Source organism: Schistocerca americana, chromosome 7 (genome assembly GCF_021461395.2).
Source record: "Schistocerca americana isolate TAMUIC-IGC-003095 chromosome 7, iqSchAmer2.1, whole genome shotgun sequence".
In the NCBI taxonomy this organism is placed as follows: domain Eukaryota; kingdom Metazoa; phylum Arthropoda; class Insecta; order Orthoptera; family Acrididae; genus Schistocerca; species Schistocerca americana.
The window spans coordinates 395598201-395670289 of NC_060125.1; positions in this window are offsets into that span (position 1 = coordinate 395598201).

Below are 72089 nucleotides of genomic sequence, written 5' to 3' on the forward strand. Positions count from 1 at the left end.
CTAAGTACAGGTACTTTACGCAATGATTGGGGATGATGCAAATAGGCATCTCAAGTATTTGAAAATAGATCTGAGATGTAAACAGTTGACTAACGTCATTATTTGATCTGATGAGGTGGCGTTTCAATTGACTGGAACCATCATTCGCCATAACTGTGTGTATTGAGCAAGAGATTACCCCAATGTTACGGAAGAATGAGCTGTAATCTTCCTCGTTTGTAATGTGGTGCGGTATGTCTGTAAGAGGACCTGTAGGACCATTCCTTTTTTAAGTAATAGTGATAGCTGTAAAGTACCTTATCATGTTACAGGAACGAATTGTATCAGCTGCTCACCAGCGGTACCGAGGTGAAGACTGTTTTCTTCATCAAGGCGATGCACCATCACATTATCATCGTGACATGTGGCAATTTATGGGTGAAACAATTGCTGAGAGGTGGGAAGGAGTTACAGAAGTGTTCATGTTCTACCCAGATCTCCCGATCTAACCCTGTTAGAGTTCTTTGATTGTGGAACTCTGAAAGATACCATCTGCGCCACAAATTCACATACGCTGGATGACATGAGAGAATCGACTGTGGATGCCTATAAATCCGTTCCCATGGCACCCATGACACATGTGTGTCAATCCGCTTCCGCAGCGTTACGGGCTATGTATTACTGCGGATGGAGGATATTTTGAACATATTCAGCAGTAAAACATGATCAGTAATGTCGTGACCACCGATGTGATATACAAATTCATAGTTTTTTTGTTTTGTTCCAGTCATCAAATTTCAAACAGTGTAAATCGCCTTGCAGGACACCCTGGCCTATAGTATGTGGATCCACCGTTCAACGTCACTTTACTCACTTTAATCAGTGACTGAAACAGTCGACATATAATAATAGTAATCACGTAGTCCCTGCTGACTGAGTATAGATCAGCTTTGTTTGGACAACTGTATCTTTATAGAGTAATTATGGTTTCTTGAAAACAGTTTAGTAAAGTACTATAGTAAGGATTGCTCTTTTCGTTGTGAAATTCACGCAGATGATATCAGTACTATAGATTAGCTCAGTTTTTTAGTAGAATATTACTAAAGTCTGTAATTAGTTCTGAAATCTTCGCCCCCCCCCCCTTCCCCCGCCATTTGTGCGTCGTCAACAGGAAACCTGAGACAACCAGTGACAAGGCCCACAGAACTTAATACTTTACAAGATTAAAGACGTTACAGGTCATTGCAAAGTGGATTCATATTAATTCAGAATTCTGTACGGAATCTATTATAAAAATCTGAGTCTTTTTCGTATTATTCTTGCGATAAATTAATTTAATGCACCACATTGCTTAGAAAAGAGGTATATCCTGAGATAAATCAATTTAATACAGCACATTGCTTAGAAAATAGGTACTCAGCATACGTTTTAAAAGTCGCTGCATGGTTATATTATACTCGTTTCAATATGTTTCTTTTCACGAAATCAGTATTGACGTACATGTCTTTTTTTATACATTTGATACATTTTTTGGTGATACATCCAGTATAGCATAAGTGGTGATTTCAGTTAATTTTGGTTGACAATGGAAATTAGAAGTTGGAAATGATGGATTGTGATGGTGTTCGGATGCTTCAACTGACGAAGACGAGGTAAGATTTTAAATAAAAATTTCTGTGTCAGGTTGGTCTAAGATGTTGCTATTACATTTCTAAGGCAATGGCTGATGTGAATCACGACATTCTTTAGTAAATCGGAGAGGCATGGTTCATTTTCCATTGTCTTGTCACATCGTTTCCTTTGGCCTTCTCTCTTGCAGCAGCTTAGCATTGTAACTGGAGTTGGAAAGAGATTAGTTTGGAGACGTGTTGATTTGCGCATCAACCATAAGTCATTACGTGCGTATTTCACACGACAGAAACGATTCGCTGCCTAACTACCAGCAAAGCAGGTAACCAAAATTAATTGTAACACATCATTCGCAGTGGATGTGATAATGCATCGATACTACTTGGTTCAATTATGATTTTCATGTTTAATTCGTGCGGTGGTCACCGTAACTCATACAGACTTTCGAACAATAAAGATTCGTAGAAATGCTACAACAACAATTTTGCCAATTTTAGCTTTTCTTTCCATTTAACGGATGAGTTAAGTTGCCTGTACCTTGACCGGACTTTTTTAACACGACCAAATATATGATATGGATATAAATTGTAGAGATTTAGTTGTATCAGTCACGTTGTTATAATTATTGTTTATTTCTTTTCATGGAAACAATGTAAGGAATATAAGAGTATAGGCCTAAATACAAATGGTTCAAATGGCTCTGAGCACTATGGGACTCAACTGCTGAGGTCATTAGTCCCCTAGAACTTAGAACTACTTAAACCTAACTAACCTAAGGACATCACACACATCCATGCCCGAGGCAGGATTCGAACTTGCGACCGTAGCGGTCTTGCGGTTTCAGACTGCAGCGCCTTTAACGGCACGGCCACTTCGGCCGGCTTCCTAAATACATTGAAGATGAATGTAAAGATAGTAATTATGCAACCAAATAAAAAGGAAGATAAACTGGATATTGAAACATAAACATAAAACCAAAAAAACTTTCCATATCTATACCTCTTTGTAAATTAGCAGGTGAAAAAGACCTTGTCTATTATGTTCCTTGAGAGCGGAGTGTTCATCCTCCTCTTTTTCCGAGTGTAGAATGCTCATACTTAAATTTGGCTTCCGCTTTCTAATTTAATAGTATTTTGACCTAACAATAATCAGTCTCTCAGCTGAACAAGATGGCTGAAATTGTAACACGAACGTGCGTAATGGCGCAGCATAGCTCGACTGATGTATTTTGTTGATGCCGTATTCGGGAACATTCTTGCTTCGCATACTTATTCAGCTGTATGTCGGCATAATTTTGTTTGTATAAATTCATGTACGTGATTGCAGTCATTTTGTAAATGTTATGATGAAGATAGCGTTAACTAAGATGGAGCCTATAAATCTACAGAAGATAGAATTTACTGCTGAGAGTGAAAAGGCTGACGTGGTTGTGCGTGATATAGATGCTTCAGCTCGCGAACCTGAACCTAGTGTTGAAAGTGAGACCACTACTCCTTGTTAGTCTAACCACTACCCAGTTTTGTGCTTATTTGCACAACAATTCCATAACCCACATAGGAGGCAAATCTATTACCAGGGAAATTATTCTCATCTAGAGAGGAGGATCACCTACTCAAATACCAAGAATCAAAGTTGCTCACGGACAGATGAAGACTGTAGAAACTGTAAGATCATCAAAAGGAAGATGCCTTGGGGGCCCACACTGATTAGAGAGAAAAATTGGGCAATTATTCTGCAAATATGCAAAAACTATTTGCAATGGACACAATGAATTTATTTGTGAGGTGCATTACTTTTAATGAGCAGGTACTCTGTTGTCTGTCAGTTGTTACTCAGTTCAAGCAAATTATAACATGATTTATATTACTGTATTTCATTTCACTCTAATATAAACGTAACAGTATCATAATAGTTTCTTATTAATTCTGTATCACCAAGCAATTTGTACAGAAAACAGATGGCAGTTATAAGAGTCGAGGGACATGAAAGGGAAGCCGTGGTTGGGAAGGGAGTAAGAAAGGGTTGTAGCCTCTCCCCGATGTTGTTCAATCTGTATATTGAGCAAGCAGTAAAGGAAACAAAAGAAAAATTCGGAGTAGGTATTAAAATTCATGGAGAAGAAATAAAACCTTGAGGTTCGGCGATGACATTGTAATTCTGTCAGAGACAGCAAAGGACTTGGAAGAGCAGTTGAATGGAATGGACAGTGTCTTGAAAGGAGGATATAAGATGAACATCAACAAAAGCAAAACAAGGATAATGGAATGTAGTCTAATTAAGTCGGGTGAAGCTGAGGGAATAAGATTAGGAAATGAGGCACTTAAAGTAGTAAAGGAGTTTTGCTATTTGGGGAGCAAAATAACTGATGATGGTCGAAGTAGAGAGGATATAAAATGTAGGCTGGCAATGGCAAGGAAAGCGTTTCTGAAGAAGAGAAATTTGTTAACATCCATATTGATTTAAGTGTCAGGAAGTCATTTCTGAAAGTATTCGTATGGAGTGTAACCATGTATGGAAGTGAAACATGGACGATAAATAGTTTGGACAAGAAGAGAATAGAAGCTTTCGAAATGTGGTGCTACAGAAGAATGCTGAAGATTAGATGGGTAGATCACATAACTATTGAGGAAGTATTGAATAGGATTGGGAAGAAGAGAAGTTTGTGGCACAACTTGACCAGAAGAAGGGATCGGTTGGTAGGACATGTTCTGAGGCATCAAGGGGTCACCAATTTAGTATTGGAGGGCAGCGTGGAGGGTAAAAATCGTAGAGGGAGACCAAGAGATGAATACACTAAGCAGATTCAGAAGGATGTAGGTTGCAGTAGGTACTGGGAGATGAAAAAGCTTGCACAGGATAGAGTAGCATGGAGAGCTGCATCAAACCAGTCTCAGGACTGAAGACCACAACAACAACAACAATCACCAACCCCTTCGAATTTTGATAATGTCTCATTTAATAATAACATTTAGCACTTGTTTCAAGGTAGGGGTCTTACAGACACCCTTCATGCATTTTTGTGAATTGAGCCATTCATGCATCCAAGGCTTAATGAAAGGTCAAATTCAGAGTTAATTTCTGCTGTACAGCGAACAGTAGGTAAAGTGTTATGGCAAAAGGGCATAGCAGTAAAGAGCATTGATGCCGAACTAGAACACATTAAATTAGCAATAAACAAAGACTCGTGGAAGTGGTATACAGCAAGAGTTTGTGGCTGTCAAACATAAGGTCACTGACTTGTCATCCTCTAGTGTTCGTGTAGAAGATGATCAACTTAGTCCTTCTGTATATAAGGTAACCCTCACTATATGGGCTGCCGTATGTGTGGCAGTTCATTTGCGTCATCAGTACCTGTGGATTTGAATTCGCGCTCAACGAGTCCAGCGCTGCACGGACGCTCCGCTGGGATGCACACGGCAATCGCAAGTGCCTCGAGGGTGCTTCACGAACTGGACGAGCAGCACTGCACTCCCAGTGGCCAAAAATTCCTGTGGGGCGATGAGGCTGGTCAGATCGCTCGAACGAGGGCGGCAGTGTGGGCATACCTGGATGTGCGTCGGGCTCCGATGGCGAGTGCATCCGTGCACTCAGTCTACCGGGCACATTTTATTCAGAAGCAACTGCACTGTGTATCGAGAAAAAGTTGTTCTTATTTGGCTTGAAAGCAGTTTCATTGTACCATAATAACTTACGGATATTATATTGAATCAGAAGGTGAATGTACAATTTTCAAAATTTTGTGTTTTGTGAGCAAGTGAAATTAAATAGGCCGTTGTCAGTGAACGACATCTAGTGCTTAGTTTAAGAAGCTTTATCTGTTGTTCAAATGATCTCTTGGTCATTTTGAGTATCATATCTTCTCTCACTTGCTAAGGGAAACTGCTTCCTGAGTTTATTTCTTGGTTGACTGTGTACAATAAATATCACTCAGGCACAGAGGTTATTTCCTTTTAATAAGATTTGTTGGTGTCGCTGTTCTGTTCATTATTAAAAAGTTCTTTGAATTTCTAAATCACTGTTGGCCAGCATTTAAGAATGTTCTTTGATAGTATTTTCATGATAGTGGTTTGTTGTTCTTTTTTTAAATTAATGATAAAGTACAAAGTTAATCTGGGTGTTGCCCCTGCTGGTGGAGAGCTTGTGTTCAACGTGGTCTTAAGAAATAACTGTTGCGCACATCACTCTTAAAATAGATGCACTTTGGTAGCGATAGCACGATTTGAGTGGGGACAGGAGAGTACGTAATAGCAAGATAGTGGGAACGTGTATATTGTATTTTAGACAGTTATGAATAATGAATAATTTTCTATGATTTTGCTTGATCTTGTGGAAACTACTTGTTATTTGATCACTAACGTTTAATTTCCAAATATTTAATCTTATTTATTTGTCTCAATCATTGCTCCTAATTGCTTTTGTTAACATTGTTCCGTTCAATATATCTTATTTTTCTTCAGCTTCAAGCAGTTTGTGTCAGTATACTAGTGATTTCCATTCCGTACATGTAACAGAGAAATGCAATTTGTAACAACGTAATGACAATAATACGCAAGGATACTTCTAAAACTTTCCTGTAGGATGGTCGACAGTGCAATGTATCCTTTCCCTTCAGTTTGGGTTTTTGTGATTTTATATGTAAATAAGAAAGTAACATGCTAATGAAGAAAGGAGTCATCACACAGCCAGCAAAAACATTAATGCTATAGTCTTGAAAATTAGAGAGGAGACATTGAACTTTGCACTCTTTTTGTGGTCATAATTTTTTTTTCTCTTTCGAGTTTGGTTACAGTCGCAGTAGTCGTACTAGGAAAGCAGAAAAATTTCTGACAAGAGACTGTTTTACTTTTAATTGACCACGCAAAGTAATAGCCTGCATAATAATAATGATTAAAATTGGTACTTGTTAAAAACGTAGACTAACTGTTAGACTTAGAAATATTGAAATGTGCAAACGATTACTCGCTCATGGCGTGTAGTCACCAAACTGACTACTTCTAACTAATTTGAAACGCCAAAAATATACAAAATATTTCATTTGACAAGAATGACTGGGTAATGCACTTAACTACCAAAATACAGCCGTAAATGACTTAAAAGATGTTATTATTTCACAACAGAATTCATGATACAAGAATAATACAACCTTCCTGCAGTCAAGCTCGAAGACGGTTGAAAATTCTGTAGACAACCAAGACACTAAAATAAAGTTCGTACTCTGGGATATAACCGTATCGCTAATACCATTGAAACACAGTTATTTCCACACCTTCCAACATCAGACAACACATGTGCAGAAGAGAATATATGGGATGATGTGGAATTTTTCTTTGTGTTCAGAAATATCGACATGTTCGTAAACATCAGCTTGTGAAATAATGAGAGGACAACATTCCTCACTATTTCTCATCCAATTGTACAGACGACATCTTACCAAATTCTTCCTCTTCTATTGCTTGAATGTTGTCTGTACATGTAGACGTCTGATATTTTGTATTCCGTCAGAGTATCTTCTTCGCAATAATGACTCTAAGGGTTAGAAAATTACGCGGGTAAAGTAACATGGCTGTCAAAGACCGAAATTAAGTACCGTATCCTCTTTTTAACAATTTCTCATATAATCTACCAGCTTCCTTACCCTTTTGGGCCCATTAGTAGCAACTTCTAATCATTTTGCACTGAATGGCGCCAGTGTCTCAATTACGACCAAATGACTGAGGTGATTTTTTCCCCTTCATACGTTTTGTTTGTTGCTTTCAATTTGTCGTCATAACATCAGTGCTATAAAAGTCTCATTAAAGTAAAGGTGTGTTGTACTCTTGAGTTTCGTAAATAATTCATGAGATTTCTTAATTAAGAGTTCTCTGTTCTGCAATGTAGAATAATTGTACTTATATTCCAAAACTTTTCACGATGTCTAAAAAGTCTGTAAGTATGTCTCTCTTAATTACGGATTTCCCATGGGCGTCGTAAAGTTAACAGCATCAAGCTACTTTAACAAGGCTATCTGCGCATCCATTATGACAGAGACCACCGTAAACCACGGAGAACGACATGTCTCGTTATCATGTTGTTACTGCCTGGAGCTGTCGGCGTTTCATGGATTATGCTGGAGAGTTCTCCGTCGGTTATTCCGCAGAGTAAATATTTCTGGAAGCTAGCGCGCGTCGACTGTACTTCATGTTTACCTACAAGACTTGCTTGCGTTCGCCACGACGTAGACATGAATAGAACAACAAATTGAAATATTCTCACTTTGCAATAGCGGCAGAGCTAAGGTTTTAATTTCCTAAGCATGTGACGTCTGCAGAAGTTCTTACGCATTACTTTAGATATACTTAAATCCTTAAATTACTGAGGTATTATGAATAGTTATAGTATGTGACAAGACTACTTTTATTTCATGAAGTGAACATAAATTTGTATGGGTACTTTCATCTTAAAAATCTAAGTTCCAAACCTTTACATTTGTCTTAGACGGATTCAGTATGAGCCTAATATGTAACACTGCGCCCATGTAGGCACACTGTGATTTGCATACAATGCCGGTCCAACCCGTCCTCGTGGACCTGCATCTCATTAACTTAGGAAAGTTCGGAAAGTAGTATGACACTCTGTAGAGACACCATCTTGAAAGAGAGTCGGCTGTTATTGTCAGTCCTTGCGTGCGATGACTTGAAGTTCAGCTCAAGATACACATATTCCGTGCTCGTTTATTCTTAAACTTGCCTAAAATGTGTAACACAGTATAATGAAAATACGAGCGCTTCCACTTATTTATAGGTTTATATCCCTAGCAAATATATTCAACACTTCAGTCATCCAGGGGATAAAATATTACTCTGAAGAATACAGCTTCGGACACAGTTCAAGGAAGTATTTAAAGATGGTTTGTAGTAATATTCAGAGTGGAAATGGTTACACAAACGTAGAGAAACAGGCTAAACAGGTAATGTCTGAACCGATGATAATGAGATATGATACGTGGTGTTCAAAAAGTCTCTCCGCAGTGCCGTATGATTGTTAGCCGCGCGTGCCGTATGCCACAGTGAATATACCGAAATGAAACTCACTGCAGTATCATTGTGCGTTTATTGTTTCGTTGAAAAATATGGGACCGATAATCCGACGTCTAGAAATTGCGATCCAAACTCCTATTTTCACAGAACGAAGTGGTTTCTCATGCATACACGATGTAAATGAAACCACGCCTTATCAGTGAAAAACGTTTCATTAAGAATATCCCTTCCATTTTGTTGAACGAAATTTTTGAACCATTGACAATAATGCAGTTTCTTGCCATGGTCAGCATTTTTCAGTTCTTGCACGACTGTCACTTTGTATGGGAAAAGTTCTAATCTTTCCCTTACAGCTGTGTGGCCGTTCCGACACTAACATCGATTTCCTGGGCGAGTTTTTTGACTGACTTGTCCGGACTCACGGACATTTTATAGGAAATATGGAGCAGTTTATCCTCAGACAAAACGCTAGTGAGACCACTTCTCGGTGCATCTGTCACTGAACCCGTACTTGGAAATTTGTTAATCAAATCTCGCACAGTATCGCGATGTGTGAGTGTTGTCTCCGGGAAAAATGAATTAAATGTTTGACAGACTGAAACTGTGTATTTACCGCCAGTTTTGAGCACTTCTTCGACTAAAAACACACGTTCTTCAATGGTTAGAATTTTAACACTGACAAAAACGAAACAGACGAACAAAGGAACTAAACTTAAACGTTCACGTCAACATGTAACGACACACACCAACGATAGAACTGACGCTGGCTGAGATAAACGAAACATTGGAATGTTGGGAGTGTTCACTTGAAGGAAAGTAACCCAGACAGAAGAACAACCATACGGCACGCGCGGCTAACAATCATACGGCACTGCGGAGAGACTTTTTGAACACCCCGAATAAGAACAGGCAGACATTAAATTAAGCAGCAAATACAGCATTTTGGCAAATAAAGGCTGCACAGGAAAAGATGTTACGGGTACAAAGAAATTAAAAATAAAAGAAAATTCAAGACGAGAAAACGCAGCAATTTAACAGAAGGCGTGAAATCAACGATACCAGGAACGTGATAGAACACGCTAAATAAAGTAAAACTCTTCAGAAATGTCTTGGAGAGAATGTGGGAACAGACAACGAAAATTTATTAAGAGGAACAACTGAAACAATAAGAATATGACGAAAGCGAAACAGAAACTTCTGTTGGGTGCACACCACATTCCAGCGGTTAAAATGGCAGAAGGCACAGAAACTTATGGAAACATTCCAAGATTTAAGTGCTCAACACTTGAATCAAAAACACATATGGTCAGTCATGAATATTATGGCATTACGGAAGTAATACCAGGCGTATATAAAGCCATTCTAGATCTGAAGATAAGAAAGGCATCTAAAGAAACTGCACGGAAAGTACACAGAGAAGGAACTTATGTTAGTGTTTATTTGTAGCATAGATACACTCCAACGACGAATGAGACAACTTAATAGAGCAAGTGAGCTAGTATGCCTGAAAACCAGTTACAATAAGACTAAGATAATGTGCATACAGTACATCGAAAAGGAAAAAGGAATAGTGAAATTGTATATCCGTTTAATGAGTTTTTGTGTGTAGATCAGTTGAAGATGATTCTAAAATTGATGACTTATCAGCGATCGTGGCTGCTGCGAATAGCAATGATTCTCCATGAAAAATAATATGGTACCTCAGGTCTACCAAACAATCCCCAGCTCACTCACGAATTTTGTTTGACACTCCAAATAACAGTAATTTTGTTAATTAACGTTTGTGTGGTTGTGTTATGCACGGATCCCTCCACAAATCTACTTTGTATTTTCCCAGTTTTGTGTACCTCTGGTGGAATCTGTGGTGGTATAGATTCTCTTTGCCAGAGAGTAACTTGTCGCGTGGAAGTGGTCCGCTAGGCGTCGCGTGAGAGACAGCAATGAGTTTTCGACTTGGCAGCGGCACGAGGAAGGTGCCGACCCCAACCGATGCTGGGAACACACCCTTGTTTATGTAGGAAAACGTCTTTCGTGGACCTGGAGTGATAGGGTAGCCTCGTTGTGGCTGAGAGCCGTTTGTTTCAAAAGAACCACCTCTTCTGGTCGCACTGTAGTGGTGTTCGTAGACGCGTTGACAGCGAACGGGTTCTACGCTTTCGGACCCTGTATCCGTTGTCCGGAAGAAACTGCCTGTCAAATTAAAGCTGGAAGGTCTGCACATCCTCCACTACACTGTCGCTGCACTCTGGTTGCATTTACGGACGAGTATCTGTTCACTCCATGCGGAGCTTGGCTCCACCATTCAATAGCTGGTAATTTATTTTATCCGTTCATATTGTAAGGGTTGTCATTGACTCTGCCGTTGTGGGCGTCATTTCTGTTGCGTGTATGTGTGGGACCGGTGGTAACTGATTTATATTTGAGGTCTTATCTTGTCAGTTTGATGATGTGTGTAATGTTTCGCCAAGATATGTGTGCAGGACTGAAGTGTGAAATAAAATACGGTTGCAAACTTGCGGCTCTGTAAACCCACTGAGGTAGATCGAACTTTGAGTTAACTGATCACTTTTTATAACTGAACAATTCGCATCTCCCTAATTGGCAATCATCTGAAAGCTCTGTGCTCCTAAGATTGTTTTGCAATTGACTGATACACTATTGGCCATTAAAATTGCTACACTACGAAGATAACGTGCTACAGACGCAAAATTTAACCGATAGGAAGAAGATGCTGTGATATGCAAATGATTTGCTTTTCAGAGCATTCACACAAGCTTGGCGCCGGTGGCGACACCTACATCGTGCTGACATAAGGAAAGTTCCCAACCGGTTTCTCATACACAAACAGCAGTTGACGTACGTTGCATGGTGAAACGTTATTGTGATGTCTCGTGTAAGGAGGATTAATGTGTATCATCACGTTGACGACATTGATAAAGGTCGGATTGTAGCCTGTCGCGATTGCGGTTTATCGTATCGCAACATTGCTGCTCGCGTTGGTCGAGATCCAATGACTGTTAGTAGAATATGGAATCGGTAGGTTCAGGAGGGTAATACGAAACGTAGTGCTGGATCCCAACGGCCTCGTATCACTAGCAGTCGAGATGACAGGCATTTTATCCGCACGGCTGTAACGGATCGTGCAGCCACGTCTCGATATCTGAGTCAACAGATTGGGTCCATTGCAAGACAACAACCATCTGCACGAACAGTTCGACAACGTTCGCAGCAGCATGGACTATCAGCTCGGAGACCATGGCTGCGGCCACCTTTGACGCTGCATCACAGACAGGAGCGCCTGCGATGGTGTAGTCAACGACGAACATGGTTGCACGAATGGAAAAACCTCATTTTTTCGGATGAATCCAGGTTCTGTTTACAGCATCGTGATGGTCGCATCCGCGTTTGGCGACTTCTCGGTGAACGCACACTGGAAGCGTGTATTCGCCATCGCCATACTGGCTTATCACCCGGCGTGATGGTATGGGGTGCCATTGGTTACACGTCTCGGTCACCTCTTGTTCACATTGACGGCACTTTGAACAGTGGACGTTACATTTCAGATGTGTCACGACATGTGGCTCTACCCTTCATTCGATCCCTGCGAAACCCTACATTTCAGCAGGATAATGCACGACCGCATGTTGCAGGTCCTGTACGGGTCATTCTGGATACAGAGAATGTTCGACTGGTGCCCTGATCAGCACATTCTCCAGATCTCTCACCAATTGAAATCGTCTGGTCAATGGTGGCCGAGAAACTGGCTCGTCACAATACGCCAGTCACTAGTCTTGATGAACTGTGGTATCGTGTTGAGGGTGCATGGGCAGCTGTACCTGTACGTGCCATCCAAGTTCTGTTTGACTCAATGCCCAGGCGTATTAAAGCCGTTATTACGGCCAGAGGTGGTTGTTTTGGGTACCGATTTCTCAGGATGCATGCACCCAAATTGTGTGAAAATGTAATCACATGTCAGTTTTAATATAATATATTTGTCCAATGAATACCCGTTTATCATTTGCATTTCTTCTTGGTGTAGCAATTGCAATGGGCAGTAGTGTAGTTCCGTACAATACTCGAGTAAATCTTAAGTTGTACCACAAGTGAAACTGGTGTGAGCAAAACGTGTGAGTACTGGTTCCGCAGTAACTGTTATTGTGTATTTTACGTTCTGTTGCTAAACTGATTTTATCTGAAGACTGTTTTGAATTCTGAATTGATATCACTTTATCATTATATTGACTAACGGTTATTATATGTGTTTTTGAGATAGGTTTGGAGATTTACATTTTAGTGTCAGGTAGGTACCTAGTTTCAGCTGAAACTTTTTGTTGACGTCTTTCTAATTGAGCTTAAATTTAGCATCACTGTATCACCGCTGTTTTCCATCAAAATTGCATCAGGGCTAATATTTAATCACAGATATTGTAATGCTTACCTTTTTTCTTTTAAAAAAAGGGGGGAATTGGGCATTATGATTATTTTTGTAAATGTTGAGTAGGAATTTCTTGTTAATAAATTTGTTTTACAAACAAAGCTGAGTTAATGTCAGCACGGCACGGTATCACTTCCTGCAGCTCCTACCACATCAGTTTTCTTAGATCCATGGGTTTTGGGATGTCACTTGAGAAGTATATGACCATTGATTTCAGAATTCTTGACGGTTAGCATGGACGTCATCAGTCTGTCGATTCTATTGAGATCAGGATATTTTGAAACATTCTACGTAAGGTGGACGTCAATAAGACTGGACGACAATTTTGTGGGTCTCTTCCGTGGGTCACTTACACGTCTTGAAGACTAAAGTGACAAGTTATTCTTTTTTTAGTGACAAGGCTTGGTTTTTTTGTGGAAATTAAAATGACAGCTTACGCATTCTTCTATAAGTATGGATTTCTCTCAAGCCATTCCTACTTTACCATTTTGCACTTCCAGTCAGTCTCCTTTTTAGACATTCGTGTTTCCTCTTGCCTGTCTCGTTTGATGCATTTTATTCTTTTTCCCAGCGCAAATGAAATTAATTATCACTTGTGTTATCCAAGGAGCTCTACAGGGCCTCCTGTTGCTTTGTCTAATTCATCTCTCAGGTTTACGAATCCATCTTATGCTGTATTTTTAATACCTGTTCCAGACATTTGTTGCCTAATGCTTCCTATGGAACTCTCAACAGCCAGCGCATCATTCACTTTATCAAACTGCCATCTCTACAATTTCGTACTCATTTTCAATTTATTCAGTTTTAATTCAGAGTTCGTAGCCAATAAATCACGGTCAGTGTCCACATCTGAACGTGGAACTGCCTGCAGATTAAAACCTTGCGTCACGAACTCCGTCTTACAATTGTGTAATCTAGCTCAAACCTTCCGATATTTACAGATAGATACAGGGTAAGGTAATATGAAATAGAACCTGCCTACTAAAGGTGGGAGCCGACTGCTAATCAAAGAGCCCGACAATGTTAGTATAATGGAGTTATTCAATCGTGCTGTTACATGGGATGAGTGAAGACTTACTGATACTAGACAGGGAGAAAGGACACGCTCACCACACTCATGATATAGTATTAAATGAAGTCACTTATTGGCTGGCTACAGATAATGGCTCAATTATTTCCTGATAGCAACAATGGGCATTTCTACAATCAAACTGTGACCAGAACGTTCAGTTCAACGTCGAAATTAGCGAAGTGTGTGTGCGTGCAGTGCTAACCCAGTCAAGTCAATCGTATTCCTATCTTCAAACGCAACCACATAACCTTTTAAGATGAATATTGGGCCCCACTCGGACGCTTTATAATTTGTTCCTGTTTATTGTTTTCGTGCTGTTCCATGATGCTTTTTTCTAACTGTGCAATATTGTGGACCACGTTGGGAGACTTTATAGTTTCTTTCTCCTTTTTACCGTTTTCCTGCCGGTCTACGATCTGCTTTTGAAAGCAGTCATATGCGAAAAAGTGAACCTCACAGCGAGGCTTTACAGGCTTTTGTTTCTTTTTAATTGTTTTCGTGCTGTTCCACAAATTGCTTTCAAAGCAATCATGTGCTATATTTTTTGTCTGTACATTGTTGCACTCTAGTGATTTATCTGATCATTTTTACGTTTGTACATTTGTAACCTCCTGTGTTTTTGTTGCTACTTATTGTCACATTTTCACCACAATTAGTTGATATTTTGGTACCAATATTTTTATCGACAATATTACTCTGCTTTTCATTTCTACAATGTGTTCATAAAACTATGTTCTGTTCAGTGAGGTCGGGCTGGGTGGCCGAGTAGTTCTAGGAGCTACAGTCTGGAACCGCGCGACCGCTGCGGTAGCAGTTCGAATCCTGCCTCGGGCATGGATGTGTGTGATGTCCTTAGGTTAGTTAGGTTTAAGTGTATCTAAGTTCTAGGGGACTGAGGACCTCAGAAGTGAAGTCCCACAGTGCTCAGAGCCATTTTTTATGTTCAGTGACACATGTCACATCAAGTGTTCATGTTTGCTGTTTATAAATGTTCTGAGTTTCATATGTCTCACGATGTTTATACATTATATGAGTCTTTTCGTGTTCTGTATTTTTTGTTTTTTTTTGTTTTTGATTATAACATGCACACCAGTGAAACTTCTCCTCACAACAATTTTGAATCGGAGTATGGGGTGAAACAGGCCTTTCACCTCACAATTTATCATATTTGCACTGTGAAATTGCATTCGATACTCTCTTGTTTCACTTACTTTCCGATTTAGTTTTTACTTGTGAGCGTTTGACCTGTATTGCGCACTGATTACGTGAGCATTAATGGTTAGCTTCTAGGAATGTGGTGTACGCACCTCACAGTATCTAACCAAACATTTCATTCTCATAGTGGTTTTTTTCCAATTTAAATGCACCTGGGGGTGACGAGAGGTGTTTATTTTCTCTCGCTTGAAAATAGCAGGTGATTTCACACCCTTTGGAGCTGCCGGCCATTCAGAAGGCAGCTCCTACTCTAGCAGACCGCACAGACTTTCAGGGGTTATCCTCCTCAGTCTCCGCAGACAAAGAGCGGCGGAATGGAAGACTGTTGTCCTCTCTAGCAGAACAGGAAACCACTGGTGGAAGGGGTGAGAACTCTGCTCGTTAGTAATGTTTGGGTGGGGTCCTAGGCTGTCAACTAGCCTTTATCCTGCTGTGCGCGACCTCGAGATATGTTCCTTTAAGCAAAATATGTAGCCATTCGTGCGGCTGTAAATTTCCAAACTCTACCTGGCACGTGGGACTGAGTGCTAACAAAGTTCCCAGAATTTCCAACAAACAGTCTGTACGTGGGAATGAGGAGACACTCGTTTCCCATTTCCTTGTGCATGTATCTCATTGGCGGAAGCATCTTTAACTTCATTGTGGGAGCTAAGGAACGGACGTCTAGATACATTCGAGGATCACTTCGGCCGTTTCCGGTATTCGCTGGAAAAGCTCGTGCGGGTTGCCTTCCGAGGTCTGAAGGAAGGATACCGAAAGTTGAGAGAGACATTCTTACTCGTAATCGGATTTGTATGAGTTTTCCTGATACGAAATCTACATGGTGAAGCTAATCTGTATCCCTCACTCGTATATGGTTTTCTTAACTTCGGCCTCTGCCAAGTCTTCGTAGTTTCACGTTGAACATACGCGCACCCGCGGCGAATGATCAGGAGGATGATGAGATCCGCGATCCGGAATCACATCACACCGCCTCAGCCCAGCGACAGTTAGCAGTGGACGAAGTTCAGTGCACCCCGATTTAACGGCAGCCACCTCAGTGGCAGTCACCGTAAGATCGCATTTCTAATGCACAATCTCGACTTCGGAAATCGCAGTATATTTGGAAAGAAGAGTTCGTTCTTGGTTTCTATTTTTTAGTATTCCTAATTTGATCTACACACTTCACGTACTGGTATGTAAATCTTCCTGCAATCTGATTCTTGCTACAAGGTGAAATTTTTCGTAACCACTCATTGTTTGTTTCGTAATAGAGTTAACTCATTGGAGCTCCACCGCCTAGTGCCGTTTCTTTCTGATTCCTCTTTTATTCATTGATCTTAGTTGCATGTTTCTACACTTCTGCACATTAAAATTGCTACACCAGGAAGAAATGCTGATGATAAACAAGTATTCGTTGGACAAATATATTATACTAGAACTCACATATGATTACACTTTCACGCAATTTTGGTGCATAGATCCTGAGACATCAGTACCCAGAACAACCACCTCTGGCCGTAATAACGGCCTTGATAAGCCTGAGACTTGAGTAAAACAGAGCTTGGATGGCGTGTGCAGGCACAGCTGCCCATGCAGCTTCAACGCCACCATTGAGCAGACGTTTTCAATAGGTGAGAGATCTGGAGAATGTGCTGGCCAGGGCACCAGTCGAACATTTTCTGTATCCAGAAAGGCCCGTACAGGACCGGCAACATGCGGTCGTGCATTATCCTGCTGAAATGTAGGGTTTCGCAGGGATCGAATGAAGGGTAGAGCCACGGATCGTAGCACATCTGAAATGTAACGTCCACTGTTCAAAGTGCCTTCAATGCGAACGAGAGGTGACCGAGACGTGTAACCAATGGCAACCCATACCATCACACCGGGTGATACGCCAGTATGGCGATGACGAATACACGCTTTCAATGTGCGTTCACCGCGATGTCGCCAAACACGGATGCGACCATCATGATGCTGTAAACAGAACCTGGATTCATCCGAAAAAATGAGGTTTTTTCCATTCGTGCACCCATGTTCGCCGTTGAGTACACCATCGCAGGCGCTCCTGTCTGTGATGCAGCGTCAAGGATAACCGCAGCCATGGTCTCCGAGCTGATAGTCCATGCTGCTGCAAACGTCGTCTAATTGTTCGTGCAGATGGTTGTTGTCTGGCAAACGTCCCCATCTGTTGACTCAGGGATCGAGCCGTGGCTGCACGATCCGTTACAGCCATGCGGATGAGATGCCTGTCAACTCGACTGCTAGTGATACGAGGCCGCTGGAATCCAGCACGGCGTTCCGTATTACCCTCCTGAACCCACCGATTCCATATTCTGCTAACAGTCATTGGATCTCGACCAACGCGAGCAGCAATGTCGCGATACGATAAGCTGCAATCGCGATAGGCTACAATCCGACCTTTATCGAAGTCGGAAACGTGATGGTACGCATTTCTCCTCCTTACACGAAGCATCACAACAACGTTTCACTAGGCAACGTCGGTCAACTGCTGTTTGTGTATGAGAAATCGGTTGGAAACTTTCCTGATGTCAGCACGTTGTGAGTGTCGCCACCGGCTCCAACCTTGTGTGAATGCTCTGGAAAGATAATAGTTTGCATATCACAGCATCTTCTTCCTGTCGTTTAAATTTCGCGTCTGTATCACGTCATCTTCGTGGTGCAGCAATTTTAATGGCCTATAGTGTAGTTTGGTAAGTTTTGGTGGAGTTCGCAGCTGTCCACTTGCCGGTATCCTGCTATGTGTGGTTTCGAGACATGTCTCTTCAAGCAAAATAAGTAGCCACTCGTGCGTCTGCACATTTCCAAACTCTTAGTGTAATTTGTGTAATTTGAAAATTTTTCAATCACGGTTGAAAACGTAATTTGTGTTCTTTATGTGCCTGGACACCATCTCAGTCGTAATTGTCAAGCATCAGCCTGGTGACGGCCGTAATAGTAGTATATTTTCTTATCATTGTTCTATTTTAATTATGTAACTTCTTTCTTAAATTGATTTATAACCTCGAAGTTAATTTGTCGTGAGTAAATTTTACTCGCTACTTGTATAAATATTATTTTACTCGATCAAACTCAATTATTCAGCAACCATTAAATTATTCTATTGAAATGCCTGCGCCCTCCAAACATATGCAACGGGGGATGCCCCTGACAAGCTTAGGAACTTATGAAATAACATTCTACGATTAGCGCGGCAGTTGATTTTTTTGAATTCGCCTGTTAGGTTCTCGGGGGTTATCTATCATTTTATATAATATGAGATGATAGATTCAGCACCAGTCAGATCTGCATACTCACGGAGCACGTTAAGGGAATGCGGTCGTGTTCACAGCATACTCGGTTTCTGGTTTCTGGCAAGAGTGAAAAGTATTTCCAGGACTTGGTGAATGGAATGAACGGTGCAATGCGTAAATTACATGAGGATTATCAGTAACGAGAATAGCAAGAAACTTATTATCAAAGTTGGAGACCACGAAGCAGACGAAATTCTGGAATTTTGCTACCTTGGAAGCAAAATAGCCCACGATGGACGAAAGAAAGAGCATATAAAAAACACACTGAAACTAGTAATTGGCGCATTTTTGACCAAAAGAACTCTACTAAAATCAAAAAGCGGCCTTAATTTGTGGAACTCGTAAGAGAATGTACGGTTGGATCACAGCATTGTATGGTAGTGAAACATGGCCTATGAGAAAACTGGGAGCCTAGGGAACCGAATATGACCATGAGGAAGGTGGGTGAACCATGGGCAAAAGGTGGAAAGAGCACGAAGCACTGATGGTGGAGTGAGTACTGTAAGGAATATGTAGAGCACTGCAGGTAAAAGACATTATCGGAGAAAACATAATGTTCCACTAGGAGTGAGAAAAGATGAGAACCGTAAGATGGACTATAAATATTACAGTGAAGAAGGTACTGGACAAGTTCGAGAACAACTTTGGGAGACATGCACAAACTTTTATGGAAGTTTAAAAATAGGCTCGCTGAACATAGGGACACGGAACTGTTTCTAAGATATAAGAAAGAAGAACTGGCTATTAGTACGTCAGAGAACTGTATGAAACTGGTAGAGTACTTTCACGGCTCGCTGAACATAGGGACACGGAACTTTTTCTAAGATATAAGAAAGAAGAACTGGCTATTAGTACGTCAGAGAACTGTATTAGACTGGTAGAGTACTTTCACGGCTGGCTAAAGAAGAAGAAGAAGAACAAGAACAAGAATAAGGGGACAGTGAAGTAGCTTCCTTTACTGGTCAAGACTATGCAGTCTAGCTCCCAATGCAGTACACTTCTCTCCAAGTTTCTCTTTCCAGTTGCCTCCACTGTAGTATTTTAAGTCTCCGCTCTTTTTTTCATCTTCTGTTAGTAATCTTTTTGAATCGCGTAGGCTGTTTGCAACGCTAGTGTGGCGCATCCCTCGTGAACCCGAAATACTGCTGGTGCAGAAAATATTTCTGTCTGGAATCAAGGCGGGAGCTACAACAGAAACGGAGTGACTAGATCGTGCGCACGCGTACCAACATGTGTGTCATATGTAGCATCTACTACTGTCGCGTCACGAAGTGGATAGTGCGCCTTTCTTTTAATTACTGCGACTGTTTGATAGTAGGTTCATGTGATCGCATTCCGCAAACAGCGTCTGAAATCTGAGAGAAACGTATCGTATAACGGAGATCCGCTTGTGCGCGTGTGGCCAGTGAATTAATTGGAGGCAGTGACGGGGCTCAGATAGCGCGGGGTCATGGCGAGTTAATCTGCGAACGTTACACGGACGTTGCATGGGGGCTTAATTATATAAATAATGAAATGCAAATACTTTTTAAATTTTAGTTTAGTAGCTGTCTGTTCGGTTACAAAGTCTCGTAAACGGTTGGCCTTGACTAGTTTTAGTACGCAATCTGACTGCATAGAATAACAACAAAGAATGGAATGAAATTTTCCGTTAACACAATTAATTAATTAAGTCCCCAGCAGCTATAAAACCAACGCAACAACAAAGCACAAGTGTAACTGCTCTGTGTGTGGAAGTGTGATTCAACGTACACATCTGGCACGGTTCTTCTTCAACAAGACAAGAAATTTTAAATATCATTTATACTGAAGTAATTAAAAAAAATAGAAATACTATAATTGCGTAAGGAAACCAGAATTACACTCTAATACAAGAACACGAGCCAGATGCTTTGTTGACTGTACCTGTAATGACGCGTTATTTAAGACACTGAAATAATGGAAAAACAGGGAATATTTTACCTTCATATATATTGACGAAAAGCACTCTGATCATTACAAAATCTCCATTAGAACAACATCTGCTGTCTATCCCATCAAACAACTGCATAAAACATGGAAAAAGCACTCTCCACTACGACTTCTCGACAAGAACTTTTCACTACGACATGTCAACAAGCACTCTCCACCACGAGTTCTCGACAAGCACTGCCAGTGGAGGCGGCTGAATAATACTCTTTGGCGCAATCTCTGGCGCTGTGGCTCAGTGTAGCCACCTTTCATATGCCCTTCCTCCACGGCCCAGAATTTGATGGTATTTTTGCCAGCATTGGTGGTGAAAATACCACCAAATTCCTCCACAAAAATACAGACAAAATAAAAGATAATATTAATACGTAAATATCACATAATTAGATAAATTTTTGGCTTTGCACTGACCTTTCAATAATCTAATATATGAAATACAGTAAGCAATACAACTTCTTTCATACATATGACTTTACATAATAGTTCACACAATACACAAAAAATCAGTTTATACAAATGTTCACATAAAATGCTTTCAATGATTAGTTCCAGCAGTAGCACCCAGCAATGGTCAACAGGTGCAGACACCAATAAGTGACATCATTCAGCAGAAGCAGTTCCATTAGTGGCACCCAGCAATGTTGAACAGGTGCAGACACCAACAAGTGTCATCTTTCAGCAGAAGCAGTTCCATTAGTGGCACCCAGTAACGTTGACAGGTGCAGACAGCAACAAGTGACGTCTCATCACTGGTTGACCAGTTCCAACAGTGGCACCCAGCAATGTTGAGTATGTGCAGACACCAACAAGTGACATTATTTCAGTAGAAGCAGTTCATCAGTGGCACCCAGCAATGTTGAGCAGGTGCAGACACCAACAAGTCACATTATGTCAGTAGAAGCAGTTCATCAGTGGCACCTAGCAATGAAGAGCAGGTCCAGACAGCAGTCCATAATATTCACTATCACTAATCACACTGTTCATCAGAGTTTATAAGCAGAAATTAAACATGTCCTAGTGGCACCAATCATGTAGAAAAAGTGCAAGTAACAGTCCATAATATTCACTATCACTGATCACACAGTTCATCAGCAGAAATTAAACATTTCTAAGTGGCACGCATTATGTTGAACAAGTGCAGGTAACAGTCCATAATATTCACTATCACTAATCAGACAGTTCAGGCATGAACAATAGTTTGAATGCACACACAATTGCTTTTACAAAATTATTCTCAATGCTCTTACACTAAACATATAAATTATAAGAAACACACAAATGATATCAGATAATTGTCATATTAACTATTACAAATACACAAATATCAGTAAACCTATAATATTTATGGGTGTCAGTGCAAGCCACAACAAGCAAGTAGAATAATATTTAGGAGGTAAGTCGGTACCACTTTTCTGGGATTAGGAAGGGAAAACACACAAAACACACTCATTCATCTTTCATCCACATTAAGTACTACTGTGTAATTAAATAGTGTTAACTGTGTAAATGCAATTCTGTCAAAGGTTTGATGTTCGACATGTGTATCAAGTAGTAGTGGCAGCAATGTATAACAGTCAATAATAGTTAGTCAACGTCATAGTCATCATGTCAAGACCAATGTTTGCCAAGCCAGATCAAAATGTACGGTTGCTGAACAACTGTCAGTGTGCCGAGATATGCAATTACTTCCTCTCTCCAAAAAAAAGTATGTACTGCTTATTGATTTAACAAAGTGTGTGTAGACAATCTTCCTTCCACTTGAGTGTTCTAGTCTGCTATCTTCATCCTCCTTGTTCCATAAAACCAACAAAAAAAAAAAAAAATGCTCTTCACTTACTTTACCTCTTATCCACCAAAACTCCAATAATCATTAGCATCACATAATCTTAATACTTCAATAATACCTCTTACGTCGATACATATAAACCTTATCATCAATATCATTTACGTTACCTCTTGTCCACCAAAACTCCAAGAATCATCAACTTCACATAATGTCAATACCTCAATAATACCTCTTCAGTACATCGATACATATAAACATTAGCACCAATATCATTTTACTTCCATAACAACTCTTTCCTCTAGTCAGTCTCCTCGAACAAGTACAGATAAAATCCTAGTGCAAACTTCAATTCATCATCCCATGCAATCCGAAGACACAGTGTCTCCACACAACCTCTGTGTAATCCATCTGACCCAAATCTTCTACTCATTATGAATTATAAAATTCATTTTGGTTACCTTGTCCATCATTAAATAAAAGAAATGCATACATGACCTCTAACAGACTTTAGTTCGAATAACTCTCAGTAATTAAGTACGATTACGTAGTATGAATGATCATAATATTTCACAGTGTGTACACCACTTCAAGAATCATGGCAGAAGCAAACATGTGGAGTATTTTTTGTGTCAAGTGTCACTTGCTATTTCAATTGCTCACGAAGAATGCAGTGTAATAACTGTCAATGGTCTAACCCTAGTGTTGGTATGTCATGTCGTTAGCTTCCTTCCTATTAGCATAAATTTCTACAGCTTCCATAAAACCTCCAGCTCATGTGACTTCTATGAAGTTTCTTGTACTAATGTCGTTCGTCGAATTATAGCAGTTCATTTTCTTATCTTAAAAATATAAGGCACTGAGCGTAAGCAAAACATGCAATAGCGAGTAAATATACCAGTAGAGAACAGAATGTCAACGAGTGGATGCAGCACAATTCTTACAACGAGGCTCTGCAAAGCGAACAATTTATAATTAATACAATAGTGTGACCTACACTCTATGTTCGTACACAGTGCATCAGCATTTCTATATATCAAATTAAAGAGTAGTTATGACAACAAAACAGAAATGTGTAAATATGCAATCCACAAGCAAGGCAGCAAATATGTTATCTAACATAATAAACAGGTCATTATCATCATATCAGCATAAGCAAATAAATGTTCATATGTAATCTTAATAAGTAAACATGAAGGCGCAAGCAGATAAATCACAAAGTATAACTTACATACATAACCATAGTCAGCACAATTAATCAGGTGACAATTATAATTTAAATAAATAAGCACAGCAGGTACATAAAAAAAATAATGTGACATCAGTGAAAAACCATAGCAGCCAAGCGATGCATAATATACATAATTAACAACCCTGTTCATCAATCAATCATTGTCAAAATCAGTTAATGTACGCAAGCACGTCGCTTCACACGTAAATTCATAGAACATGACATTTAGCACAAAGTCTGAATCACGTAATCGCGAGCAGCAAATTACGTCTAAAGTACGTACCTAAGTGGAAATATGTTACCTGAAAAATAAACTCAATTAATAGGTACCTTTTTAGTTTATTAGTTTCTTCTTCGAAATTACATTCTTCCTGAAATTTTTTCGAAAGCAAGTCCTCTTAACGTCGGAGACACACAGAATTTACCTGAAGTTCTTAAATATTTTATACAACCGTATCCTGAAAAATACTGAACGTTAATAACATAATTTATCAAGTCACTATAGCTTTATTCTGGATTTATTCGGAGAATTTAGACTGTGTATTTGTTTACGGCTTTCAGTGCATTCGCATTGAGCGCTCGATCAGCTGTAGGCGCGTGACGTAGGAAGCAATTGTTTGCGGTCAAGGACTGCCTTGTGCGGCGCGCAGACTTGACTGTTGCTTTGAGTATGTGCCGCCGCCAAAACACAGCGCGGTATCCTTGTATTCTCTGCATGTTTACGTATAACTGTTGGTTTCTCAAAAGTATGTCATTCCACTAAAATTTTAACGTTAGATATATGATGTATTCCCTTAGAGCGTCGAGATTTAAAAGTTTCTACTTCGACAGTGTTATCATGAATAATTTTGCGAACTCTATGTGGACCGTTATAAAGCAGAAAAAATTTGCGACACAAGCCTTTTCCTTTGTGAGACAAACGATGAGACTTAATTAACACCTTCTGACCAACTGACAAGATTTTTAAACGACCAGGATGTTTAGCTGATTTCTCTCTTCTAGCAGCCGCAGATGCAATATATTGCAGAGCCAGGTTGACAATTTCAGAATGCCGCAGTTTCCGTGTAGGTGGAAAAGGAACGATTTCAGAAATGCGATTTGTCGGTGCTTTATTTTTTAATATCAATATAGGCGGTAAAGAAGTTGAATCATTAGGGAGTTCATTCAGAATGTTTTGAAAAATATGAAGATACTGATCCCAAGTTCTGTGATTCTGATGACAATAAAGACGACACAATTTATTGATTTCCTTCATCCATCTCTCTGAAGCGTTAGATTGAGGGTGAAAAAGTGAAATGAAATTTGGTTTAATTTTACGACGCCGTAGAGTACGAAGCCAAATTTTAGAGCGAAACTGTGATCCATTATCTGATATAACCTTATCAACATGAACCACTTCCTTAAGAAAATGTTTGATGAAAGCGTTAGATACTGAACGAGCTGTTGCTTTGCGTAAAGGTGTAAAATACACATATTTTGATGTCAATTCCACTGCTACCAAAATGTACGCAAAACCATTAGTAGAACGAACCACTAGACCGAACAAATCGACTGCAGCCATGTCCTTTAATTTCGCTGGAATTATAGGAAACAACGGTGCTCTGTGAGAAATAGTTGGTGGCTTAGCCTTTTGACATAATTTGCATTTGGCAAGAACAGATCGAATACGTTTTTCCATATTACTGAAGTAGCAATTTTCTCGTAATTTATGAAAGCATTTTTTGGGACCAAAGTGTGCATAACTAAAATGTGTGTACGAAATCAGTTTATTAACCCACTCATCAGGAATACAAACTAACCAAACAGAGTTGTCAACCGATTTTCGTTTAAAAAGAACTTTCCAGATAGATTGCAAAAACGAGGTGTCGCCAAATCGTCCAATCTAACAAAGCGTCTAAGAAAATTACAGACACCAAATAAACTGCAAACATCACGTTTTGTGGTAGGAACAGCATAATTACGAATAGCGTCTAGTTTCTCTGGATCAGGAAGAATACCTTCTGTAGAAATAATGTGACCAAGAAATTTCACCTGAGATCGACCGAATTCAGATTTTTCCAAGTTCACGGTAATGTTAACTCTTGCAAAGATACGTAATGATGAATCCAAAATTTTGTTATGCTCACTCCAAGAACGTTTAGCAATAAGAATATCGTCAACATGTGAAGTAATATTGTCACGAAGATAAACAGGTAAAATTTCGTTTAAACTTCGAATGAATGCTGCTGAAGGTACAGTAGGTCCAAACGGTAATTTCCGAAATCACTTTTAGGTAAATTAGAAGAATGCCAATTACCAAATCTACACATGCAATGTAGACTACAATTACTAAACTACAAATTACTACAACAATACTACTGTCTACTATTTTTACAATCAGAAGAATTCCAAGGGACGATCCGAAGCAGCTGTCGCCACGTGCATGGGGGCTTAATTACATAAATAATGAAATGCAAATACTTTTTAAATTTTAGTTTAGTAGCTGTCTGTTCGGTTACAAAGTCTCGTAAACGGTTGGCCCTGACTAGTTTTAGTACGCAATCTGACTGCATAGAATAACAACAAAGAATGGAATGAAATTTTCCGTTAACACAATTAATTAAACCAACGCAACAACAAAGCACAAGTGTAACTGCTCTGTGTGTGGAAGTGTGATTCAACGCACACATCTGGCACTGTTGTTCTTCAATAAGACAAGAAATTTTAAATATCATTTATACTGAAGTAATTAAAAAAAATAGAAATACTATAATTGCGTAAGGAAACCAGAATTACACTCTAATACAAGAACACGAGCCAGATGCTTTGTTGACTGAACCTGTAATGACGCATTATTTAAGACACCGAAATAGTGAAAAAACAGGGAATATTTTATCTTCATATATGTTGACGAAAAGCACTCTGATCATTACAAAATCTCCATTAGAACAATATCTGCTGTCTATCCCATCAAACAACTGCATAAAACATGGAAAAAGCACTCTCCACTACGACTTCTCGACAAGAACTTTTCACTACGACATCTCAACAAGCACTCTCCACCACGAGTTCTCGACAAGCACTGCCAGTGGAGGCGGCTGAACAAATACTCTTTGGCGCAATCTCTGGCGCTGTGGCTCAGTGTAGCCACCTTTCAACGTTAATGACCCAACAGGCGTATGAAATTGCGTATCTGGTGCTGCTAAAATGTTGATATGGCGCAGGTTCCCAATACAGTTACAGCATGTCATTCCACTGTCTAGCAGTAGACGTATTCCAGTATTTTCGTGCACAACACCACTGCCCTTACAACGTGGTGTCTGAAATTTCGCCGGAATTTGGGAGCTGAAATAATTGAACTGTCGGCCATCGGCAATAAGTCCTCTTTCATCCACACTCCGTTGCATTTCGCCCAAGGTAGATGCGTGTGTACAGTGCAGTGAGCGGGGAATGCCATGCCAATCAAGCTACGAAATTACTAGAAAAGCCAGAAGAACCTTATCTTGGAATTAAAGGATTGCTGTATTTCTTGAATTCCCGGGTGCTTTCAGTAAGCTGCTGTTCCACTCTGCTGTCAGTTACCAAAATACGTATTTACGGAATGCCAAACTGTGCGTGTAATTATACTGAAGACTTTCTACAAACAGAACTCAACACAACTTAATCGTTTGGGCGACGTTTTGGAAATGAAAGTAGCGTCGTATGTATGTCAAGGAATTACGTTAGGGCCGTTCCTGCATATGACTTGGCAGATTGCCTCAGTCTTGAAACTGTTTAGAGGAACTGCAGTAGGATATGGCAAAATTGCCTAATTAACCCTTTAATCAAGCTGATGACTCGTGCTGAGCTATATTTTTTCGTTAGGATGAAGACTGGCAGCTGGCCCTAAATATTTTATTTTATTTTTTTACATGCTCTTCGTTGTTATTCTTAGCTATTTGGTTTCGGGCTTGCCATCAAGTCCATTTTGTTTCATACAGTGCTGTCTCGATCACATCGCCTGCGCTCGGCAGCGACTAGGTACACTTCACACATCGTTTGAGTCATCGACTTTAATCTGTGTACATATACACTCTAGGTGTAGCGTCTTTGAGTAGTAATCAAACCATCCTGGGTCGCGGTTTTGAGCCCAACAAATGCTTACATTTGGAATGAAATTCATTAGCAATGGCGGGCAAAGACTTTTATTGGAAGAAATAACCATCGTTCTGCCGACGAGCTTGTCAAAGAGAGCGGATGAACTAACGGATGTTCGTAGCCGCCTTTTGGCCTTTGAATAGGAAACTGACCCCAAAAGGCGGAAGGACCAGAAATGATCAGCAGCATGAGAATTTAGGAGGGAATGGACCATTTCATGAAAGACCTATAATCTGTACGCACATTATATGTGGCCTGTAATTGGAAAAAGATCTTGATGATCTGTCCGATGGCAAAGGATTCCGTATTAGCCCCCATTCGGGTCTCCGGGAGGGAACTGGCAAGTGGAAGGTGACGACGAGAATCATAGGCTGATTGGGAGTAAGGGTACGTCGTAAGGAAGCTATAAAATCTGAAACGGGAAATGGAAAGATTAAATCTAGATACGGTGGGGGCCAGTGAAGTGAAACGGAACAAAATAAGGATTTCTGTTCAAAGTGAATGTAAGGTAAACTCATCAGCAGCAGAAAATGGTGTGATTTGAGCAGAATGGTGGGTCAGAACGTGAATTACTGTGAAAGGTTCAGTGATAGGAATATTCTCATCACAGTCGAGAGCAAACCAACGTCATCAACAGTAGTCCAGGTACACATACCGACATCACAAGCAAAAGATGAAGAGATAGAGAAAGATGTGAGGACACAGATGTACTTCAGCAGCTGTAGTATGTTTTTTATTTCGGTATAGTCACGGAGCCATCTTCTTATAGGTGCCAGATTCTAATTGCGTCTGTGGTCGTGGCTCTTAGGCAATCCAAGCTGACGTCTTGTTTTCTTGTAAAGTTTTCCGTTAAATTGAGTTTATTGTGCTTTAAATATAATGAAGAATGGAAAATGACTGAATTTTTCTGTTATGATAGATGTGCAGTGATAACCTCTTATATCTATCACATATTGTTTGAACAAATCTTTCTTTGTTTCCAAATGTCTTATATAATCCAGCCAGTACGTAATGTTAGGATTAATTTTCATATTGTAAAATAGCCCTTAGAAACCAGAAAATCAGAGCCATTGTTCGTTACGACCTACTGTATTATTCTAACTGTTTGAGTAATCAAATTGATAATTTGATCATACGTCAGCCCTAAAGGATATTCATCAGCTGACATTGGCATTTGACCGTCAAATAACAATTAGAGGACCTACATGTATTTTATGAATGCATTTATAGTCTGAGAGTGAACAACTCTTTTTCTAAATTGCAATAGCTTAAAAGAAAAACGTCTTATGAATACTGCACATTAATTTCTTATTTTACTTTACTTTTTCCCAGCTAACCTCTTTAGTATGCTTAGACCAGTCGTCAGCTCTGACTGTTTTAGCGGTTTTTACTGTAGAATATACGCAGGGTTGGGCCCCTGCTACTCCTGTTCTAGCAAGACATTTGTGCCATGCTGGTTGCCTCTCCTCACTCCCGCAGGCGCTGCTCTTTCGGAGAGAAACAGTCATGCGTCTCGCCAGTACCTTCTGTGTTTGTACTCGGTGCTGATTGTAAACATTCTTTTTACATGCTCGACGCTAGAAGCACAGCCAGGTACCGCTATCATTTCTCAGAGGCAGCGCGTGCAACAAAATACGATGGTGCTGCTGTCAAGGACAACCTTGTCCGCGGATCATGTGATCCTCGAAAGCTTGCAAATGTTCCTCCACCGCGATGCACTTAAGCCGTGGCGCACGCTGCTGCGCTGGTTGGAGTCGCAGCTTCACTCCACGCCACTTGCGCCGGAGCCTACGATGTCCCATTTGTTGGAACACAGCCGGCTCTGCACCACACGACATCGCTTCGTTACGCAGCCCAGAAGCCATCTGCACTCTTTCTGGGCCCCAGTGCTGTGGTGTAGTTGCGCTGCAGTGAATACGTCACGATCCACGTTACGGCTTGCGTCACGATCCAGATCACGAGAAATTCTTGGTGTTGTTAGGTTTATATTCATCAAGGACGATCATTTTTGTTATCATTTTCTTATGTTGAACTATGCATTTCAGATTAAATCTGCATAAAATTGATAGGTAGGTGAAGCTGAACATCCTATACGTCAATATTTCATGAGTGTTTTGGTATGAGGTACACGTGGTCTTGGTCGGCTAATTACATAGTAAAAACTTGTAATATGCAATCACCAGAGCATACAGCATAACAATTACAGCTGTTACAAGTCGTGCGTCCATAGGATGTGTAGTATGTCCAAGTACATATGGCAAGAGCAAGCCATTAACGCTTATTTTTCTTTGACAGCAGATCAGGTACTGAAGTGTGGACGCTTGTGCACAAGATGGTTGCCGGCCGGAGTGGCCGAGCGGTTCTAGGCGCTACAGTCTGGAACCGCGCGACAGCTACGGTTTCAGGTTCGAATCCTGCCTCGGGCATGGATGTGTGTGATGTCCCTAGGTTACTTAGGTTTAAGTAGCTCTACGTTCTAGGGGATTGATGACCTCAGAAGTTAAGTCCCATAGTGTTCAGAGCCATTTAGTGATGCAGTTACGACTGTGGCGAAAATATCAGGTAGTAAATTATGTGATGTGTTTGTGGGAAGACTGTTCGACGCAGAGGGAAAACAGCCAACATACTGATGTGCGTATATGTTAAGGTACAATACTTGAAATTATCTGCACTTATACCCATTACTCCCTGTATAATGACACGAAAGTGTATGAACTGATATACTCAGTCCTTTTTGAAACTCATTCCGCAACCAGTTTCTAGTATCAATTATAGCTGTAAACTATCTGTAGATAGCGAAATGAGTGCACAAATTTGCACTAGTTTCCAGAAGTCGCCTGAAATAACAAAATCTGGCAAAATCGTAGGTACAAGGTGATCAAAATTGTGCTGTGCCAACTAGCACCACAGACGTCTATACATGAAGCCCCAGAAAGTGGGGTCAAGTCGCCACACGACGGCCTCCAAGGGCTACTATAAGACTGGAGAGGGTCTGTCCACACGTGGAAGAAAAGCGTTTTGCTGGACTGCAGTAAAGTAAAACTTCCACAATAACGAAAGTTTCACCGTGAGTACTTGCAAATGAGCATTGCGTTTAGAGATTTCGTAGAAAATAAATGGAACTCATGTATCGCAGGAATGCTGTCAGAGAGAAACTTTCGCGTGAGTATATATATATATATATATATATATGTATATATATATATATATATATATATATATGTGTGTGTGTGTGTGTGTGTGTGTGTGTGTGTGTGTGGGTGGGTGGGTGGGTGGGTGGGTGGGTGGGTGGGTGTGGGTGTGTTAGGAGAGAAAATGAGCATTACAGAAAATGATAGGTGTGTACCAAATAATTTCACTATGATAAAGGACCCGAGCTAACGTGTCTGATGTGCTGTGCTGATATACCCACAGAAAACTTTGCTGAAGGTTATGGGGAGCGATCCCAGTGTGGGATGTTAGGCTTGGTGAGGGGCATTACGCGTCATCTAAAGAATTCGAGTGTGTGCTCGAATGTTTCTTGAGGCTTTGCTGGAGCAGATAGGTGATTAGTCCAGTCAAATGGTGGTCAGAAAGACCAAATAACGAAATGTTTTGTAGAAATGTTTTCAGATACTTTCTATATGGTCTCAAGGTACTGAATCAGACTTTTCAACGTCCCACCAACATTTCGTCCTGAAAATTAGTCAAGAATGGAAAAAAACCTCAAAAATTGGGGTTTTGGCTTTTCGCTTATCACTCCGAAATGACAGAATTTTCTGCAGAGCTGACTATTAATGAAAATAAAGAGGACAAACGTCCTCAGAGACTAGATCTGAGCGATCAGGCCAGCCGCATGGTGTGTAGCGTATGTTGAATTTAGAGCGATTTCAAAACTGAGGAGGTGGACCATCTCATGACCTACATCCCGCTCCCTTTCCGCGCTTTGTTGCACATCCATCACCGAATTCCATTCTCTAATAATATGACGATATTATTGGGGTGATTGGTATTTGATATTTGCCGTGATGGTGGAGGTTCAGGGCACTGTCTGGTCCCTGGGGTGGGAAACTGCCCCCAAAGGCCCTCAATGGCATGAGGATACAGAACGAAATTGAAACCACTGCATTAAAGACACATAATATGTATCCACTGTCTCCTATTGGGATCTCGATGATGTAAAATATTGCAAGATGTTCGAATTTTTGAGAAAAATAGGGGTAAGCTATAGGGAGAGACGGGTAATACACAGAATGTACAAAAGCCGAGTGGGAATAATAAGAGTGGACGACTAAGAACGAAGTGCTCGGATTAGAAAGGGTGTAAGATAAGGGTGTGGTCTGTCACTCCTAATGATCAATCTTACATCGAAGAAGCAAAGATGGAGATAAAAGAAAGGTTCTGGAGTGGAATTAAAATTCAAGGTGAAAGGATATCACTGACACGATTCGCTGATGAAATTGTATTGCTGAAGTAGCATTACATGACCTGCCGAATGGAATGAAAAGTCTAAAAGAACAGAATATGCAATAGGAGTAAATCGAAGAAAACGAAAGTAATGAGAAGTAGCAGAAATGAGAACAGGGAAAAACTTAATGTCAGGATTCATGGTCAGGAAGTAGATGAAGTTAAGGAATTCTGCTACCTATGCAGCAAAATAACCAATCGCGGACGTCGCAAGGAGGACATCGAAAGCAGACTAGCACAGGCAAAAGGATATTCCTGGCCAAGAGAAGTCTACTAGTATCAAACACAGACCTTAGTTTGAGGAAGAAATTTTTGGAGCACAGCTTCGTATGGCAGTAAAAAATGGACTTTGGGAATACCGGAACAGAAGAAAATCGAAGCTTTTGAGATGTGGTGCTACAGACGAATTTTAAAAATTAGGAGGACTGATAAGGTAAAGAATGAGGAGGTTCTATGCAGAATCGGAAAGGAAATGTGGAAAACACTGACAATGAGAAGAGACAGGATGAGAGGACATCCGGTAAGACATCAGGGAATCACTTCCTTGGTACGAAAGGGACTGTAGAGGGAAAAAATTGTAGAAGAAGACAGAGATTGGAATACATCCAGCAAACAATTGAGGAAGTAAATTGCAAGTGCTACTTTGAGATGAAGTGTGTGGCACAGGACATTTGTGGAAGGGCGCATCAAACCACTCAGAAGACAGATGAAGAAAAAAAAAAATGATGCCAATGATGTACCCCTCCTGATAGGCGGAATTCCTGTCCTTTGTGTTGTCTTCTACGCCGACAGTAGTTTACGAGCTCGTTCTCGGATTGTTGATTGGAGCGTACTTGCGGTCAGTAAATTCAGTTTAATATAAAATAGTCATATATAATGAGATCAAAGACGGCGTATGTGCTTTGTGATGGTGTGCTCGATGATAGGAGAAAAGTGTCATCACTTAGGCCCGAAGGAACTTGAAGAGTGTTCTTGCAAGAAATAAGAAGAGTATGGGCAAAATTGTGATTGAGGTTCGTGTACCATGTCGAAGAAGATACACTAACTAAAAATTAATTGCTGTGGTGGCTAAGAGGGTTGTATCTGATAGCAGTCGAAAAGAAACTCGATCTGATGAACTGGATTTTCATTTCAAAACCAACCATTTTAATGTGTGGGTCGGCTATTAGGCTAGAATTTGTGGCTCAGCAAAACAAGCTCCCTGCCAATCGACAGAATCTAGCGTATTGTGTGCCTAAGCTGGAGCTGCGAGAGACTTTTCTGAAACTAGCTGAGAGTCAAAACAATGAATTAGGGCGCACAATAATATGTTGGGTTGGACCAGTTCCAGATTTAATTGCAGCATACACTTAGTGCAACATCAAATGCGTGACAGCCCAGCACGACAAAACGAACCATTCTGATACAAAGACTGTGGAAGCTCAGCTACTGAAGAAGCAGGGAAGTGATATAGTGACTACCTCATCCGCGAAGGAATCAACTGTTGTTTGTTTCAAAAACAATGGGTACAAAATTCTTGCCCATAATTGCTATAAATTAAAAAGGTCATTTCCAGAGGAAGAGTGCTGAGGAGTGGTTGCAGCGCAGCAGACACACTTGTTGTAGATATTCGATCGCAGGTTTCAACGCAATGAAATATCCCCCTCCAGACCAATTTCTTAGAGAGAACGAGGTTCTCATCCCTGAAATTTCATTAATCGAAAAGTGATGAAGACGAAGCGAGGAAACTTCCATAAATGAAAGACTAAAACTATGGCAATAGCTCAGAGCATGGCGGCAGCTGTCAGATCCAACCCTTCCTTGTGACCATTGCAAGTCGGCCTGACACATTTATCTATAAGATGCACGGCTTTCAGAAACTAGTTGATGTACAATCTGTTTTAGAATACATAGTCTCTTATACAGAAGCAATCAGTTTTAAGGTGTCAGCATTGATACGAAATAAACTGGAAATTGATCCATCCGCATCATTTCAAATTGTCTTCGACAATGCTGACAACACTGGAGCTCTTGATGAAAACAATAGTCTCCATGTAATGGGGAGAATTCACGAAGGTAAGCCATATTTCACCTTGTTGTTATTACAATTTCCCATCGTGAAATTTGACGAAATCGGTATTAACTCTAGTTATTTACCTATTACCTGGCATAAACTGAAAGTAGTGATCTACCATCCTACTTAGCTGTAAATTACCTATATACTCGTATATATTCTTATTTTACTGACGAACGAAAAAGAGACGGGAGTGCACGAAGGTACGCGAACCGCGAAGTGGATGAAGTGATAATTATTATAATTGTTACCAAATCCAAACTAAAGTGTAATTATTGTGTCATTTACATAAGTTATTTGAAAACCTTTTATTAGCAGGAGTGGTTGAAGCTCTCTTTTTGTAGTTTGAATTATATCATAGCACACTGAAAGATGAGGAGTTGGGTTTTGGTGGCGGCGCCTGAAATTACTCTAACTTCAGCATGCGCTACACGCCATACGGCTAGCCTGACGAAAAAGACATTCCAACCTATTTTGTGGGAAGTTGTATGCTCATAAACGGTCATTTTTTCTGAAAATTGCGTCGTTACCGCTTTTCGTGTTTTTTTTTCACTTTTGTCCTACTTACGGGCCAAAAATTGGTGGACATTTCAAAATTCTGATTCAGTACTTTCGAAAACATATAGAAAGCCTGTAAAAAAGCTTTCATAAAACTTTACTCTAAGAACAATCACTTGACTGGACCAGATGGCCAGCCAGGGAGAATCACAACTAGTTGCAGCCTGTTTCAGTTTAGCCCTTCAGCCACTGCACTACTTCAGTATCACCCTATCTAAAACTATTCTCATCACGGCACAGCATGAACATCGCCCAATAATCACGCCATCAACAGCGTGACCATTTGGTAAGGACATGAAGTGAAACACTCAAATTATAGTTAATCTGTCAACGCTCATTTTGTCTCAGAGAAGAAACAACTAAAACGTAGCAAAACAATTCTGCAATTTCTATTAATGTACTAAGCATGTATTTGTTTTCTTTTTTTGGTTTTAATGACTCCATAAAACAGGGCAACTTTGTGGCTAAGGTTTTGCTTCGTAACAACAGCGCCCTCTAGTATTTTATTCATATGGCTCTAAGCACTATGGGACTTAACATCTGAGGTCATCAGTCCCCTAGACATAGAACTACTTAAACCTAACTAACCAAAGGATATCACACACATCCATGCCCGAGGCAGGATTCGAACCTGCGACCGTAGCAGCAGCGTGGTTCCGTACTGAAGCGCCTAGAACCGCTCGGCCACTATTGTTTTATTATGAAGTAATTTAACTCTATCCGACATTCAAATACATTGTCTCCTTGCACATGGTGCCATTAATTATGGAAGCTACAAATTCGTGCGTTGCACTTGAGTTGGTCACACTGCTGTTTTGTTTGCAGGTAGAAAAACGTGTTTGTGGATTTCTTGGACACCTTCTGCTACCCCCTATAACGTTGAGGTGATGACTAACTTAAGATTAATCGATATAAAAAAAGCTTTTTGGACAAACTTTTCTACAAGAGTCATAATTTACAAAAATTTTCATCAGTGGTCAGGAATGGAAAAAGTTCTTTCTGTAGACCTAATGGGAAACTTTGTGACGCTATAAATAGCTGAAAAAAAATGGTGAGACAGTTGAAAATGTAGAAAACAAGTCTTATTCATAAAATTAGGACTTTTATGAATGAATTAATAAGGAAACAACGTTTTATTTCGCATCATAAGTTCATTTCTAAATATAAGATACAGTTGCTACACGTTTTGTATTAAATATGTCATGCCTTTTCCTTTCTCACATCGTTGAATTTGCTCGTGTCTAAACAATCCGAACTAATTACTTTACTTAGAAGCTGTTGAGTTAAATAAGAATGCTGTGATTTTTCATCATATATGGTTCCATGAACAGTTAATACTTTCAGCTAACGAAAAGCCGTTGGGTAGCGATACGCACATATACAGGTGGTGGTAGAGCATTGGCATAGTTCTCATTTGTACTCAGATGAGCCATGTGAATAGGTTTCCGACGTGATTTTATACGCACGCTGGGAATTAATAGAGTTTGAACGCAGAATGATAGTTGGAAGTAGCATGGCACATTCCATTTCGGAAATCATTAGTGAATTCAACATTTCGAGATCTGCAGTGTCAAGAGTACGCCGAGAATATCAGACTTCAGGCATCATCTCTCAACACGTACAACACAGTGGACGTCGTCAATTACTTGACGACCAGGAGCAGAAGAGTTTGGCTTGAGCTCTCAGTGCTAACAGACAAGCAACACACATGAAATAACCGCGTATAGCATCTGTTAGGCGTAGAAATTTGGAGTTAATGGACTATGGCAGGAGAAGACCTTTGCTAACAGCACGACATCACCTGCAGCGCATCTCCGGGCTTGTGACATATCGATTCGATCCTAGGCGACTGGAAAACTGTGGAATATTCAGATGAGTTCCGAGTCAGTTGGTAAGACCTGAAGGTAGGGTTCGAATGTGGCGCAGACTCCACGAAGCCAGGGACCATAGTTATTAACAAGGCACTGAGCAAGCTGGTGATGACAACATGATTGTATGGGCTGCGTTTACATTGAATGGAATGGGTCCTGTGGTCCACCTGAGCCGATAACTGACTGGTAATGGTCATATTCGACTATTTGGAGACGATTTGCAGCCATTTGTGGAGGCTAGAATTGTTACTGGGCCACAGTTTTTCTTGACTGATTTGAAGAGCATTCTGGACAATTCGAGCGAGTGATTTAGTCACCCAGATCGGCAGGCATAATCCTACCGAACATGATCTTGCACCGGGAACGCGATCGCAGTTATGAACGGCTGTAGGGTGCTTGTTGAGCCATGCTACTTCGAGTTTCTGCACTGCGCCGGCCAAAAAGAGGTCCGACACAGTATTAGGGGGTATGCCGCATCTTTTATCACCTCAGTTATATTTAATTAATGATTTCACTTTCGTGTGGAGCCACAGACATATGAATAATTTTGAATGCCACAACCGCTGTTTGACTGCACAGCAAGTTTTTATTCCACAATCTAAATTTCGGCCTTAGTTTTTTTCCTTTGTTATATTTCGATCACCCCCCTCTCCCCCCAGACGGGGAGGAGGGGGGTAGAGCTGGCAGCAGCTTAATAGGCCGCTCTGCACCCTACAGATAAAGTTTAAAAACATATTGAGGAGATACAACAATAAAAAGAAGAGATAAAACGATGACTGTTTAAAACTGGTACATGGCGAAAAAGTTGTGAAGAAAACATAAAAATCAAAGGGGTCAGTGATGCTGATTACAGACACTTAGGAAATGGATAGGCACAAACAAAAAATACGGCAACAGTCTGGTCTCTGTTCGCAAAACTTTAAAAGGGGACGCGCAATACTGGACACTCACGGGAAACACTGTACTATAGAGTATGAAGGCTTATGGGTATGGAGGGGGGTGGTGGTGGTGAGGACCTGGACACGTGAGGGGAAAAAAGGGGGAGGAGAGGAAAAGAAATGAAGGGAGAGGGCACAGAAAAAGGGGGGAGCAGGGTGGACGCGAAAAAGAAGTGGGGAAGACAGTGGATGGGAAAGAAAAAGGACTCAGGGGAGAGAATGGAGTCAAGCAGTGGGTAGGTGGAGAAAAAACAGGATGGAACGGGGGGTTGAGAGGGAGGGGAGTTGACTATCATAGTTGATAGGAGGGATAAATGGAGGGAGAGAGAGCATGATCTGGGAGGGGGAGTTGATGCAAGCCACCTCGGAAGGGGAGATGAAGGGTGTGGAAGTGGAGGGTAGGAGGGGACACAATGGCGAATTCAGCCAGAGACAATTTTCGAGTGATACAACTGCAACAGATTAAAGCACAGTAAAAGCGCAAATACAGAAAAAATAGCAGGCAAAAATTAATTACGATGGTGTAAGTCGCATATTTACATGAATGCTAGGAAGTTGGCTCTTCATGAAATGTACTGTAATGTGAACACTGGCATCTTCTGCCCTCTTCTTTTATAATAAAGGGTCCCATTACCGTTCACATGACATACCATAGACCACATGATGAAAACTGGGACTGTATTTGTGATGGTCTTAGACGATCGTTTCACTTATGTTTACGTCAGTGGCTACTTAAACACAGTGTAGTGAAGTTCAAATCTTTTAGTTGGTCATCTATTTTATTCCATAACCATATCAAGTGAATAAATCATGCTAATTGCCAGTAAATTAGCCTATTACAAAAATGTTCTCGCATTTACTTTTGAGAAATTGTTTATATAATCGAATACAGATAATACAATACACAACCCAGGCAATCATCTTAGGTTGCACCACCTGCTCATTCCATCTCCATGATTTCCACCTCACCCTACATCCTCCACACTTACAAATCCCTCATCTGCCCTATCCTCAGCTATCACTCTCACCCCCACTCCCTGGCGCCCCCCTCCCCCCAACCCCAACCCCCACATGTTACTATGCCTCTCTCTCTCTCTCTCTCTCTCTCTCTCTCTCTCCCTCTCTGTCTCTCTCTATTTCCACACCCTCCATCTCCATCATCATGGCAATTTCCAGCACCTACCCTGAATGATGAACTTTGCTGTGACATCCAACCTCCCTACGAACTGTAGCCACGCCTTGTTCCCCCCCCCCCTCCCCCCAGGGCACCCCCGCTTTCTCTCCCTTCCTTCCCCCAGAGCGGTTTATCCTCCTTCCACCCCTGAGTCTCTGCACCCCCTCCTTGGTTGTTTCCCTCCCTCGTCCTTTCCTCCCTGGCCCCCCTTGGCGCGTCCCCTGCCCATCTCCCCCTCTTTCTGCACCCCATTTCTTCCCTTCTCCCTCGTCTCTGTACCCCTGGAAGATAGCCGCAGTTTGTTTGTTGTCTTCGGTGTTCTACGACTGTGTTGTGTTTGATACTGTTCTTGAATGTTGTCAAGAGCTGTGATTTTACTTGTGTGCTGGACTTGTACACAGTGTTGCTGTCCAAGATCGTTCTGCAATATGCTGCCTATCATAACTTTTATGCTCTGGCTGTACTTTGCCTTGTGTTCTTTTAATTGTAACAGTGTGTGGTTTTTTGTGTATGCTAATTTTTTAAGGTTATTATCTCCATTTTACTTTCGCCCCCATTTTGTCTGTTTTCTTCCATAATGCTCCCCCTTTTTATATTTTTGTTCCGCCAGACTTTCTCCTTTATGTTTTTTTAAATGTCTTCCATTGCATAATTAATGTCTTTTAGCTGAAGAGCACCACCTGTGCTGCTGCCAGCCAGCCCCAGATGGGGAATTGAAGTAGAATAAAGAAAAAAACAATAGTTTGATAATCACTTGTGTTCTACCCAAGTATAGTGATTTTTGATACGTTAATATGAGAACATACCATGGAGCCCAAACAATAATTTGTTTACCCTGTTATTTTTATGATACTCATACTTTTATTGTGTTTTAAACTTTGCAGTTGTAACACTTGAAAATGGCCTTAGCCCAAAACCTATGTCGTGGAATAAAACCTGTTCTACAGTGAAATGGAGGTTGTGCCTATCAAAAAGTTATATTTAACAACCTTATTTAATGAGGTTAAGGTTTTCTTTAACTGTTATTTTGTTTCAAGGAAGAGCGACTAACAGTTCTTTAGGTCTTAAGAAAATTCGAAAAATAAATTTTAGCAAATCAATAATCTTTGTAACAAAATTTTTTCTGTTTATGGATACAACAAAACTCATTAAGCTGGGCAGATTTTTATCAAAGTTATTGTTTGGACGAACACAAGATCGACCCATCTTTGTGACATATGACTTTAACTCTTCTTCACTTGTGTTAGACTTCATGTCACAATGTTGGCCTGAGGAGGGGGATCAGTTTTACAAATAATATTCAATATTCCGAATACCTAGCTGTATGTAGAAGTTTTATTGATAACCAGATTAAAGGATATAGGTTGGAAAAGTACATATATGTGGAAACCGAACGTTGCATGACGTAATTGTATGAGTTACGTTACGGAAAGTAATAAAAGTATCACAAAGCTGCCCAGTTTTACATACAAAAATAGTTTTTTTTGTCAAGAGTAACTGAAAATATGATTAATTTGCTTAGTTTATCTTCTCGGGCTACCAGCAGAGTCCTGATGTCTTGTTGTCGCCACGACTGAACAAATGGTTCAAATGGCTCTGAGCACTATGGGACTCAACTGCTGAGGTCATTAGTCCCCTAGAACTTAGAACTAGTTAAACCTAACTAACCTAAGGACATCACAAACATCCATGCCCGAGGCAGGATTCGAACCTGCGACCGTAGCGGTCTTGCGGTTCCAGACTGCAGCGCCTTTAACCGCACGGCCACTTCGGCCGGCACACGACTGAACAAGATTCCCACTCTTTGCCTGAAGATGACGAGTAGGAGATTCATTGAAACATTGCAACAACAAGGCACACCGACTCGGCTGACAACATGATAAGATTACATCAACTAAATTCATCGAGAAAGCGTGGATTCCCATACAATTAAATCTTTGTTCGTTTGCAGGTAGACGTGTGCAGTCCAGATACAAATTGAAATTGCCCACTAGGAGAGTGCAGAATGCCGTTAGAAGAGCTGCGTAGATAGTAAATTATCGTCTCAGAGTGCTGTGGTAGAAGATTGAGAGGTAAGGGAAAGGAGCATAGATACCCACGCCCTCCCCTACCGTGAGCGTCGCGTGCTCTGGAGCCTTGAGGGCGTGTGCTGGAGTGCAGTCTGCCCCTCCCCCCCCTCCTCCTCCTACCAGGAGGCCAACCGCTGGTTCGCTGGTTGCTACAGGCAGTGTTAGCTGTAGCTGCGGGTTGGCGAGCAGGCTCTGTTTGTGCCGTCGCGTCGCGTCGTTTCCTCCGCGGGCGTCAACAGCGCGAGATGAGCGGCTGGCGGGCCCCGGGCCACGGCCGCCGAGTTATTGCTCGCTGGAGACGCGGCGCGACGCGAGATCCACTATTTGCCCGCTTCCGCCAGCAGGTGCGCCGCGGAAGGAAGGCGAAGCGAGGGCCGGGAGGCTGCGGCGGAGCTGGCATAGCGGGGAAGAGGAGCAGGGGCGCCGGCGAGACAATCCGCCTACCTGCTCCGTCCGGATCTCTGCCTTCCCCCACAGCCGGAGATAGACCTCCCGTTCCGACCTGCACTACCTCTTCTGCGCTTATTCGCCTTTATTTATTGCTTTTCCTGCTATATCTATTGGCTGTGCCCCTTTCCCAGCTGTATCAGACCTTCAGTTCCTTCTGAAAACTTCTGTAACCAGTAATCTTATAAATGGAAATAAAGCACTCAAAAAACTTTTTGCATCACCTTTATATCTGCGAAAGAGTGTGAGCACAGGTTGAAGAAGCGCATGAATTTTACTTAATTAATAATCGTCTGTCATCTGAATGGTTTGTTGTAGCCTATCACAAATTCCTCTCCAGTGCCAGCCTTTTCATCTCAGAGTAGTAATTCAAACCTACATCGTCAAACTGTGTTCAAATGTGTGTGAAATCTTACACACTACTTAACCTAAATTATCCTAAGGACAAACACGCACACCCATGCCCGAGGAAGGGCCCGAACCTCCGCCGGGACCAGCCGCACAGTCCATAACTGCAGCGCCCTAGACCGCTCAGTTAATCCCGCGCGGCTTCATCGTCAATTATTAGCTTGATAGCGAGGAGGTTCTTATACTCAATGGCCACCTCTAGTACCAAGGAAGTTATTCCCTGACGTATTCACTGATGTCGTCTCATTCTGTCGCTTATTCTTCACAGTTTTCCATATGTTTCCTTCTGTACCCATTCTACAAAGTACCTCCTAATTTTTAGGGTGCTGTACCTCAATCGATAAAAACGGAAAACTTATAGGATCACTTTTATTGTGCATTCGTCTTTCAGTCTGTTAGTCTGTCTGTTTGTCTGTCCGGCTGCTAAGAACCTTTTATTTCTGCGGAACGGGAGCAGGTATGAAGTTGAAATTTATGTCAGCTACTAAGGTTGACATTGAGATGAAAAAGGGCATTGGATACCTCCTTATATTGTGTCGGATCTCCGTTTGCCCAACGCAGTGCAGTAACTCGACGTGGCATGGACACAGCAAGTCGCTGGAAGTCCCCTGCAGAAATATTGCCCCTGCTGCTTCTATAGCCGTCCACAATTGCGGAAGTGTTGCCAGTGCAGGATTTTGTACAAGAACTGACCTCTCGATTATGACCCATAAATGTTGGGTGGGATTCATTTTGGGTGCTCTGGGCGGCCAAAATCATTCGTCCGAATTGCCCAGAATGTTTTCCAAACCAATCGCGAACAGTTGTGGTCCAGTGACATAACGCACTGTCATCCATAGAAATTCCATCGCTTTCTTCCACTGGTGCCATGTCCCGCGCTGATGCAGGGTCGGCATTGTTAGGAACAGATTTGGCAAGGTTAGTGGAAAGGGGTGGCTGGATGCCCTTCCTGCCGTCACTCCATACCCCCCCCCCCCCCCACCGCCCTGGAACGGAATTAGTGTACCCCTGCTGTCTGCGTCGAGTGTAAGTAATGGAAAAGTGCGAGCGCGTTCAGATGTCTGTGAGTCGTGCAACTGAGGCGGAACGTGGGGACCAGCCCGGTATTCACCTAGCAGGATGTGGAAAACCGCCTATAAACCACATCCAGGCCGGCCGGCACACCGACCTACGACGGTTAAGCCGCTGGGCGAATTCGATCCGGGCCTGGCGCGCCTACCCAATTCCAGGAAGCAGCGCATTAGATCTCTCGGCTAACCTGGCGGGTCATAGAAATTCCATCGCTGAATGGCTGCAAATGACCTTCAGGTAGCCGAACGTAACCATTTCCAGTCAATGATCGATTTCGCTGGATCAAAGGACCCAGTCCAGCCCTGGAAACACAGCCCACAGCACTATGGAGACCCCACTAGCTTGCACAATGCCTTGTTGACATTTTGGGTCGGTGGCTGTGTGTAGGCTGCGCCTTCTCGAACCGTACTACCAGCTCGAACCGACTTCAAACGGGACTAATTTAAACACGCTACGGATTTCCGGTCGTCTAGGGTCCAACAGATATCAGCCCACTGATGCTATCTTTAGCCGTACAGCCCTAACGGATACGTTCGTCGTACGTCCCACAATGATTTCTGTGGTTATTTCACACAGTGTTGCTTGTCTGTTAGCACTGTCAACTCTTCGCAAACGTCACTGCTCGCGGTCGTTAGGTGATGGCCGTCGGCCAGTGCTTCGTCCTTGATGAGAAGTAAAATTTGGTAATCTCTGCACACTACTGACACTGTATATCTCAGAATATCGAATTACCTAACGATTTCAGCAGCTGAGTGCACCATGTGCCTAGTTACAACTAACATTCCCTATTCAAAGTCTCTTAATTACTGTCGTGCGGTCGAAGTCACGTCGGAAACCTTTTCAAATATTCATATGTGTGCGAATGACAGTTCTGCCAATTCACTGCACTTGTATATCTTGTGTACGCGGTACTACCACCATCAGTCTATGTGTATATCACTGTCCTCTGACTTTGTCACCTCAGTGTATGTTCTCTTAGTGGTGTACAAAATATGAATGTCTAAGTCAGTGCAATCAAAAGATATGGCCATTTACGTCACATATTTTGACATTTGCGAACTTACTTATCAAGACCTGTAGGGCACCTCCCGTTCGCCTAGAATTATAAAATTTGGCAAGACGGAAGGTGTCATACTACAAGTAAACGGAATAAAGTCAGTAAACTGTTAATTTGTTATTATGTCACATAAAACATATACTATGCCATTTGCTGTCCGTCTGTCTGTCTCTGCCTCTGTTAAAACCGGTTTTTCTCTGGAACCGATAGAGGTCTCAAATTGAAATTTACACTACTGGCCATTAAAATTGCTACACCACAAAAATGACATGCTACAGACGCGAAATATAACCGACAGGAAGAAGATGCTGTGATATGCATATGATTAACTTTTCAGAGTATTCACACAAGATTGGCGCCAGTGGTGACACCTAAAACGTGCTGACAAGAGGAAAGTTTCCAACCGATTTCTCATACACAAACAGCAGTTGACCGGCGTTGCCTGGTAAAACGTTGTTGTGATACCCCGTCTAAGGAGGAGAAATGCGTACCATCACGTTTCCGACTTTGATAAAGGTCGGATTGTAGTCTATCGAGATTGCGGTTTATCGTATCGCGACATTGCTGCTCGCGTTGGTCGAGATCCAATGACTGTTAGCAGAATATGGAATGGGTGGGTTCAGGAGGGTAATACGGAACGCCGTGCTGGATCCCAACGGCCTCGTAACATTAACAGTCGAGATGACAGACATCTTATCCGCATGGCTGTAACGGATCGTGCAGCGACGTCTCGATCCATGAGTCAACAGATGGGGACGTTTGCTAGACAACAACCATCTACACGAACAGTTCGACGACGTTCGCAGGAGCATGGACTATCAGTTCGGAGACCATAGTAGTGGTTACCCTTGACGCTGCACCACAGACAGGAGCGCCTGCGATAGTGTACTCAACGACGAACCTGGGTACACGAATGGCAAAGCGTCACTTTTTCGAATGAATCCAGGTTCTGTTTACAGTATCATGATGGTCGCATCCGTGTTTGTCGACACGGCGGTGAAGGCACATTGGAAGCGTGTATTCATCGCCATACTGGCGTATCACCCGCCGTGATAGTATGGGGTGCCATTGGTTACACGTCTCGGTCACCTCTTGTTCCCACTGACGGCACTTTGAACAGTGGGCGTTACATTTCAGATGTGTTACGACCCGTGGCTCTACCCTTCATTCGATCCCTGCGAAACCCTACATTTCAGCAGCATAATTCACGACTGCATGTTGCAGGTCCTGTACGGGCCTTCCTGGATACAGAAAATGCCCTGGCCAGCGCATTCTCCAGATCTCTCACCAACTGAAAACGTCTGGTCAATGGTGGCCGAGCAACTGGCTCATCACAATGCGCCAGTCACTACTCTTGATGAACTGTGGTATCGTGTTGAAGCCGCATGGGCAGCTGTACCTTACACGCTATCCAAGCTCTGTTTGACTCAATGCCCAGGCACATCAAGGTCGTTATTACGGCCAGAGGTGGTTGTTCTGGGTACTGATTTCTAAGGATATATGTACCCAAATTGATTGAAAATGTAATCACATGTCAGTTCTAGTATAATATATTTGTCTAATGAATACCCGTTTATCATCTGCATTTCTTCTAGATGTAGCAGCTTTAATGGCCAGTAGTGTATGTGACTTATAACGTCTGCGGTCCGTTGGTGGTGTACCTACTCAAGCAGAACAATCAAAAGGTACGGCCATATGTGTCACACATTTTGATACGCGCCAACTCACTCATAAGTACACCGTCGGTCCTGGCGGTCTGGCGGAAAGTTCCGATTTGCGCGTCGAGATAGCAGATTGTCTTTACTTCCTCCTGTCGAACTTGAGCGTACTCAATCTTGTATGTGTACAGATCGGCGCCGCATCGTTATTGCCAACGGAGTTCGTTGTCGGTTTATTATCTGGCGGTGGCGTTTTCTGCCCGTGCCATTATGATGTTCGTTGTGTCTCCCGAGAATATTCCTCGTCGGGGCACCGTTCGCAGCAGTTTTGACAAAAGTAAGCGTCTTGTTTAATCGGGCTTTCTGGTAATTCACGACTGGTACGACTCGAGTTACATCTTATGAGGTGGATACTGGTTATTTGGATTCTGATTTGTATGCATTTTTTGTGAAGTTTCAAGATCTCTTGCAAATAGATCTGCTTCTCACTCGGGTTGGTTCTCAAGTGATTTTTACACGTAGTGATGGTTCCGCTAGTCAAGTCCTTCTTGAAAATGCGGCCATCGAGTATATTCCGTTTGGGGTTTACATTAGTTGAATTAGAGTCTTCGCCATCTGCTGTCAGTACTTCTCTAGCCATAGAGATCGTTGGGGAGATATTTCCCCCTCGCCGCACGATGTGGAGGCTATACTCAGCAACCGAGCTAGGTTAATAATTGGCTCCTTTTACCGACCTCCCGACTCAGTACCATTAGTGGCAGAACAACTGAGAGAAAATCTGGAATACACTTCACATTAATTTCCTCAGAATGCTATAGTCTTAGGTGGAGATTTCAATTTACCAGATATAGACTGGGACACTCAGATGTTTAGGACGGGTGGTAGGGACAGAGCATCGAGTGACATTATATTGAGTGCAGTATCCGAAAGTTACCTCGAGCAATTAAACAGAGAACCGACTCGTGGAGATAACTTCTATCTTGGACCTACTGATAACAAACAGACCCGAACTTTTCGACTCTGTAAGCCCAGAACAGGGAATCAGTGATCATAAGGCCTTTGCAGAATCCCTGAATATGAAAGTAAATAGGAATATAAAAAAAGGGAGGAAGGTTTATCTGTTTAGCAAGAGTAATAGGAGGCAGTTTTCAGACTACCTAACACATCAAAACGAAAATTTCTGTTCCGACACTGACAATGTTGAGTGTTTATGGAAAAAGTTCAGGCAATCGTAAAATGCGTTTTAGACAGGTACGTGCTGAGTAAAACTGTGAGGGACGGGAAAACCACCGTGGTTCAACAACAAAGTTAGGAAACTACTGCGAAAACGAAGATAGCTTCACTGCAAATTTAAACGCAGCCAAAACCTCTCACACAAACAGAAGCTAATCGATGTCAAAGTTAGCGTAAGGAGGGCTATGCGTGAAGCGTTCAGTGAAATCGAAAGTAAAATTCTAGGAACCGACTTGACAGAAAATCCTAGGAAGTTCTGGCCTTACGTTAAATCAGTAAGTGGATCGAACAGCATATCCAGACACTCTGGGATGATAATGGCATTGAAACAGAGGATGACACGCGAAAGCTGAAATAGTAAACACCTTTTTCCAAAGCTGTTTCACAGAGGAAGACCGCACTGCAGTTCCTTCTCTAAATCCTCACACGAACGAAAAAATGGCTGACATCGAAATAAGGATCCAAGGAATAGAAAAGCAACTGAAATCACTCAACAGAGGAAAATCCACTGGACCTGACGGGATACCAATTCGATCCTACACAGAGTACCTGAAAGAACTTTCCCCCCTTCTAACAGCCGTGTACCGCAAGTCTCTAGAGGAACGGAAGGTTCCAAATGATTGGAAAACAGCACATGTAGTTCCAGTTTTCAAGAAGGGCCGTCGAGCAGATGGGCAAAACTATAGGCCTATATCTCTGACATCGATCTGTTGTAGAATTTTAGAACATGTTTCTTGCTCGCTCATCATGTCGTTTCTGGAAACCCAGAATCTCCTCTGTAGGAATCAACGATCGTGCGAGACCCAACTCGTTTTATTTCTTCATGAGACCCAGAAAATATTAGATACAGGCTCCCAGATAGATGCCATTTTCCATGACTTCCGGAAGGTGTTCGATACAGTTCCGCACTGTCGCCTGATAAACAAAGGAAGAGCCTACGGAATATCAGACCAGCTGTGTGGCTGGATTGAAGAAGTTTTAGCAAACAGAACACAGCATGTTGTTCTCAATGGAGAGACGTCTACAGACGTTAAAGTAACCTCTGGCGTGCCACAGGGGAGTTTTATGGGACCATTGCTTTTCACAAAATATATAAATGACCTAGTAGATAGTGTCGGAAGTTCCATGCGGTTTTTCGCGAATGATGCTGTAGTATACAGAGAAGTAGCAGCATTAGAAAACTGCAGCGAAATTCAGGAAGATCTGCAGTGGATAGGCACTTGGTGCAGGAAGTGGCAACCGACCCTTAACATAGACAAATGTAATGTATTGTGAATACATAGAAAGAAGGATCCTTTATTGTATGATTATATGATAGCGGAACAAACACTGGTAGCAGTTATTTCTGTAAAATATCTGGAAGTATGCGTACGGAACGATTTGAAGTGGAATGGTCATATAAAATTAATTGTTGGTAAGGTGGGTGCCAGGTTGAGATTCATTGGGAGAGTCCTTAGAAAATGTAGTCCATCAACATAGGAGGTGGCTTACAAAACACTCGTTCGACCTATACTTGAGTATTGCTCATCAGTGTGGGATCCGTACCAGGTCGGGTTGACAGAGGAGATAGAGAAGATCCAAAGAAGAGCGGCGCGTTTCGTCACAGGGTTATTTGGTAAGCGTGATAGCGTTACGGAGATGTTTAGAAAACTCAAGTGGCAGACTCCGCAAGATAGGCGCTGTCCATCGCGGTGTAGCTTGCTGTCCAGGTTTCGAGAGGGTGTGTTTCTGGATGAGGTATTGAATATATTGCTTCCCCTTACTTATACCTCCCGAGGAGATCACGAATGTAAAATTAGAGAGATTCGAGCGCGCACGGAGGCTTTCCGGCAGTCGTTCTTCACGCGAACCATACGCGACTGGAACAGGAAAGGGAGGTAATGACGTGGCACATAAAGTGCCCTCCGCCACACACCGTTAGGTGGCTTGCGGAGTATAAATGTAGATGTAGATGTAGACTTTCCGTCGTTATTGGCACGTTCAGATGCGGCCCTTGCTGCCGTTAAGGCGCCGGCAGTGGTAGCACAATTGAAATGCCGGTGGACTCAGGATTTTGAAGATTTTGGTCACCGCTCCACAATCCCGCCCTCCGAAAAGGTGATGGTTGAGGGTGCTTCTGCCAGTGGTGATGAATTGAGTACTGACGTTCATTGCTGTTCTTGTTACGGCAGAGATGACTAGACTGTCTCTGTTGATGTTGCATCTGCGTCCTCTTTTCCACCCGTAGGGACGTCTGTTCGGATTGATGATGTAACACCGATGAATTAACAGAGACATCGTCTGCTATTCTGCTTCTACAGTGCTCCCTTCCTCAGTTTGATACGATGGATAAACTGGTTACTGCATATTCTCTTCTGGGTAGTCAAATGATACAGACAGTTTCAGACGCTGCATTTCCTGCCTCTTCTTTATCTAATGATGATGTTCATCGGTTCCGGTTGAGTTTCTCGCATTCCGATGAGTGGAGTGGGGACACCTCCGCCTCCCCCTCCTCCCCACAGCGGAGATTGATGAGACCCTACTCTTCCGCATCAAGAAATTATGTTGCCATGGAGTGGTGTGAAACAACGTTTTGAGCATCGGCGTACAGCGCTGCGCTGCAAAAAACAAAGCACAGAATCTGCACCTTCCTGTGGAGAGGATTCAAATCCTGTACCTTCGTCTCCGCCGTCTGCCGCTGTTGCGGAGACCGAGACGAAATGCGTAAATTCTTTTCCAGTTTTACTTTCATGCCTTACAGGTGTTAACTAATGCAAGCGTATAAATGCATTACCGTAAATATTAATAGGATAAGCCCTCCGTTACGGTTTGCTACATTATAACAGTTTATTTATGATTCCGAAACTTATGTTGTGCGTTTGCAAGAAGTGTTATTTGATGTTTTTTGTCTCCCTGGGTATTCTGTGTTTTTCAGTGTTGCCCCGAGAGGTTCCGCTGGCATGGCCGTGCTTTATAGGGACGGTATTCCGTTGACGGACTTTGAATCGCTAGATTACGGCCGGGGTATAGGGCGTCGTTTTTATGATCGTGCCTTAATTTCTCCTTATGCTCCATCTGTATCTGGTCGTATATCTGTCCCCTCGTGCTTTTGTAAGGAAGATTCCATTTAATTTCATTCATCATATTAGATGTTTCGATATTTTGGGGAAGTCTGCAACGGTGTTATTCTTGATTTAAACAGTGAAAACTGCACCAGGTTATTTTATTTTATTTTTTTATATGCATGTGTGGCTTTCTGCCGCTCTAGCTTTTTACTGAAGTTAGACCGTAATCGGAAAATTGGACAAAATGAATCTCTGAGTGTTTTGAAATGCTAATGTTAGAAATGGTATTTTTTTGTGTGCTTACTGGTATTGTGCCTCCTCCATTATACTCGTACAGAATATCGCACACACGCAAATCAACACTAACACAATTTGTTTAGAAAACAAGCTACAGAGATACTACGACACTGTGGTTTCACAAAAAGTTTCTGCACAGTCAGAGTTTTTGCAGTGGTTTTGGATTATTAAATTATCGATTACATTTTTTCCTAATGAGGAAACGTTCATATTTATGAAAATTGTTACAGTTATCATACGCAGGAGAAATGTTTGAAGAAATTAACTGATTCACTATCTAGTCTGTCATTGAGAATTTTTTCTCCTTCCTTTTTACTGTGTACAAAACTTTAAGGCTCATCCATTAAATCCATTGTGTGAGATTTTTGGAAGTAGTGGAATGTCTTAAGATCTTCTTTGTTTTCGAATGAATGTCCTTGTTTTTCATGTGTGTTTCTATTGATGTTATTTTGTATATTTGTGAGTCTGAGAAATGCTCTCTTTTTATTGTTTAAGCTGTGGACTAGTTTCTGTGGTAGCTCATTGTTTGTGGAGAAAGCTACTTTCACATTGTCAGACCTAAGTAGGTTTGCTATTTTTTGAGAAATGTTATCTATGTAAGGTATGCTAGCCATACATTTGATTTTATTATTGGTTCCTTCTAAAGAGCCAGGAATTTCTTTCTTTTTTATTTGTCTCCGCATACTGTCTATCTTGAGCTGGGGAAGTTATTGACCACTGCAGTTTGCTTAATGATTTTAGTTCTTTCTCCCTGTCCTCTTTGTTCAGTGAGTTTTTGTTTGTTCTGTGTATCATCGACTTGTATGCAGCTTTTTTGTGTAAATGTGGGTGACATGATGCAGCAGGCATTGTGTTGCTGGAGGTTGTCTATATTCTGTATGTCTTGAAACAGTGCCTGTTGTTTCTGTTTTATATGCACAATTCTAGACAATTAATACTATTGTTTTTTTGTCATTGCTGCAAAACGTATTTACTTTTGTACATTATTAAACAAATTTTTGAAGTTATTGGTGTTCCTGGTGTCATCTTTGAGTAAAATTAGGGTGTCATCTTCTTGTCTTTTGTAGTCTACTGGCCTGCAGGGATGGCGCTACAGTCTGGAACCGCGCGACCGCTACGGTGGCAGGTTCGAATCCTGCCTCGCGCATGGGTATGTGTGATATCCTTAGGTTAGTTAGGTTTATGTAGTGTGCTGAGAATTAGTTTTCATTGCAGAGTGTTTTACGCTCATTTGTCACTTCTTTTCCTTCTACCGTGGCTTTTTATATTTGGTAATTTTCTTCAGTTATAAGTTTATCTAGAGGAAACTTTGGGAGGTGTTTATGTCTGTTGATCTGCAGCACATGTCTATAATTTCCTCCACATATCATTTTAAACAGTACGTTACCTGCAGCCCACCATACAAAGCACGAAGCAGAAGTTGGCTAGATGAAATAGGAAATAAAATATCTTCATTCCATGAATGACCCAATGAACGCTTAACCGCTCAAAATTCATTTTGGACTCAAAAATCACACAAAAATTTCATAAATATTTAATGACGTTGTGAACAGTGAAGTAGCATAAAGAAACATTAATGGAAAGAATGTGGGGAAAACAACAACAAAAACTACACACAAACATGGAAAGAAACACGCCAGTATATGTTAACATCTGAAACCATGCAAACCACACATTTCATAAACGACTGGTCAATCTCGATGGCATGCAGTTCATAGAACAAGATCTAAAATGGTTACAAAGAGAACTTAATTACAATGTCTATACACATGTTACACGCAAGGCAGTTGAAAATCTAACAACATAAAAGGAAACACATAATAAAATAGCTAAATAACAAGAGCAGAATAAAACTCAAACTTCAACCTGTGTGTAACAAAAGAAATTAGATGCATGATAGTGGTACAGAAAATTAAAATAAGTCGAGATACAAAAGGGAAGAAGAATAAATGCAATAAAATAATGGGTAATTGTAGACATAACAATATCCTCCTTACAGAAACTGATATGGTCATAATGAAACAAGAACAATACCACCATAGCACGAAAATTTCTAGAAGGCAACAATATGCTGTAGTTAACCGGTGAACAAACACAAAAAATGCCATAAAAATACACAGAAACTTAAAAAAGGTATCACACATATTCAAAAACCACAAAATGAGGAATACCAAGGTGCTAAGTTTATACCAAAAATTCATAAGGAGAACAGTTTTAATATCTACAAGTGATTCTACATATCATCTACCTACACCCACCCACCCATACACACACACACACACACACACACACACACACACACACACACACACACACATACATTTACAGACACACTATATACTCCCAGGTAACAAAAGCTTATACAATCCAGTGGCGCTGATACTGAGGATGAAACACATCAACATAAGCACAACAGTCACATCCATATCATTAGATAATACATTCAGATGCACCAACCTCCCAATCACAGACGCAAAAGTCATCATCAAACAATGCCTATGAAACAAAATCACACACCCAAACTACAGAAGGAACAGGTAACAAATGCTCTGAAATTAATCACAGAAGAAAATTACTTCTTCTTTTGACAAGATATTGTGTACGCAAAAGGACAAGCTCCTCATGTGATTGCCTTTCAAAAGAACTTGTAGCAGAAGAAAATTACCACTACAAGAAGCCATAGGAGAAAAACAAGACGGAAGAGCAGATAAATGTCCGATAAAGAATCACGCAGTGGGCGTTGAAAACCACAGTTCGGAACCACAGACATTAAAGAGCACGTACCAAAAGCAAGTACATTAAAGTTGTACATACAGCCCCCATCACTCATCAATTTACAATATCTGTTCATAATCATCATATCTCTACAATATTTTCGAAAACTGCCACTATAACCTAACAAATGATAGTTAAAGACGAAAACAATAAATCATTGTTGAAAGCAAATCATGAGATAAAGTCGGTACTATAAACTAACATTGGTAAACTGGGAAGAGGAAGTAGTTTCATTGCTTGATATATTAGTGACTGTATATAACATAAAATTGGAAATGCTGATTAACTGCAGGTGACAAATAGGAGAAAAATTTCAGCTGTACAGCAAATGTCAGTCATGTATTCACCAGTCCATGATACTAAGATACATTTTTTCTGTTAATGTTGATACAATGTAAATACCATAGTCTCAGAATTCGGTGTTTAATGATTCTAAATTTCTTTGTGTGTTATTTGAAATCAAATAATGAACCCATTGATGATGGTGAAACTTCACCACAACATATTTGGATGTTAGAAAAGAAGACTGTATATGCATAAGGTAGAATGCTATTCCCTTAAGTATATATTTGTTCATGTTGAGGGTCAACTGGCAAACCCTACACCAAATGTTGCTACTCTGTGGGTCATACTGGACTTTGCTAAATTGCGCTGGGGTTCTGACTTTTCCCTATATACAAGAATGATCCTTGAATAGTTCCTTGGACTACTCGACGGTATCCACCAACGAATTTATGTGGAGTGAATAGCAATGTATCTATAGCCCTCTCTCTCCCAAAGGTACTTTTCTGTCTGGAGATTTCTCTGGTTTAAGGATGAAGTGTTGTGTCCTATTTACTAGGAAACTTCACTCAAATCTCTAAGCTGTTATAGTATTCCATATAGTCTTATTTTAGTCACTAGGTGACAGTGTGGAACTGCATCAAACGCTACCCAGAAGAAAAGAAGCACAAATCTGGGCACTTACTCCTACTGTCTTCTGGATCTTGTGGACAAAAAAAAGGCACCTGAGTTTCACACTATCGTTGTTGGAGAATCCTTTAATGTCGCGGGAGAAATTTTTGCTCTCCATAAAGGTCATCACGTGTAATCATAAGACGGGAGGAGGAGGGCAACAGGGTTTGGAACCAAATTTGACCTTGAATGCACCATGACCTTGAACACATTATGTATTCAATGACTTTGATCTGTCCACCTAACTTTCAATGCAGTAAGTGACAATATTGACTGGTTAATGTAATTTGGATCATTGGCTAGATGTTCCATGTATGACGCCATCATTGCCTCACCCTGCCTCACCCTTACCAGCACCCCTCCCCTACATCCCTTCCACTACCCTCGCTCCTCACTTTCCGGCCACCACCCTCAACACTCCTAACGGATGTCTTTGCCACACTCTTTCCCCTTCCCCTCCTTCCCCCTCACCCCATGATAACCCAGTATCTTAACAACTACTAAAACGAAGCAGCCAATCAGTCTGTACCCCAGATACGACATTCTTGTTCTCCAAAAGATGTACTTGTCAACGAGTATAAGTCAATATTTATATCCCACGTAGTCAGTGGCACAATGCATCCCCAAATTAATTATTTACACATCTGAATTATGTATATCATTTGTCAAAACATAAATTGCGCTACCGATCAAACTTATGGTTATTGAGCACTGGGTGTCGAAAAATATTTCGATTTTTGTTACTCACTTGGTGAAGTCTCAATGGGCTCCCAAATTACACATTTCCACACCTAAACTGACTATGCTATTAATCAAAAAATTCATCGTTCGCTTATTGGCAATACAGATTTAACATACAATTTAACATTCGCTTGCTGGCTAAAACATAATTGGAGACTCTCAAATGAAGTGACACAACGTTATTTCCAAGACTAAATTGCTCATTTTATCGTTATATAACAGTACTAAATACATGTGGCTAAAATTGCACGCTGCTGACAAAGTAGTCATAGTGGGCAGTCTCTTAGGTCTAAATGAGGATACGTTACCTAGGTACAAAAACGACGTTTCATCACCTGATCATGCACCATTCTATGAGGGAGGAAGATAATGAATCATGTTCTACAGTAGACAAATATAGCTGACGTTATTGACTGAGTGACGCAGCTTATTTATGTGTTTTGATCTCAGGTTATGTTCCACAGGTGGTACAAGAACCAGCTATCGAGCAAGACTGCTATGCCACCAAAACTCTCCAAATTTTTGCAGGCTGTATCTACTTTCCTTTACATTATCGGCTACCAAATAAAACCACCTATAGTATGTTTATTCGCTAATTTCAGATTTTCTGACACTTTAACACACAAATCGTAATAGAATGACGCACTCGGCGAGATCATTAATGTGATTTATCACTTAAACTTCTTATTTTCGTAGTGTGCTAGGACCATATACAACATTTAATCATGCAGTAGAAAAGTTCTCATTTTCTACTGATAACGCTACCTTATGGTGGCACATAATGTAAACTAATAGTCATTTATTTGCAATGAGATACTCAAGAATAGTTTTAACATCTGAATTCAATACGTTTTTATACAGGTAAGACATGTAAAAAAAAAAAAAGACAGGTAAGACATGTAGGCCTCAGGGAGTCACACCTAGTAATACGTGGCTGGCGACCACGGGGCCCCGAGCTGAGTCCTGGCATTGCTTCCACTTACTTATGCCAGGCTCCTCACTTTTATCTTTCCTATCTGGCCACCCTCGGCCAGCTCTTGTTCTTTTCCGACCCTGACGCTATTAGGTTTCGAGGGCTGGGGGTCTTTCATTTTCCAACCTATACTTCTCATGCAGCGTCTGACCCGGAGCGGGCGGCTGCAAAAGGCGTCTGTACCCTATGTTAGGGGCGGTCTCCAGAACTGCGGAAGGCAACGGAATACCACCGCAGATTATCTTCCCTGCATAATGCAGTCTCCATTTTATGCACAAAAAATGGCTTCCTGTCATGTTAAATCAGTGTCCGGAGGTAAAATAGTCCCCCATTCGGATCTCCGGGGGGGGGGGGGGGACAACTTGAAAGGAGGCAAAAAATCAAAACGAGAATTGGTACCTGGAATGTCAGAACTCTGCTACAAGCAGGAAAACTAGAAAACCTTAAAAGAGAGATGGAAAAGAATCATATGGACCTCGTAGGAGTCGCTGAGGTAAGATGGAATGGACATGGAGAGTTGCAGTCAGATGAATATGTATTCTATTACTCAGGAGGAGAAGTAAAAGGAATTAATGGAGTAGGAATGATTATGACAAAGGAATTGGCTAAATGTGTGGAATATGTAGACTATGCAAATGACCGGGTTATTGGTGTAAGGCTGAAAGGAGCACAAAAAGATTTACTGATTGTCCAGGTGTATATGCCAACTTCGGAACATGATGACCAAATTGTAGAGGAAACGTACAATGTAATAGAGAGAATAATGGACGAAAATAAAAAATGTTGCAAAATAGTAATGGGAGGCTGGAACGTCGTTGTGGGAGAGGGGAAAGAGGGAAACGTAGTAGGCAGTCATGGTCTTGGAAAGAGAAATGACAGAGGTGAATGGTTAATTGACTTCTGCAGGGAAAGGCAGCTGATAGCGGCAAACACATGGTTCAAGAACCATAAGAGGAGGCTCTACACTTGGAAATCACCAGGGGATAAATATAGAAACCAAATCGATTTTATACTGGTAGAAGAAAGATACAGGAATGGAATCAAGAAGGTGCACACATTACCAGGTGCAGATATTAATAGTGACCAAAACTTACTTATGGCAGAAATAGAAATAAGAATGAAAAAACTGAAAAAGGCGACAATGGTGAAGAAGTGGGATCTAGAGAAGATAAGGTCCAACAAAGAAAAAATTACAGAAATGCTGTCTCGGGACTTTCTAAACACATTACGAGACAAAGAAGCACCTGATAATGCCAACGAGTACTGGGATATGCTGAAAGAAGGAATCATTAAAGCAGGACAGCAAAATATAGGATATGTAAAAGGGAAAAGGCCAAAAAAACATGGGTCACAGAAGAAATGATTTCCAAGATGGAGGAGAGAAGAAAATTGAAAAACAAGAACACTGAAGATGCAATAAAGATATACCGAAGGTTAAATAACGAACTGCGAAGAGAAACAGAGCAGGCTAGGAAAAAATGGCTAAAAGAGGAATGTGATGAAATTGAAGAACTGGACAGGAAGGGAAGATACGACTTACTATACAACAGAGTAAAGACTATGACATGGGAACAAAACAGAGCAGGAAGTGCTACTATGGAAATTTTGAGTAAAGACGAAGAGGTAGTGTACAAAGATCGTGACGATGTCCTCCAGAGATGGGAAGAACATATAAAAGAACTATATGACACAAATAGCAAACCAGAAACTCTGGAACTTGAATCACACAACAGTGTAAGTGATGAAGAGAAACGACCGACCATCATAATGGAAGAAGCAAAGTTTGCCATTGCTGCAATGAAAAATGGTAAAGCAGTAGGTACAGATACAATACCGGGAGAAATACTAAAATGCTTGAACCACAATGGAATAAGAGAAATATTGAGGTTATGTAATAAAATATATGACAGTGGTGAATGGCCTGAGGACTTTTTGACAACAGTAATGATTCCATTACCAAAAAAACAAGGAACCAAGAAATGTAGCGAGCACAGGACAATCAGCCTCATTTCACATGGAGCCAAAGTGATGTTAAGAATAATTAATAAAAGACTTGAGAAAGTAATAGAGGAGAATCTCGGCGAGGAGCAGTTTGGCTTTAGACGGAATACAGGCACCAGAGATGCAATAGGGCTCCTACGAATCTTGGGAGAAAGGTTTATTGAAAAAGGAAGAGACCTATATATGTGCTTCATCGATTTAGAAAAGGCATTTGACAATGTGGTTTGGGACAAGCTTGTGACTATTATGAGGGAAAAGAGAGTGGACTGGAAAATCAGAAGACTTATAAACTCATTGTACCTTAATCAAAAAGTTTCGGTTAAAATGAGAGGAGAAAGTACAAACTGGATCAGACTAAGGAAAGGAGTAAGACAAGGATTCTGTTTATCACCTACTCTTTTCAACCTGTACTTGGAAAATATGATTGACCAATGCTCATTAGATGACAAAGGAGTAGAAATTGGAGGAAGAAGAGTAGGGTGCTTGAGATTTGCCGATGACATGGTCCTTCTAGCCACAGGGGAAAAAGAATTACAGGATTTGGTGGACACCATTGCAAATAACGGAAAAAATATGGAATGAAAATTAACACAAATAAAACAAAAGTATTGGCAATAGGAGGAAATAAGGAAATAAAAATTGTGCTGAATGGAGAAACACTAGAACATGTGCAAAATTTTAAGTATCTTGGAAGCAGGATAGACATTGATTGGAAGTGCACCACAGAAATTAAAACAAGGATAGCAATGGCAAAAGAGGCGTTTTATAAGAAAAGGAGAATCTTCTGCAGCGGTCTGGACAGAGAACTCAGAAAGAGACTCATAAAATGTCTTGTATGAAGTGTTCTTCTATATGGCGCCGAAACATGGACTATGAGGAAAAAAGACAGAGAAAGGCTGGAGGCTTTTGAGATCTGGACATGGCGGAAGATGGGAAGAATAAGTTGGATGGACGGAGTAAAAAATGAAGAGGTAGTGAGAAGAGTGGGAGAGAAAAGACAGTTACTAGATCTAATAAAGAGAAGAAAAAGAAATTGGATTGGGTATATATTAAGAAAGAATGACGGACTGATAAAAACAGTTTTATAAGGTTATGTAGAAGGGAAAAGGAAGCGAGGAAGGAAGAGATTCCAGATACTGGATGACATGATGGAAGGTACAACATACAGCAGCCTTAAGATGAAAGCAATGGATCGCAGAAAATGGAGAGACAAAGGACCTGCTAATATAGCAGATAACTGATGATGATGAAGACATGTAGGTCGCTGTGATTTGAACTACCGATTTCGACTACTTTCCTAAGTCGGCCGAACATTACAATGACCGCTTGCTAAGATATTAATTAAATTCTGTAGTACAAAACGCATCTTCTGCACCAACAAGTCTTGACTTGCCATAAGCTTAGCTGACCAAGCATACATGAACACCTTAACAAAGACACGCTTTACATAACGATGACGTCACTCCTGGTTACGCTTCCCGAATATTTAACAAGTATTGACTTGTTTGAGAAAGCCCATGTACATCAAATTCAACTCGGAAAAATATGACATACCTGAAGATCGTGGCAGCTATTCCTTGATTGTGCTTGTGCATGCGTCAACAGGTAAATCATGATGGGACGTTGTGACGTGTCGGTGTTTGCATAGTGTTTTGTGTTGTGCTTTCAGTGCTCTTTAAATTTTCTTCAAATGTAAATGAAAGTTAAACTTACTATCGTTAATACTTGCCCTAAAAACTGCTATCATTTACAGAAAACCACTATTAATACTCAGAAACAATTATGAAGCCAACAACACTCTCACTCTACGTTAGACTTTTTCACTATTTCTGAATAAAAGCGCAAACGGTTTGCGGAAATATCTCCTACACGCATCAGAGCAATAAATTTCAGTAGAGCATGAATTATTGACGTTCTCAGGGATTTCACTCGGAAATGGTTTCGTTTGTATGGCAAGGTGTATTTAGCTGTTGCTAATATTCACTTTGCGAGCACCCTGTATTTTTAATTAATATTCCGTGCTCACTGTGAAGGTGAATACGGTAAGCTGAACGCACTTGGCAGCGTACGTCCGGTACAACTTATTTAAAAAAAGATTACGTTTAACCTTGAATAAAGCTGAATGAACTTTTTCATGTGTAAATAGGTTTGAAGAGCCGTAATATTCAAAATTTGTTATGCCGATAGCAATGGAGGCCAATAATAGACGACAGAAGCTACTTAAAATAAACTTAAATATCTCAGTTGAGGGAGCTATATTACACAAAAAGAAATGTTTTATAATTAACAAATATATTACTGTATTCTGAAAGCGCTTCAGTAAACAATTCACACAATTATTGTTGACAGACCTATATTTCGATAAGACCTATTACAATCACGTTTGCATACGCCAGCGGCAATCTTAAGAGAACTAGAGTCAGTCTTTGCTCGCTGGATAAAAGAAGGAAAGAATAATAATTATTAACGTGTTTTGTAGTCAGAATCAGAGATCGCACAGTCGTATGTAATTGTTCATCAGTGTCGCTGATCACCTTCAATCACTTGCTTCAGACGATTTCTTTCGTTTTCTGCAGTGCTTCCAGTTTATCACATAGATGAAAAATTATTCAGTCGGTTTTTCAGTAAATCCTAACTAGGAGACAGTACATTGCCGCAGTACATTGGCCTGTGAACTTTTGATGTCATTAGTGTGAAATTTTCATGTCGTAATAGGCAACTATTTCACAAAAATTTTTAGTGGAGACGTACATAAATTATCAATTAGTTCATCATTACACGGATACGTAGAAACATACAAGAATTTGCACAACGCTACACAAAAACTGTTTTCATATTATTGCTTAGTATAAGATTTTAAACGTGCTGTATGCTAGTGTGCATGTGTAGTCTATGCGAGTACAATCTACAATAGGATTTATAGACCTGCTGAGTAAACTATGTTTCATCTCCCGTTTGGGTTCACAGGCGTGGTAATCCCAGCAAGAAAACCGCTACACAGCTTACAGCCGGCACTCACTGGACTAGTATTGTGTCCGGTAATTTCGTATGTGGTTGAGAATTTTCATTGCGTTATGATCATTGAAACATACATTTTCATTGGTAAATTTTCAAAACAAATTTGAAAGCAAAAAAAAAAACACATATAACTATCGGTCCAATTATACAGTTTCATACAAGTTTTATACATTCTTCCTCGAATATCATTCGTCAATAGTTCTGAAATAGCTTTCAGGTTAATACGTAATTGCATCTTTTGCAGCAGTGTCCTTGTTTTGAACACAAGTTTACAATGAAGTTTTGCTACTGTATATTCTTCTTGCTTGATTACAATTATGGTACTGAGCGAGGTGGCGCAGTGGCTAGCACACTGGACTCGCATTCGTGAGGTCGACGGTTCAATCCCGCGTCCGGCCTTTCGCTCCAGGAAAATATCAGGATGGTTCCTTTGAAAGGGTACTGCCAACTTCCTTCCCCGTCCTTCCCTAATCTGATGAGACCGATGACCTCGCTGTCTGGTCTGCTCTCCCAAACAACCAAACCCAACCCCAACGATTATGGTCTTGATGACGGTCTTCAGCCCACGTCATGTGGCGGTCTGGAACACCGCTTTAGCAGGTACCGGTGCGGTTTGGCATTGAGATGGCGGTCAGGAATGTATGCCGCTTCACGTTCTCTGCAATTCAGGTAACACCTTCTCCTACGTCTAAGGTTGTCGGATAATCATAAAATAACGAACAATAGCTTTAGTCCACACAGACTGTACCGAACTACCTGCAAGGAAGGAAATTAGCGTTTCTCTTTCACACCTCACTCCCTGTTGTCTGTAGTTTCTACGACTGTATGTGACTGTACTAACAACGTATATTACACATTAGGTTCTGAAGATATGGCTATTTTCGTGCACTCGTTTTATAGGACCAAAACACACTCCATCACTGAATTGCACAATGCTGAGCGTCCGCCAACGATGCATGTACTATTATTTGTTTATTTATTCCATTCGTCGTATATCGTGATGCTCACAGCAGCGGCGTGACGATGTGAATTGTTGTGCGCTGATTCAGTACAGTCTGCTCCTGAAACATTTATCACCGTGTTGACTTTGGCTTATAAATTGCTCTTAGTCTAGTTCTGAGTAACAGTTATACATAATTAATTAGTACTTTAACGCTCAGGTTAAGATGCTCATGCCACTCATAGAGCGTTTTTCAACTCAGTAATTGCACGCCATAATATGGGTAATCAGTCCACTCACATTTCTTGCTGACAACACTGTCCATAGCAGCTATATCTTCCAGCATAAGTAGGCATCTTTTTATCACTGTACTTTCCGTTATCAAATCAACAAGTAAGTATTGCTCTTTACATTGGAATATTATTAACGTTTTTAGACTTTGTTACTATGAATACTTCAGACAAAATTTTCAACGCTGATACGCGTTTACATGGTCTTCGTCATTACAACCAGTGATGTTTCATGATTATATAACGACCTGTACTGAAATTATGATCACTTGATCACACCGGGTTATACGTGCCGAGTATGTTGTACAGTGTTAATTTCCATTGATTCTGAGACATTCAAATGGATCAATGATGGTCATTATCAAGCAAAGTTACGGTCTGTATGCATGCGTTTATCCTATTACACAACAAACGTATGAGCAAAAATATGACAACACGATAATAATTGAGTACAACAGAATCTACTCTACACAAAAGGGCTAAAATCGTCCTTGTAGAATTAAATGAAATCGTGGTACTAATCTCGTCGCTGACTGCAGGGCTACAGCTCATGTGCATCCCTGCAGAGTACATTAAGTCATCATCATTATGTTAGTGGTTATGCCACATTATGGTTTCGAACATTCAAATTAGTGGCTTCTGCATGTTTTCACATGAAATACAGAGAATTTTATACACATAAACAAATAAATAACATATATCGTTGTTTAAATGAATATAGGACCATTTGGAGAAAATGTTATAAGTGATAATGGTAATAGACTTATTGATATCTGTGAACAAAATTCATTGAAAATATTAAATGGCTTTTATCAACATAAAGAAATACATAAATACACATGGCATAAAGATACATTGAATCAAAAATCAATAATAGACTATATTATAATTAAACAGCAAACAAGGATAAAAATACATGACATAAGAGTATATAGAGGGGTAACTCTTGGCGATCATTATTTGGTAAATTCCAAATTTTTATTCCCCTTCAGAGGAAAAAGCACTGAAGAAAATCGAAATTGTCCTATAGAAAATATACAAACAGAAATCAGAATTCCTAAATATAATTTGAATAGTTTTGAGAATGAAAGCACAATATTTTTATATCAAAAGAGATTAGATGAAAAACTGGTAGAAACAGAGTTTGATAATACAGAAGATCAATATCATTATATTGTAAATAAACTACATGAAGCCGCCAAGGAAGCTTTAGGAGAAACAGAAGAAACATGTACAAACCATCCATTATACTACTGGAATGAAGAAATTAAAAAGGAAGTGAAATTAAAGAAAGAAAAATATTTAAAATGGTTAAATACCAGAAATCTTCAAGATAAAATAGAGCTTATTGCACAACAAATGAAAATCCGGAAAAAGGTTGCAGAAGCAAAAAACAAAGTTTGGGAACAGTCATGTCAAAAAATTGAATCCTATATTGGTGATAAAAGAAACACAGAAGCATGGAAAACTATAAAAAATTTAAGAAGGAATTCCAAAGAATCAACACATATTAAATATATTACTCATGACTCTTGGGAAAAATATTTTAAAAGTTTATTAACAGAAAACAGGGAAGAATACTTGGGAAACCCTGAATATAATGAAATGATAGATCTACAAGCAGAGAATTACATCCGTTTGGAAATAGAGACAGTAAAAACTGCAATAAAATCTTTAAAGAATGGAAGGGCTACAGGCATTGGAGGTATTCCTGCAGAATTATTAAAATTAGGAGCAAAGAAATTAATGGAATTGTTAAGAGACCTTTTCGAAAGATGTTTAAATGGGGAAGATGTCCCAAATGATTTGAAAGTAGGATATATTTCAGTGATACATAAAAAAGGAGCGAAAGATGAGTGTAAAAATTATAGGGGAATAACAGTGACCAATACCTTCAGTAGATTATATGGAAGAATTATTAAATATTTGTTAGAACAAGAATACAAAGAAAAGGAGGCTGAAGAACAAGCAGGTTTTAGAGCTGGAAGATCAACAATTGATCATATCTTTTGCCTACAACAAATTATTGAAAAAAAAATGGTTTGGGCACAACCTGTACATTTAGTATTCATAGATATAGAAAAAGCCTATGATAGTGTGCCTTTATCCAGTTTGTGGAAAGCTTTAATATCAATAGGAATAAATCCAAGAATAATTAAAGCAATTCAAAATTTATATAAAAATTCTATTTCAAAAATAAAAATTGGTAAATATCTATCATATGGATTCCAAGTCACAAAAGGATTATGTCAAGGATGTAGCATCTCACCTACATTGTATAAAATATATACAGAAGTAACTTTACAGAATTGGAAGAAAAAATGTCATGCTATGGGAATACCAATAAATGATAGAACAATATACTTGTTACAATTTGCAGATGTCCAACTGATTATAGCCCAAGACTATGACGACATAGAGTATATGACCAGAAAATTGATTCAAGAATATAAAAAATCAGGTCTAAATGTAAACATGAATAAAACAAAGTACATGGTAATTGGTGGAGTGAATGGAGACTTAACATTAGAAGAAGGGATGGGAACAATAACAGCTACTGAGAAATATAAATATTTAGGTGTGAAAATTACAAATGATGGGAAACAGGACAAAGAAATTAGATCAAGAATAAATTCTGGAAAGACGACAATCTCTTTATTAAATGGAATTCTCTGGGACAAACACATAACAACTGATAACAAAATAAGGATTTTTAAAACAATAGTTAGGAGCATTACTACATATGGTTCAGAAGTGTGGACCACAAAATGGCAACTGAAATCAAAATTATTAGCCACAGAAATGGATTTCTGGAGACGTTCAGCAAGAATATCAAGACGAGAAAGAATAAGAAATGAAGTAATCAGAGACAAGATGAAATGTAAAAATTCAATTATTGATTTCATCGAGCACAAACAACTTAAATGGTATGGACACATCAGACGAATGGAACAGGAAAGGCTACCAAAATGCATAATCGACTGGGTACCAATTGGAAGAAGAAAAAGGGGACGACCACCTGATACCTGGATACAGGGAGTTCAGTCAGCAATGAGGAAGAACAACATTCCTGAAGATTTATGGACAAATAGAGAAGAGTGGAGAACAATAATTAGTGACTTACTGTAATCTAGAATAGGTGCTGGAAAAATGTACTCACATTGTAAATCCAGAATAATAATAATTATTTAAATGATGAGAAAAATGTTTTTGACTCTAATTACTAAGTGGATCTGTGTCTGTGACTTTTCTTAGTCAAACTACAATTCGTTTATAGTCTGATGGACTCAAAATTCTAACATCCTTCATGAGGAATACTTATTATTTTGTGTGTCCCAGAGCATAAAGATGCCACTTTTTATTCTGATCCTTTAATAATGATGCCTTAGGGTGTGATGTAAGTAATTCTAGGTCGCCCGTCTGGTAAGACTGTTTGTTAGTAGCTTTTCTATCAAACTTTATCTTACGAATAAGGAGCTTGTTTAGTCAGGTTAGGAAGAGATTGCTCTATCTTCTTTTCTTGTTTTACTGTCGTCCTTGGGATGCAAGGTAGATGGTTAATCCATTACTTTGACTCTACTGCCTTGAGCATTAGTTGGAAAACCAGTAGAAATGTTGGGTAAATTATTGTAGATGGTTTCAAAGGGAGCAACACATTCTGTCCATCTAGTTTGTTTGCCACAAACATATGTTCTAATGAAACGATTAAGTTCTTTGAAGGGTCTTTTCACTAGATTATTGCTTGGAGAAAAGAGTGATATCAGAATACGCTTAACACCGTGTGCTCGCATGAAATCTTTCTACTTACTACTGGTGAAATACGAAGCATTATCAGAGACGTTGGCAGCAGGTTCGCCAGTAGATATCAAATAATCATAAGCAATTTTCCTGCTTATTGATGTAGAGGCTGCAGACTAATAGGGTGCAATTTGATGTGCTTGATAAAGAGATCGTACAAAGCAACCAAATACTTCACGCCCCCTCTATCTGTTGGTAGAGGTCCAGTGACATCGAGGGCAGTTAAATGGAGAGTTTCACTAGGTAGGATAGGGTACAGGTCATTTCGACAACACTCATTGGTGGAATTTTCTCGGTTTGAGAGTATGAAGGGCGATCTGTTGCAATTGCTAAAAACATTCAACAGCCAATATAGAATAAAATATTTATTTATTGAAGGCAACCGGTTTCAACAGACTTTGCTGTCATCTTTAGGCCTTAAGAAACTTTTTGTTGTAAGACATATTCATTTTACACAGAACCTCACAGAATGTCAAGTGACGCTGATTTCTATAGACTTGACATCTTGGCGTGAGGTTCTGTATAAAATGAACATGTTGTAAAACAAAATGTTTTTTAAGACCTGAAGAAAGTCTGTTGAAACCGGTTGTCTTACATAAAGAAATATTTTATGCGGTCTTGGCTCTTGAATGGTTGGTTTAGCTTATTGGCAAATAGTGCATGTTCTAATTATCTGTTGCACGTGCCTCTTTTTATTTCTGTAGCTGTAGGTAGCTATCTTATATGTACATTTTATTATACCAGAATGACCCTATGAGCTGTGTGTGTACCCGATGAAGTCTTCGAGACTGGCTTCTGGTATGCAGACACACCAATTGTCCTGTATTATCAGAATGCTGTCCTGTATTATGTCCGCCTATGAAACAGTACCTCGTTGACGAAACATACTTGTGGGGCCTCTTTTTTGATTTGCTTAAGATTCCTCAACAAGAGGCCTAAATCTCGCAGTTTGCCAATATCTTTGCACATATTTATTTACAAATCATTGCCTGTATGTACCATCTTTTACAAGTAACACCCTAAATTCAGTCGATTTTTTTGACCACGTCTGCGAATTCTCGGAGACCCAGTGGCAGGCGAGACAGTGCGTCTGTGACAACATTATCCTGCCCTGCGATGTTTTTCAATCTGCTGTGGTAAGCCCTTTCAGTTTTGCTGCACGGATGTTACCTCAGTTCGCAACTTATCCCACTCTCCGTTTAGAGCATCAGCGATAGCTTTATCTCTGTCTTCTAATGCCATATCCAATTGCTTCTCCATTTTTGCAATTCTTTCTCCCTTAATTCCTGTCTCTTTTCTCTTTCCTGTTCCTTAATTCGTATTTCTTATCTCTTTCCTTTTCCATAAGTTATAGTTTCTTTATAAGTTGAGAATGCCTCTCTTCGCGTCCATGTTGGATTAAAGCCTGTTTAGCTTCACGTTCCCGGTGAAGCCTAGTTTACTTTTCTTCGCCCTCTCTTTTCCTTAATTTTGACTTTTGAAATAAGAACGAAACTATGTCGTCCGCCGCCCCGTCACAAGGATGCTAGCAACACTATCACTTCTGAGCATAGTATACATGTTGGTAGTCCCTCCCGCTTCTTGCTCAGTAGCAAGAGCAGTTCGGTCTCTTTCCTACTTATTTGCTCCCTCAGTAAAAAATTTCAGGTGTTAACTGCGTTGTTACGTTGTCGATTTTGTGAACACCTTCCTGCTGGTCGCTTCATGAATCTCTTCAACATCATTTTGTTCTCTACTGTTTGGTCTTACCATGTTGTCAAATTCGAATAATGTCTCACACTTTATCACACAATAAATACACAACTTAATATTATAAACAAATACATACACAGAAATTGTCAACAAAATCACATTCTAGCGTTTGTCAGTACAGTACAAGAGCTTACTTATTCTCTCGCAGTTGCCATGACGCACGCTATTCGCGCCTCGTTTATTTGGTTTCTGACAGTTTGAAAACTTTAAATTGTGCATGCGTCGTAGCTGTTGGTAAACGATCTGAAAAGACATACACGTCCACACTTAACACACTTAACCTTACCTTACCTTCTGCAGTACACCATGTTGCGTAATTTTTACGACAAACTAATCCACATCGGTATTTGTACTCAGCAAGGCTTTCTTTCTTGGTTCTTGCGCGTCAGTGAAGATTGTTTAATATTGCACATGAAAGTGAAAACCTATCTTCATTAGCACAAAATACGTCAAACATCTTTTCATACATGTTTAGATAAATTGTTTTATAGAGTCCCACGCTATGGAGAGCCAGTGTGACGTGTCGTATCGTGTTTGCATAGTGTACTGCGTTGTGGTTTCAATGATTTTCAAATACACTTCAAATGCAAATGAATTTTAAAGTTACTGTCGTTAATTCTTACACTAAAAACTGTTATTATTTACAGAAAACCACTATTAATAGTCAGCCACAATTATGGCGCCAATAACACTCTCTATGTCAAAATTTTTAACTGTTTGTGGATAAAAACGCAATCAGCTTACGTAAATAGATCCTACACACATCAGAGCAATAAATTTCAGTAGAACATGAACTAATAAAGTACTCAGGGATTTTGCTTGGAAATGGATTCATTTGTATGCAAAGGTGTGCTACACTGTTGCTAATATTCACTTTCCAACCAGCCGGTATTTTTAATTAATATTCAGTGCTCACAGTTATCGTGAATGTGGTACGTTGAACGTCCTCGGCAGCGGATTTCCTTTACGACCACTGTTTCTCTTTCTTTTTTTAAAGCTTGGATAAACACTGAATGAACTTTTTCATTAGTAACTAGGCTTGAAGAGGCCGTAAATGACAAAATTAGTTATTCCGATAGTAATAGCGACTAGCAATAGAAGACTGAAGCTAAATATACCAGGTGAGGGCACTACATTACAAATAAAATAATTTTTTATAATTAACAAATATAATACCGTATTCTGAAAGCGCTTATGTAAACAATTCATACAATTATTGTTAACAGACCTGTATTTTAATAAGAACTTATACAATCACTTCCGCCTAAGCCATCCGTAATTTTAAGAGAGCTAGAGTCAGTCTTTGTTCGGTGGAAAAGGAAGGTAAGAACAGAGTTGACAGTTGATGGTTGGAGTGCTGACAGATTATCTGCGAATTCAGGAATGCTGCCAACTGATGGGTTATGCAAGGGGATCGTATCAACCTTTACCGTATCAGAACAGCCTGAATATCACGCGATGAAGCGTCGAAACTGGTAGCGACAAAATAAAATGAAATCATAAGGACGGCTGTAGGTGTTTTTATTTTTTGTCACGATAGTAATTATTAGTGTCTTTTTCAGTCAGAATCAGAGATCATACAGGCATATATAACTGTTCGTCAGTATCGCTGACCATCTTTTATCACTCGCTTCAAATGATTTTTTTCGTTTTCTACAGTGTTTTCAGTTTACCACATAGATCAAAAATAATTCTGTCGGTTGTTCAGTAAATCTTAAACACGAGACAATACAGCTTCCGGTTTTGTCAGCAAGTCCAATCACGAAGTCACTCTCGGTTAAGCTACCTAAATATAGAACCAGACTCGACTCGTCTCAAAACTTGCTGACTACTGACTAAGCATACATACACATATTGGCACTGTCCTATCTGACATGACGCACACGCTGTCCATCCCGTTCCTACTCACCAGATTGTGATCTCAGGTCTCTTCTACTGTAGTAAATAAAATAACAAAGTTAATAAGCTAGCATTGGTCACTAAAATGTTTGTTTCTCAAAAGCATTTGAAAGTGGTTATTAGAAGGCATAGCATTTCTCTCTTCTTATCTAAGTGTATGTCTATGAAATTCATATTTTATAGCTACTGCTCAGCAAACTATTTCTTCGAAGAATCGCGTAGTTTCCACTGTCTGATGATGTAAGATAGTCAGTGATAGCTAAGTGTGTTTTAATCCGTGAGTCAGATGGGACGTACTTGCAAGTGAGTAATGTATTTGTTGTGCTGTTGTAGAAAAAATCTTAACGTAGTTGAATAGATAATCAGCAATTTCCGACACTGCTTTATTTTGATGCAAAGATCACATTTTTGTTCACGATCAGATATCGAACTTCACTCCGTGTGGAACCTTGTCCCTCGTTGTGTTTCACAGAACTGCCTCCATCATTATTGTAAGTGTTTATCTTATTTGGTGCTTGTGTGGTACGAAAATATCCATTTTAAGTGATATACCGCACTAAAGATCTCGCCGAAAGGTGCCATTCTTACTATCATTGTTGTGTTGAAGAGTCGAAAAATGTGACGCAGCGGATAAAAATACTAAAGACATTGGTTTTACTTAGTAGTTGACAATGGAAAGAAAAGTAGGTACAGCGTCTAAGAATTTAGAGAGCTTGATGGCATAGTTCCATCAGTAAGTCCTGCAGCCTTCCACGAAAGTGGAACATATTCTAAGATCAAAAGACATTAACGTTGGTTACATTTTATGGTATAGCACATGATGCATTATCTTCTTTCCTCATAAAGTGATGAAAGTCCAGTTTTGTACCACAAGTAATATAGCCTCTTTCAAACTTAAGAGGATTCCAGCCATTACTGAATTGGATGCATAGCATATTTATTTAGCTACATGTGTTTTGTAATGTTTTAGAACAATAATAAGGATAATTTAGGCTTAGAAATATCATTTGGGCACTTGATTTGAGAGTCCAGAATCATATTTTAGTCAGCAAGTGAATCTTAAACTTTTAGTTAGATCAGTACTTCGAGTAAGTGCATCATGTGTATTTTGATTAATAATACAATCAATTTGGATGTGGAAATGTGTAATTTTTGGTTCCACCGTGCTTTGCACCAAGTGGGATACAAAGACTGAACTACTGTTGATGCTAAGTGTAGCTTAACCTGTAAGTTACATCAGTAGTGGCAACAAGTGAGCCATGTGTATTTTGATAAAAGATACGCTCAATTTAGGTGTAGCAATATTTAAGTTGGTGGAGTGGGGGTCTGTTGTGCGTTGCACCAAATGTGGTATAAAGATCTAGCTGCTGTCAACACCAATGTACTATGAACTGTAAATTAGGTCAGTAATACCATGTCTGTTTTGATTATTAATACAGACAATTTATATGTGGTGTGTTTAATTTGGGAGTCCATTGTACCTTGAATCAAGTAGAAATATCAAGGCAGGAGGTGCAAAGAAAAGGATGGCTGGCTTTGGGGAACATTCTTATGGGCTGTTTAATTTTGATGCCAAGTAAAATACAACAGTGTGATTGGCTGTTTCATTTTAACTAGGCTGTCACTGTCTGTTTCATTTTAATGGTTAGTAGAAAACTGGGCTATGATAGGAGGAATGGGTGGAGAAGGAATTGGGGGAAGAGATGGAATGTTAATGGCTTACGAAGGATGAAGTGGTGGATGGGAGGGGGAGGTGAGAGATGAAGCTGGTGATGACATAATCTGTTCAGTGTCACGTCACTTACTTTGTAATGTTTGAAAACTGATGGTTCAAGGTCACTGATTTCATAATGCTTGAATCTTAATGACCACTTTCAAGGTCAGTTTTTTGTCCTGAAGCCCTCTCGCGCTCCTGCCAATGTGCTCTAATTTGTGGGCCACAATTTCAAATAATGACTAAACGAGACTACCTTAATCTTTACTAATGTAACATAACTGTTCCAGAAAATAAAGTTGCCCTCTGAGAAAATAATAATCTGCTTTGAATATTTTGTAGTGTGAAATAACCTACAGGGAGAAACATTGCAAAGAGTAAGGAGAAAGTCAACTACAAACATTGATCAAAATTAGTAGCTGGCTGTTGGGTTGTGTGCTATAGCCTAACAAGTTATTATGACAATGAAAGCAACGGTACGAGTGTAGAGGGTTACAAGTGAAGACCTGGACAGCAATACCAGGGTGGCTTGCAGACTTAAAATAAAAGCTTGATAAAACTGAGAAATACGTTACTGAACCGTTGTTTCCTGTAAGTACAGTGTGACGAACCACAATCACCGAACTCAATTTCGGAACTCACGCGCGGAAAGTGAATTCAAGATGAAATGGTTGCTCCACAAGGCGCTAAGTTTGCTTTGTGACTGGACATGGCAGTCGGTATGCTGGGACGAATTGTGACGGGAGGATAGAAGAGACCAGTGCATATCACCACTTGCCTGGGAATAAGGGACGATCAATGGACTGACCCTACATCATTGAAGCGAAAAAGTCAGCACGCCGACATAATAGTAATCTATGTGATAAAATTTTTTCCGAGAAGTTCCACTAGTTTATGTGAGACACAATAAGGGCAACGGAATATTCAGAGAAATGTCGAGAAGAGTTATGGAAGGGAAACTGTGAAGTACACAACAACGCCTGTCCACAAACTGCCGTGGCAGACAGGAACTTTGTAGCGTTTGCGGTGGCAAGTTTTGGCGCATTCTGCTCAAAGTACGGACATAGCAACAAGTGCCTCCTCTTCTTCCTCAGTAGGATCGGAGTAGAAAAACTTCCGTGAACGACGGTGACGTTAGAGAGGAAGCTACAAAATATTTCAGAGAACAGACGG